We start from the raw sequence: 71713 nt of genomic DNA, 5'->3' as shown, positions 1-71713 counted from the left end.
TAGCCCCTGTCGTTATCTGCTGGCGCTATCTGAAGAAAGCCGATTCTAGTGCTGCGTTTGAATCAACTAGCTCCGATCTCCATGCAGCTGATTCCTTGATGACATGATTTTTGGGAGCTTCCAAATCCCTGCAACTCTTCTTTCCAAATTCTGGTGTAAACAACTGTGTCAGTTCTTTAGCCTCTTGCCTATTGGAGTTCCCCTTGGCCAACAAAGTTTCACGATCGAACAGATTCCTGTGAGCCTATTTCACCCTTTGGACCTGATCTTCAAAAATGGATAGAGGGGATAAAACTCTTGAGAGAGCTAGAGATGAATTACCCTTAATGGCCAAAAAGGCTCTATGCGTTGAATCAGTGTCTTGGACCAAATCGGCTATATTCTTCTCAAACATTGACAGAACATCTCTTAGCTGACTTTTGGTCTCTTCTGACAAAACTTCCTTGGAAGAGGTGGACGACGATCTGATTTCATCCTCATCAAGATACTCCTCAAGATTGAAAGAGTAACTTAGGGCTGGAAGATTGAGTGCCTGTGTATAAGGGAGTCTTGATTAGGAGGTTTAGATCAGTTTATAACAAATAGATGGCAAAGAGGATACAGTACCTTCTATCTGAAAAGAAGGAACAACTGATGATGCACCAATAGCATCTGGTTCAATTGGCTCTAAGCTTTTGACATTGGTATCTGCAATGTCAAGGAAAATTTTAGTTCATAATTATTGCAGAAGAATAAAAGGGACATATAACTTTCTTACCATCAGTTGCATGCTGAGCTGGGGAATTAACAGTCTGAGTGTCGACAGCAACAGGATCACCCTCGACGCTGATAGGATCATTAAGTGGACTATCAGGCTCCTGCTCTTGCGTTGGTGTTTCCTCAGGAAGTATCTAGCATGGTAAGAAATAGGTGAAGGATGGAAACTGAGTAGATCAAAAAAGTTAAAGAAAATGCTCTGACAAGCATCAAGGATAAAACTCACATTTTCTACTGTTATGGAAGCATTGGTTATTTCAACCGAAATCGGCTCCTTTCAAGGATCAGCCGATGGGGGTTCTGTTGGTGCTGAGTCAAACGCCTAGGATAGCAGTCCCACACCGAGAGCAGGTTGGGATGCAATGCTCGGTAACTGTGAAGGAACAGGGCCAGCAATTGAATATCATTGTGGGATGGAAATGAATTGTTTACCTAAGCAACTGATGATCTCATCCTATGGAGCCTCTTCCTAGTAGTGGTTTTCTGGGTTGTCCCTTGAGCCACCTTGCGCTTTGAAGAATGATATGTTACAATAGTGGAGGCAACATGAGTTTTCATCAATTTTTTCAGTGAAGGCGCAACCGATCCCATTCTTGAAACTGGGCACGGTGATTGGTAATCTATAGGTCGCCCCTTCCTATCTAACCTTGGAGGATCAAATTCAGCATCCTAAAAAGGTCAATTAGAACAGTTGGCAGAGGAATTCATCGAGCAGTTTTCTTAAAAAGAAATGGTAAGTTACCTCTCTGTCAGAAGCAAATTCCCCATCTAGAGCTATACACAAAGGGTGAACCAACCCACAAAAAAGATGAGAGTGCCATTCTTGCCACCAGGAGTCAAAGAGAGGGGAAGAGAAGCTGACTCTAATCTAGTCATGCAAGCAAAGGGAAGGAAGGTCTGACCCTAGTTGGAAAACTCTAGAGGCTTTCAGTACTTTACTAATATCCTCTCCAAAAGAGGGGTTGTAGAATTCATAGGTTGGAAGGTTGCCTGGGAGGAAGGAGCCTATGGCCATTTTGCCATGACCATGACGAAATTTGGCTAGAAGGACGAAGGGCTTGATAAAGGAATTGAAGATTGCAGCCGCCGTCTCATCCGAGCAACCTGATTCAAATCAGAATTTGAATGAAATGATCAACTCATTGTTTTCATCCTCATCATATGACAGCCAAGTTAGGATGTCTGCATCAAACCCTCTATAAAACTTTTTGAAAAGATGGCCAATGTTAATATCGATTGTTATGGCCGATGTAGCCTCACCATAGCTTGAACACTGATGTGTTCTTCCTTTTTTGCCTCTATATTCCCCATCAAAGTTGGAGGAAGGGAAACTTAGGTTTCTGAGATCAAGCCTTACAATCTTGTGCATGTATAGGTTAAGCCATAGTTGTATCAACCACTAGGGGCCACTGATAGCATGCACTAGTTCATTCTTCAATAATTGGGTAGATACCTGGTACATCAGATGATAAGCGGCTCCTAACAAATACTTTCCGAGAGGGATGTCCTTGCCTATTGCCAGATGCTCGGCTATGAGTTTATGGTTGTAAGTCGGGCCACAAGATGACCCACAGAAGATGAATCTCTCAAGCCACATGTTCAGAAAGGCTACATATTCCCTTTCACTAACATTTGATTCGTCTTCAATATGGTTCAGAATGTAACTGGCCCATCCTGTGCAGTCTGATATCTTGGCTAATTTTTTGGAACCAGTGCTCAAGTATTCATAAGGCTGCATTAATCTAGTTATTCTAAGGTTAGTCAACACGTAAACATCGGCCAGGGTAATGGTCATCGGGCCATGACCAAAAACGAAAGCGTCCAGGGCATTGGACCAGAAATAAGACGCAGAAATCAAGAGTGAATCATTCATCTCCATCTCGGACAACGAGAGTGTCAAACATTGATTCAAATCATACACCTCTCAATCTCCGTCCTTTTTCTCGGATACTCTACGGAACAAATCTCTCCACCACTTGGGCATTTTAGGTTAGTTTCTGAAGGGGGATTTGATAGTCCAGGAGGACAAATCTACCATAGATTGTTTGAAAGGGACTTGGTTGGTCTCTTGGTGGATAAAATCGGATGGGTCAGAGTCACCCATAGTCCCAAGGAACAAGACATTGGAAGCAACAGCCGACGAAATCAAGACTTCGTTCCTCATTTCCAAGAAATCGGATGAAATAAATTTAAGAAGAAAGGAAATATAGGGTAGTAGCCGGTACTTGGGGAATAGAAGCTTGGAGGCATACCTCAAGGATGTGGTCGCTAGTCACCATTGCAACCGAAATAGATTTGAATCCGACAAAGATCACTTGAATAACGACTTTATAGATCAGAGGATTTGCTAGGGTTTGAGGCTTTGGTGATGACGGCGTCGGCTGTTAAAGTTGGCTCGAGAAAGAAGGAGAAAGCAAACAGGCCGAGTGAATTAGAAGAGATACTATTGGGATGTTATATAAGACTTGAGCCAGGAAGTCAGGAGTCATGCGTATATCTCGGGATAGAGCAGTTGCGGCGTGGTAAAACAATAAATTGGAATTTTGGAATAAAACCATTTTATCCCAAAATTGGGGGGCATGTGTTTACACCAAAATTTGGAGAAGAACGTGGGAATTCAAAGGCTTCCAAGATTGTGCCAATCAAGGAATCAATTGAATAAGAATCGATATCAATTGATTCAGATATGACTCTAGAATCGTATCTCTTTGGATGACGTCAGCAGATAGCGATGATGAGCTATGGTTGGTGCCAGGAAACTACATATCAGACTCAACAAAAAGAGAAAGATTAGGGTCCAAGTTATCTTAGAAATGTTTTCTTCTATGTCGAAGATTGTAATGAGTCGTGCTCGAGTAGGATTCATATTTAGGCTCCGGGTATAAATATTGAACCTTGACTATTGTAAGAAGACACAATCAATCAAATACAAGTTACTTACAAGCTCCGGCCACCCCTTAGGAGTAGGAGTAGAGTAGATCTCGGTGAGTTCTTCAGCGAGCAGGGCTGCATCGGTCCAGTCGACCTCTGGCTTGTCTGTAAGTACCGTCATGGTTTATACTTCTGTTCGTACGGCTGCATCGATCCGGTCGACCTCCACTACGACTCTGGTATAAGCTAGTTATCGACTCTTGTTTAGTTCAAGTATGGCTGCATCGATCCGGTCGACCTCCACTGCTCGAACTAGATTTAGGTTAAGTTATCGGCTCTATCTAAGGGTGGCGTCCTTCGGATAGATTCATTAAGTCACCGATATTGCTTATCGCTTTCATTATTTATTTAATTACAGCAATATCACTTCACCCGATTGGGATTAATCTAGATCGGCCTTATATCATGTTTAATCCATTGTTTATTAATCTAAACTGATCTAATCTGTACTTTAAATGATGAGTTATGTTTTATCAGCTGTTTTATGTCAATCTTGATCGTGCATAGTGTGTGGTTAAGGTATGTTTGGTCTTGAATATATCTATTGGCTAAGGAGAACCGTTTCATGGCCCGTTATCATGGCCTGTGTGATTCTGCCTCACACCCCACTGTTAGCACCGTGGAGTGGAGATCGTTATTTAGTAGATCTGTTCTTGACAGGGCATGACTTTAACTGTGCGCTATGCCTGAATCGGTTGTTTTAGACGATATCGAGTGTTTTCACATATGCAGTTCACGTCATGAGACCGTTGAAGTAAAGATAGGTTGAAAGATGTGTTAGTCCTATGATCTTATTATTGTATTACGGCTTGCATGATTCTGCCTTAGGCCCCACTGATATTAGTAATAAGTTAGGGTCGTTAATTTATCGCTGTTTCTACGGCCTGCATGATTCTGTCTCATGCCCCACTGGTCATAACGATAGATGAGATCTAATATGTTCATTAGATTTATCTTTATTAAAGGGTTAAATGATGATGAGCTGCTTCTTTTATATAAAAAGAGATTTGGTTACTTACAGTCATTGGCTTAGCATAAATTAATTATTGTTGATATCCTATTGCCATTGACTAATATTTGTTTAAATAACGATATTCATCCTGAATGATAACCGATTTTTCTTCCATAACCCCATGAGCTTTAACTGATTTATTCTTATGAGTATGCTAGAATCGACTATTTAGTCGATCTCCTTCCACATCGGCTCTCAGAGCCATACATTCAGGACTATCTAGCAACACCGGCATGTTCCACCTTAAATTACTGATTAGCTTTCTCTCCTTATCAATTGTAGAGTCAAATTGACTGGCATGTCTCGAGAGGAGTGCACAGGATCGATAATCCCTGCGTTGAAGCTAGTCGGATCTCCAGCTCAATCGAGCGGACCCTTCTGGCTTTCTCGTGTGTCTCGACACGGGACGAAATTTCGTGTCGACAAGTTCCAAGCAGATCGTCACTGCATTGTCTATGATGTATGAAAAGTTTGTAGCGTGTTATGAGGCCACGGGCAGGTAAATTAGTTGAAGAAATTTATGCCCGGGTTGAAAGTGGTAGACGACATACATAAGCCACTCAAGTTGTACTGCGATAATAATCCAGCAGTATGTTATGCTCAGAACAATAAGTCAAGTGGTGCTGCCAAACACATTGACATAAAGTATTATGTTGTGAAAGATAAAGTCTGGGATCATATAATTAGTCTTGAGTACATAAGTACAGAAAAGATGCTCGCGGGTCCACTTACAAAAGGCTTACCACCCAACGTGTTCAGAGAACACTTAGTCGGCATGGGTTTAAGGGAAAGCCTGTGATTCCTAGACAATAAGGGCCTAGTTGAGAATCTGTTTCAAAACAGAGAGGTGTCTTGTAGCTATTAATCCAATGGTTTTAACTGTTGTGACGAGGCACGCTCTATGTGCTAATCTGTGATGGAATGGGAAAAAGAGAAAAGGATTTTAAGTTTAAGTCATAAGGCCGAGGCTCACGTCATGAGGTTCACCGTGAGCCACCACACCCACTGACAAACACAATCAGATCTAGTGAGGGGCACAACCAGCGATGGGAAGCTCCACTGCCGTCTTCACCGCCGCCTCTACGCCACCACTGCACTACGACTGACCTCAACATCGTCACCGCGACACCGCCGACCCAGACCACATCACTTTCACCATGGCTACGTCGAGCTCTTCCTCCAAGCCCACGGATGGTCGGTGACATCTCACATCCCTTTCTCTCTCTCTAGATCATGTTCTAGGAACTTCTATCCCATATGTAAGGTTGTACCCGCTAGATCTATGTCTAGGTGATCCACTATCTCTATCAGGCCCATGCGCGAGGATGGGGTCAACCGGCTACTCTACTCTGTGGCGGCGGCGATGGCGGTCTCGCCGGGGCAGCAGCAGCAAGCGGTCAACCTGAGCGAGATGGTGTCGGCGAACGTGGTCGACGCGTCTATGCACGCCATCATCGGCGACAACTTCAGGGACACGGACCGACACACATTCTTGCACCTGCTAGAGCGCCGCCTCTAGAACGTGCCTCCGCAGAGCCAGCCAGACCTCTTCCCCGTCCTTGCGCTTGGCGATGCTCATCGGCTCGAGGCTGGGGTTCATCGACACCATCATCCAAGACATCTCGATGCCCGTGCTCCCCTTCTCCGCCGAGATCTCAGCGCGAGAGGAGACTACGCCAACGGTCAGGGCGCCAAGGCTGGTACACGTGCCAGGGTGCTAGCAGCTCTTCGCGTGCGAGGTCACCGCGATGGTGGCGGCACAGGCGGTCGGCGGCGATGCTGCGTACGACTGTCTGGGAGCTTCATCAAAGGGGAGAAAGAACCCGACAGGTCCAATTTACCCATAACCAAAAAATAAAAAATAAACCTAGCCCCACATGTTTTTGTACTTACCCCACCTAATTTTGGTATTATCCCCACCTATTTAGTACCTTAGGTACTTTTACATTGATATCTCCTATTTTTTCACCGTCCGATCTCGTCGAATGGATGGCTCGTGTTTTTTACGATCATTGTAAAATTTCTCAAAAATAGAACCTCTGTTTATCAGGTATTTAACCGTCCCTGGAAAAGTATTTCTAGGGACAGCCGCCTCAAGCATCAGGTACAATATGCCACCGATGCAATTCAGGATGTGAGTGAACCTTGAGGTGAGGAATCGCCTCAACTCGTCAACAAAAGAAAAAAAAAATAAAAAGAAAAGTAGTACTACCTTTTTTTTTAAAAAAAAAGAAGGAAACATCGTGGACAAGAGCAAGAAGAGAACAGTCAAACGCCACAAAGAAAACGTTCAGATTAAAGAAAACACTAGTCCATCACGCGCGCCCTCACGCGCGCCGGCAAGGTAGGAAAAGAGATAAAGGGGATTTTTTGGCACCTGATTCACTGCATTGATTGAATGGGGAGCGGAGAAATCCAGCCATGCAGCTGACGGATCCGGCCAAGGATGAATCACAGGCAGCGCAAAAAAAAATGTAAATGACAGATCGTATAGAATAATAGAATTTGATGTAATTTTCTACTTATGCAGAATTAAATAATATCAGGGTCAGAGTAGGACATTCATGGTAGCTGTTCAATATTAAAGCCAATCAATAATGGTTTTATGTACCTTGGTAAAACTCCTTAAGACATTCTTCGTTTCCAATTGCAGCATACTTCAGTGGGAATCGTTCTGGATGGGCCATTGCTGCTCTAATAGAATCCCACGCTGACTCCTCACTTCCCATTGCAAACTCAAGGCCGTCCAAAGCATCCTATATCAGGAAAAACAAACTCATGAAATAGAGCATGTAATAATTAAAATCATCAAGAAATGCACAGTACATGTGGTCGTCATTCAGATTCTTGAAAAAAATTAGTCTTTATACCTTTTTCCTTTGAAAAGATCATTGAGGCTACCGGAACTGAGCTCGCTGATCAAAAGACTCCAGATTCCAGAGATAAAAATGAGCTACATTGGTTTAAAACCTATACAAAATCCAGGAAAAAAGCAGAAGACAATGATCGATGATATTCCAACACAGAAGGAGAAATTTTCTATGTTAAATCATGCAAACAACAAAAGATTATATATACCTTAACGAAAGGTTCAATCATATCAAGTCCATCATTGTTGCTGATACGTAAATTCAAGAGAAAAATCCGAACTTAATGGGTATGATGATGATGATTAAACATAAAACAAAAAGGGTTTTTCCTGTCAAATCATAAACACTGTCAAATCACAAACACCACCTACCAGCAGTGAAGACCCAAACTTGGAGAGCCCCCAGGTCTTCAGCAAGCTGTTGTGAACAGTTCAGAACACAGATATGATCAGCTAGGCTGAAACCGAAAGAAGCAAAATCAGATGACATCAATCAAATTTTACCAGTAGAAACTCACAAAAGGCAAGGCCATCATCGGTCCAGTAATTCCAAATGTCGCCATAGTGCCCAGGCCTTTCTTCCCATGGACCAATAGTTTCCTTCCATCTGAAAGCATTTGTTAACTAGTTGCCTTCAACAAAACAACCACCTACAACAGTTGTATGCAATCTAGTAAATTATCACAAATATATCTGCACACCTATCAATATATCATATACATACAAACATCAATTACTTGATTTTAATTAAGAAAACACATCTCATTACGAGGAAATCTCACGAATCGTGGTTTTAAATCCAAAAGCATGGTTATAAGTTCTGTGTGGAAACCATGTCCCTGCATGAATAAAGAAGAATCATTGTTAAATACGCAGATAAACTTATGCACAAGCATATAAGCATGGCTGTATGGTAGGACGATATCAAATTCACTTATGTACGCATTAAATTCATCAAACAAACCAAAGCAGTAAAGTTAGCTATAAACGACAGTTAGCTGGCTGCTGTAGTTTTAAATGTGGCTACAAACTTTGTAAACGTGTTTTGGTTTAGAGACCAGGATTGCATTGGCAAACAAAGTTGTTTTACTGCATGTATGCTTTAAATTTTATACCTTTTTTGTCTCAGCTTGATTTCTATTTCTCATACCATAGAGAACAAAAGTTATACTATACCTTGTATGTGTCTGCAGGCATGAGTGATACCTGATCAAACGATACAGTGCCTTCCTTGCTAGCTGTTATTCGAAGGCCTGAAGTTCTATTCGTGCCTTTAGCAACCAATTTTTGCTCCAGTTTTGTCCAATTTGATGTGCCAGAAACTCTACAACAGGGCAATACTATCAGTTACTATGAATAGCAGAAATATTTTGTGCTGCCTAAATACCAAGAGAAAATATACTAACGCTATCGTACCTGAAGCCAGGGTCTGTAACCCATCAGAGCTTGTCAATTGAACTGTCAGCTCTGATGGTTGTGTTGACCTGACACACATGACAAGATGGTAGGCCTTTCCACCTTCTATGTTCTGTAAGTTGGAATGGTAACATTACAGAGAAGGGAATTTTGGAAAAGGTAGGAAAAGAGAACATGTACTGAATATATACCAAACATCAGAACTTGAAAGGTATGACCACCAAAAGGATCAGAAGAAAATGCATGGAGCTCAAACTTGTTAGGAACGTAGATTCGTACCTTTGTGTAACCCGTAGAAGTGGGAAGGCTCCTCACCTTCTCTGTTTAGCGCATCGGCAAGCGTAGACGCCGATGTCGTCGGTGCAGTAGGCGTCTAACGCCGTGGAGACGATCACCAACGGCCCGGTGAAGATCCAGTGACGCTGTGGTGACCGTAGTGGTACTGCCTTGGTCCGGTGGTGGCCCTGCAGAGGTGCGACGGCGGTGGTGGAGCACATCCCGTCGCTAGCAGCACTCTTTAGGATCGGTTTAGGGTATTCTCTGTAGGTGGGTGGCGGCTCCGTTCAATCTCGTAACCCGAGCCAGTTCTCCACTCCTCTATATATATGTGCTGTGCGACAGGGGCCCACCAACCAGTTAGGGTTGGGCTCCCCCGATCAAGGAGCATAGGCAAGGGCCATTGGCCTATTGGTGAAGATCAACTAACATTCACCTCCTTGATCTCATTCGATCTTTCACTTTCATATCATTTACTTTTGTTCATTCCATTACAGATTAGCTTATAGAGCATGTCTCATCGTCACGATCCATTGCCGATAGACTTAACAGCTACAACTCACTACTCTGTTCTGAAATAGATACTTATCTTTGGGCCTTCTTTTGTCTAGGAATTTTAGGCTTTCCCTTAAACCCATGCTAGCTACATGTTCTCTGAACACCATGTTCTCTGAACATGTTGGGTGGTAAGCCTTTTGTAAGCGGATCCGCGAGCATCTTTTCTGTACTTATATGCTCAAGACTTATGACTTGATCCCGGACTTTATCTTTCACAACATAATACTCTATGTCAATGTGTTTGACAGCACCACTTGACTTATGTTGTGTGCATACTGTACTGTCAGATTATAATCGCAGTATAACTTTAAGTGGTCTATAGATGTCGTCAACCACCTTCAAACCGGGTATGAACTTCTTTAGTCAGTTCACCTACCCATTGCCTCATAACACGCTACAAACCGTCATACATTGTGGACGATGTAGTGACAGTTTGCATTTGAGCTTTTCCATGAAATAGCTCCCCTTTACGAGATGATAGAAAATCCACGTCTGGATATGTATTCACTCTCGCATAATCAGAATCTGAATATCCCACTATGTGGAGTCAATTAGATCTTCTATACGTCATCATGAGGCCTTTTATTCCTTGCAAATAACGCAAGAATTTCTTTATCCATTTCAGTATTCTGTTCCAGAATTGCTCTAGAATCTACCAAGTAAAAACCCGATAACAAATATCAAGTCAGGGCGCGTACATACTTGAGCATGTTGCAAGCTTCTGACAGCTAAAGCATATGGAACCACTTTTACTTTATCGATTGAGCTCATATTGGTTCCTAGGGCATTGAAAATCCTCATATCTGTCGCCCTTGACAATAGGAGCAGGTGAGAGACTACATTTGTGCATACTGAATTTCTTTAAGATCTTTTTTATGTATGCCTTTTGTGACAGTCCTTATACCCTTTTTCTTCTATCTCGATGAATCTCGATCCCTAGAACGAACGAGACTTCATCAAGATCTTTCATATCAAGTTTTGAGGACAAAACATCTTTGTCTCTTGTAGTAGACTGACATCACTATTAGCAAGCAAGATATCATCCACATACAGGACAAGGAAGATAAACTTCCCATTCTTAAACTTTGCATAGACACAATTGTCCTCTACATTCTCTTTAAAACTTAAAATTCTTTATTGACTGATCAAACCTCAAGTACCACTGTCTTGAAGTTTGCTTTAATCCATAAATGGATTTCTTTAGGCGGCATCCCGTTCGTTCTTTTCCTTCCATAACAAAACCTTTCGGTTGTGCCATGTAAATATTTTTCTCCAAGTCTCTGTTGAGAAATGTCATCTTTACATCCATATGATGTAATTCTGAATCATAATATGCCACTAATGCCATTATGATTCTGAAGGAAACTTTACATGAGACTAGAGAAAAGGTCTCATTGTAATCAATCACTTCTCTTTGCATAAAGCCTATTGCCACAAGTCACACTTTATATGTCTCTATATTCCCTTGAGAGTCATGTTTAGTCTTGTAGACCCATTTACATCCTACTATTTTGACTCCTTTAGGAATTATTTCCAAATCCCAAACTTTATTGACATTCATTGATTTCATTTCATCTTCCATGGCCTCAAGCCACTTTGATGAATGATCACTTCTCATGGCTTCTTCAAATGAGGTGGGATCATCCTCCATTTGAAATTCCTCAGTGTTGTACACTTTATAATCAGCAGGAATAGCTGATTTTCTAACTCTTTGTGACCTTCTAGGGGCCTCCACTTTTGGCACATCTTCTGTTTGAGGCTGTTGTTGCTCCCCCTCATGTGTGGCAATAGGTTCTATAGAATCCTGAAGAACAGGTTCCTCATGGTAGGTGCTGACACCATAGTCTCTTGCACTATCGGTGCAGCGACAACAGGTAGTGAGAAAATTGGCTCATGAATCATTGGAGTGGGCGCATACACCCGCTTCACTTCAAGGACAATTTCTTGAGCTAGCATGCTCCCCCTCATCAATTCGTCCTCTAGGAAGACAACGTGTCTCGTTTCCACAAACTTTGTATGTCTCTCTGGACAGTAGAAAACGAAAACCTTTTGACTTTTCTGTGTAGCCAATGAAATAGCAACTTACTGTTTTGGGATCTAACTTCCTAATGTTTGGGTTAAATACTTTAGCCTCAACAGGGCTCCCCCCCCACACACACGCAAGTGGTTTAGTGAGGGTACTTTTTCTGTCCACAACTCATACGGTGTTTTGGGCACCGACTTTCTTAATACTTTATTGAGAATATGAATGGTGGTTTTTAATGCCTTCATCCACAGGCTCAACTATAAGGTGGGGTAACTTATCATACTGCCCACCATATCTATCAGGATACGATTGATTCTTTTAGCTACTCTATTCTACTGAGGTTCACCCGGTGTAGAATACTAGGCTACTATGCCATTCTTTTAGGGTATGCCGACCGTAGTACTCCCCCATGGTCAGACTTGACTGTCTTTATCTTTAAATTACATTGGATTTCAACTTTTGCCTTAAATATCTACATTTATCCAATGCTTCTGTTCTTTCTTTGATTGGATAAATGTAGACATAACGGAGTAATCATCTGTGAATGTTATGAACGAATCATTACCATCCATACTCTTTACAGAAAACTGACCACAGATGTCTATGTGAATAATCTATAAAACTCTTGCACTTCATTTGACATCTTTCTTAATCTTCTTTACATACTTTTCTTTTATGCATTCTCTGCATTGTTCTAAATCTGAGAGCTCTAATGGAGAAAGAATATCATTCTTACCTAGTCTTTCTATTCTCCTCCTCGAAATATGGCATGAATGATAGTGCCATAATTTCAACAACGCATCGTGAGCTCTCTTATGCTACCATTTTCAGAGTAACACTCTATCACCAGCTGCTTTATCAGTTGGGTAGCATATGTCTTTGAAGAGCCAGTTAACTGACTCTTTATTCTATCGAGGTACTCGGTGACCGTGTCACACTCTGGGATTGAGCCCACAATTGCAGGTTCAATCATGTTCTTTATCACAGCCAAACATTTTTTGTTTGCAGTGACCTACTTCCTATGCTTAAAAGTCATAGGACATCTTTTGGGATTCAAAATCCCTTTCTTTAGTTGCCCAAGTGGCATCATTCTCTTTTGTCTTCCTCGCCGGTGCCACAACCTCAGTGGAACATGGTGAGGTGACTACCCAGTCCACCTTAGACAAGGTGAAAACCAGGTCAAAACTTTTCTTAACATAAAATAACACCATTTGCATGCCTTAATTCCAACGTTGGTCAAAAACAAAACATACAATTATTCTTATACACTAATTCTACATTATCGTTGGGCAGAAATAGAATAAATGCATAAACCTTTAACTTTCACAACTGTTCTTACACACTAATTCTACATCACCGTTGGGCAGAAGTAGAATTAATGCATAAATAATTAAAATTAACATCTATTCTTATACACTAATTCTACATCACCGTTGGATAGAAGTAGAATTAATGCATAAATCGTTAGCATTATGATATTGTTATTAACAACGTTGGTCAGAAAATAACAACATCATAATCATGTCAAAACTCTTTTTCTCCAATTAAATACCACATTGGTTCAAAATAATTGGAGAATCAACATTTCTTTAGCAGCGGAAAAAATCTCTTTTTCTCCAATTAAATACCACGTTGGTACAAATTAACTGGAGAATAAACAATTTCTCTAGCTGTGGAAAAAACTTCTTTTTTTCTTGAATTTTACCCACAGGGAAATTCTCTTTTCCATTTTCTTTAACCCATTAATCAATTTCCAGGAAATAAACATTTACTGGAAAAAGAAGAAACATGAAAAAGAAAATTCATTACCTATTTTTCAGAAGCTTTTCTGGTTCATGTCTACTTTTTGGAAAAATAACACGTTAGTGTAATTTTACCAGAAATTTTAAACCATTGAAATTCTCTTTTCTCTATTTCTTTTGAGCCATTTTCCATTTTTCAATTTATTGAAAAAAGAAAAATAGAAAATGTGGGCTCATTCTTTCTTTCTCAGCCCAAAAACCGGCAAAAGCCGGCTCGGCCCGCCTCTCCGCGTGCGCGCAGGCCGCAACCTAGGCCTGGGCCGGCAAAGTGGCTCGGCAGCGCGCGCCCGCCTGGGCCTCGAGTTGGCCCATCCAATCTCGACCGTCCATCTTGATCCGACGGCCGAGCGCGCATCTCGCTGAGTATAAAACCACGATGCCGCGTGCCCCTGAGCAAACCCTAGGTCATTTTCATTCGGTCTCTCTCTCTCTCTTCGCCTCACTGCTCTTTCTCTTCTTTCCTCAGTGCTGCCGCAGCAGTCACCGAGTGAGCGAGCTTTGACGGCGAGAGCAAGTAGCGAGCCCCGGCGCCGTCGCCGGCCCCCTCGCCAGCGTGCGCGCTCCCCAGCGGGTGAGAGCGCCACCGTCGAGAAGCCTAGCCGCGGCCCCCACCTGGCTCGGCTCTTCTTCTCCCGCGCCGGTGAAGGGTCGGTTTGGTTTTCTATTCTTTTGATTTCTTTTCTTTTCGTTTGTTCACCTGAAAAGGGATCTAGGGTTAGGGTTCGATTCCAGCCCCTGTTCTTCTTCCCTTCTTCTTTTCGAGTTGGATTGAATTTCTCTTTTCCGAATCGAAGGTGGGGATTAGGGTTAGGGTTTCGACCCTTGTTCTTCTACTTTCTTTGGAATTTTCTTTTCTCTAATTACTTTTCTCTTTTGGAGTTCATCCGAATGGCTTTCTCCTTTTCCCTTTCTCCATGCGAGTTAGGGTTAGGTCTTAGGGTTCGGCCAAATCCGAATTAGATTTGTTCTGTTCTTGGGTTAGGGTTCGGCTTCGTGAGCCAAGGGCCCTATCTCTTCTCTGATCCGAATGGATCTTGTTTTCTTTTCTTCTTCTTCTCTGATCCGAACATGGATCTCTTCTGTTCTTGCCGTGCGCCGGTGTAGAACAGCAGTGCTATCATCTCCCCCCCCCCCCCCCCGCGTGGTGGTAGTGGATTTTCTTTCTTCTTTTACCCGGTTAGGGTTAGGGATACACAGAGGCAACCGGCTCTGATACCATTGTTAGGAACGTAGATTCGTACCTCTGTGTAACCCGTAGAAGTGGGAAGGCTCATCACCTTCTCTGTTCAGCGCATCGGCAAGCGTAGACGCCGATGCCGTTGGTGCAGTAGGCGTCCAGCGCCGTGGAGACGATCACCAGCAGCCCGATGAAGATCCAGTGACGTTGTGGTGACCATAGTGGTACTGCCTTGGTCCGGTGGTGGCCCTGCAGAGGTGCGACGGCGATGGTGGAGCACATCCCGTCGCTGGCAGCACTCTTTAGGATCGGTTTAGGGTATTCTCTATAGGTGGGTGGTGGCTCCGTTCAATCTCGTAACCCGAGCCAGTTCCCCACTCCTCTATATATATGTGCTGTGCGACAGGGGCCCACCAATCAGTTAGGGTTAGACTCCCCCGATCAGGGAGCAGAGGCAAGGGCCCAATAGGCCGTTAGGCCTATTGGTGGAGATCAACTAACAAAACTGTCTTGATGCAGAGCCCAGGAGGAGAGGCGAACCTACGTGACGAAGGTGCGTCGGGGTGGCAGGCACGGCGACGGCCACCTGCGGGGCAGCGGGGGCTAGCTCGCGGACGTGTGCCACTGTCCAGCCCACGCAACGGCCATCGTGGAGGTCTGCTCACGCCGCCGACGTGGCCACGCGGCCGTGGGGACGACCGGCGATGGAGGGGCCAAACCCTAGGCCGGTGTTCATGCCGCTGTGACCCGCTGGCTCGCGTTGCGAGGAGGAAGGGGCGTGGTGGTGGTGGTGGTGGAGGAAGAGGAGGAGGAGGGTGGCCGCCGCCATGCGGAGGGCCAGCCAGTCCGCCCGTGCCATGGCTCGTGAACGGAGAGGAGGAGGGCGTCGGGGTCGGGGAGAGCCGACGAGGGTTTCCTAGCAGGCGGGCCACTCTGTAGCGAGGGTGGATGCAACACGGACCGTGGATCATAGAATCGGACGGCCAGGGAAGTTTTGGGCGACGTAGCCATCCTGGTTGGCGGCCAAAGTCTCCCAGTTTGATAATAAGGACCTGTTTGGCACGGCTCCTCCTGAGGGGCCCCTCTGAAGGAGCCAGAGCCGTTTTAGAGGAGCCACAAATTGTGGCTCCTCCAAAACGGCTCTGGCTCCTCTGTTTTTTACTAAAAAACGGCTCCTCCAAGAAAACGTTTGGCAGGGCTCCTCTAGAGGAGCCGGAGCCAGAGCCAGAGAGAAGCCCTGCCAAACAGGTCCTAAGAGATGCATGTCCCGTCGCCCATCGGCGAAAACAACTCCACATGGCACATGCATCAGCGACGGGAGAAGAAAACAAATCACAGTATAATTGTCGACGGGCGGGCGATCTCTCGGATTACAGATAAATTCGCTTAGCACCTCTAACACTTGAACTGAAAGGTACGTAGCAGCCTGAAGTGTCCATTGTCCGTCTTCTCAGTCATACCTGCCGACAATCCTGACCAGAACTTCACAGACCCCCGTCGGTTTGGAGAGCATGGCCATGTGATCGGCTCCGGCGATCTCCTCAACGTCCGCGCTGGGGCTCAGGTCCACCGTCCTCCGCTGCATCTCCTCGGTGCAGCTTCTGTCAGCTTTGGCGATCACAAACACCCTCTTCACCGACCCGTAGTTGGCATCCATGAGCAGCGTCTCGTCCTTCATCGTTGGGTCGTCCATGAACTGGAAGCCAGGTCTTAGCAGCAGCTTCGCTAGTTCAAGATCCTGCCAAGAACAATTCAAAATCAGTACTATGGTTCCATATCTGCCATTTTTTACTCTATGAACATTTTTTTTTCATGGATTTGATTCATTTAGTACATACAAACTATTCTCTCTTTTATATGTTCATTCTCAATTGTAAAGGAAGTGATATTAGTGTGTTTGTAAAAAAGTTATACTTTTCATGTTACTAATATACAATTGAGAATAGTAATTACATGTATGTAGCTTATTTTGGGAGAAAACAGGTTTGTTTACCTCAGCAGAGCATTGATCATACAATTTGGATGCCAATAAGTTGGGGCCAAATGTAAGTGCAGTTCGAGGCCCCTGCTCTGTGTTCAGAACCGTCGTTGTGCTGTCATGAAAAAATCTGGTTTGATCGTCCTCTTGAACTAGCACCAATGAAAGTGAAAACAAAAGAAATTATTACCTCTACCACGGTTACAGCTGATGCATATATTAATCTAGCATGGATGCACAAGCACAACCAAAGCAGCTGATGAACAAATTGGCTGTATGAAGCATTTCCCCCAAAAAATGATACTACGGTCTGTTAGCTAAATTATTGCATTAGTTAGTTATGTAATCTTTGTTCAGATATCATCTAGAGTCAGGTTAGTTGATAGTGCATGGTTGGAGGCGTGCTCAACCATGACACGGTCAGGTCGAGTCTGGTTTGAGTACGCGCCCCGGAACGCGCTGCAGCGCGTGGTGCACGTCGCACAAGAACGGCGATGCACACGGTGTGTAACGGGGCGCGGAGATACGCGGAGGCATGTTCTGTGATCTCGTTATGTATCCCTATAAATAGCAAGAAGAAAGACCAAAAATGGCTACGACATTTGGCAGCAACAAACCCTCGACTTTTCTCGTTTAATCTGTAATCTCGCCGCGGTCACCATCATGACATCGCCGGCGTTCAAGTTCGGTGTAGGTCATCGCCTGCTCCAACAATTGATATCAGAGCCACGTTAGCGCATGTCAAGGCGCCGATGGTGGTGAGAAGTTGCAGACACGAAGCCAGGGGGGTCTAGTCCACCGGAGTCAAGAAGGGAAGGTAGCCGAAGTCGTCGAAGATGAGTACGTCGGGAGAAAAGGAAGCTATGGAGAAGGCGTTCAACCAGGCGGCCGGGAACCTAATCTGGCCGATGTTGACATGCACAAATTATCAAGAGTGGGCATCTCATGTCCAGTGCAACCTTGAAGGGATGTTCCTTTGGGACGCGATTGAAGATGCAAAGGTTGAGCGACACCGGGACAGGTTGGCCCTTGGAGCCATGCTCCGCGGCGTGCCGACAGAGATGCACCCCATGCTCCTGAAGAAGAAGAACGCGAAAGAGGCTTGGGATGCACTTAAGATCATGCATCTTGGAGCCGACCGGGTGAAGGCAGCCAATGCCCAGAGGCTACTGACGGAGTTTGAACAGATCACGTTCAAGCCGGGAGAAGCGATCGATGAGTTTGCAATGAGGATCTCGAAGTTGGCTACGGATCTGGAGGGTCTAGGAGAAAAGATCGCTGATTCTCGAGTTGTGAAGAAGTTTCTCCGTGTGGTGCCTGCACGCTACAACCAGGTAGCAGTAGCAATTGAGATGTTCTGTGACATGAGCACGCTCTCGATCGAGGAGCTCGTCGGTCGCCTAAGGGCGGTAGAGGATCGTTTTGAGCCCTCTGTCGAACAAGTCACAGAGAAGATGTCAAAGCTCTTGCTAACCGAAGAGGAGTGGCTGGCGAAGAACAAAAGCTGAATGGTGCAGGAATCATCATCGTCATCGGGTCAGAGAAGCGGCGGCAGCCGTTATGTCCGCAAGGACAGATCCGGGGCGCGTGGCGGCGGTGACACACGCGACTCCGGAGCCAAGCTCACATCTATGGGGACACCGAGGCGCAAGGGGCGGTGCAATAAGTGCAAGATTTATGGGCACTTTGCTAGGGAGTGCAAGACCAAGCTGAAGGAGGAGAAGCAGGAGGCTGCTCACCACGTAGCAGGTGATCCTGAAACGGGTGCACTGCTTGTTGCTCAGGTGTGCAATGTGACATGCACACGGTCAGCGAGCGCACACCAGGTGTTCCTGAGCCAGGAGAGAGTGTTCCCGGCCAAGTATAATGAAGGGGCCTGGATACTTGATACAGGTGCCATGAACCATATGACGGGGAATCGTGACGCGCTGGCAAGCCTGGACGAGTCGGTGCGTGGCGCTGTGCGCTTCGGTGATGGATCTATAGTGCAGATCCAAGGAATTGGCGTCATGACAATTGCTGGCAAGAATGGCGAACATCGTGTGCTCACCGAGTCATACTTCATTCCATCGCTAAGATGCAATATTGTGAGTCTTGGTCAGCTGGAAGAAGCTGGATGCCGTGTCGAGATCGATAATGGCGTCTTGAAGGTGTTTGAGCACCGTCAGGCTGCACAGCAGCAAATCGGAGTTCTAATCAGGGCAGTAAGGAGGAACAGGCTGTATGTCATGAAGCCAAACCAAACTGTGCCCGTGTGCCTGTTATCCAAGATGGAGGAGATGGCGTGGCTTTGGCACGCCAGGTATGGGCACCTGAACTTTAGGGCTCTGAAGGATCTCGCATCAAAGCGGATGGTAGAGGGTTTACCCTAGATTCATGGAGTTGAGCAGGTGTGCGACGGCTGTGTACTGGGCAAGCATCATAGAAGGCCGTTTCCATAGGTGTCGACATACCGAGCTGAAGGTGGACTTGAACTAGTCCATGGTGATCTGTGCGGGCAGATCACACCGCCGACACCCGGAGGCAAGTCATACTTTCTGCTAATTGTTGATGACTTTAGTCGATTTATGTGGCTTGAGTTGTTGTCAACAAAAGATGAGGCTCTGGTGTATTTTAAGAAGATAGTTCAGGCAGCAGAAGTTGAGTCAGGCTATCAGTTAAAAGCTTTCAGAACAGATTGTGGGGGTGAGTTCAACTCGCGTGCATTCATGACTTATTGCAGTGATCGTGGAGTGAAGCACAATACGACTACACCCTACACTCCTCAGCAGAACGGAGTGGTTGAGCGCCGGAATCAGTCTATAGTGGAGATGGCGCGTTGCTTGCTGAAAGCAATGAAAGTTCCAGCCAAGTTTTGGGGAGAGGCTGTAAAGACAGCGGTGTATCTACTGAATCAAGCACCAACCAAGAGCTTGAATGGGAAAACTCCATATGAAGCTTGGTTTGCAAGGAAGCCCGGAGTCAAACATCTACGAACGTTTGGGTGCATGGCATATGCCAAGAAGTTGGGATCTGGGGTCAACAAACTTGCTGATAGATCAATTCCAGGTGTTTTTCTGGGATATGAGTCTGGTGCTAAGGGGTACCGCATATATGATCCAGCGAGAGACAGGTTGATGGTGGCTCGAGATGTTATCTTCGACGAGAAGAAGCCATGGAATTGGGAGGAGAAGAAGAGCAGTAATGCGAGCAGTGGAGTAGTATCAGCACCCGACACCTTCAATGTTCAGTATTCAGATACTGTACACGGTCCGACAATAGACCCTGATACAGAATTGGATGCTGATCTCAGTGGTGCACTGTCTCCGGCCGGATCTGTTGCATCAATTCCACCCGAGGAAGAGATGGGAGGATCACCACCACACACTCCAATCTCTAGTGCGGCACAGCCATCAGACCAGATCCAATGGGCAACACCTCCATCTGATGCATCTTCAGGAACAGATGAGGCACCAAGAAGGTACAGGACTGTGACAGAGTTGCTAGATTCAACAGAAATCATGGAGAATGTTGAGTCAAGTGCACTATGCCTAGTTGCTACTGGTGAACCGAGTTCAGTGGAGGAGGCCATGACTGAGGAGAGCTGGAGGGAAGCCATGATGGCCGAGATGCAGGCCATAGAAGATAACAGAACCTGGGATGTCAGTGAGTTACCAAAGGGGCAGAAGGCCATCGGCCTAAAATGGGTTTTTAAACTCAAGAAGGACCCTGAAGGCAAGATAGTCAAACATAAAGCAAGGCTGGTTGCCAAGGGATATGCTCAAGTGCAGGTAGTGGATTTTGAAGAGGTTTTTGCACCTGTTGCCAGGATTGAGACAGTAAGGGTGCTGCTGGCTCTAGCAGCAAAAGGAGGATGGGAAGTGCATCACATGGATGTGAAATCAGCCTTCCTCAATGGTGATTTGACAGAATCAGTATATGTCAAGCAACCCCCTGGTTTCATTGTGGGTAAAGGTGACAAAGTTCTGAAGCTCAGAAAGGAACTATATGGCTTGAGACAGGCACCAAGGGCCTAGAATGCTAAGCTAGATAAAGAGCTCATTGCTCTTGGTTTTGTCAGAAGCAAACTGGATCATGCTGTGTACAGGAGATGCAACAAAAGCTCTTTTCTGATTGTAGGGGTGTATGTTGATGATCTTATCATCTCAGGACCATGTGTCAAGGATATGAAGCAATTCAAGATGGAGATGAAGAAAAAGTTCAGCATGAGTGACTTGGGACTTCTTAGCTATTACCTGGGAATTGAGGTGAAGCAAGAAGACAGTGGGATCACGCTTTGTCAGACTGCATATGCAAGTAAGATACTGAATTCAGCAGGGATGCTGAACTGTAATTCAAGTGCTACACCAATGGAGTCTAGACTGAAACTCTACAAGAGAATGGAGGATGAGGTAGTGAGGCCAACAGAATATAGAAGTTTAATTGGTAGCCTGAGGTACCTTGTCAACACCAGACCTGATCTGGCTCATTTGGTGGGTGTTGTCAGTAGGTTCATGGAGGCACCAAGTCAAGCTCATTGGGGAGCAGTGAAGCAAATTTTGAGATACCTAAAAGGTACCATGGATTATGGCTGCAAATATGAAAAAGGCACTGAACTGAAGCCCTTCTTGCTTGGGTACAGTGACAGTGATTTTGCTGGTGATGTTGAAGACAGGAAAAGCACCACAGGAGTTGTCTACTTTCTTGGTGGCAATGTGGTCACTTGGGTGTCACAAAAACAAAAGACTGTTACTCTCTCTTCATGCGAAGCTGAGTATGTAGCAGCAGCAGCGGCAGCCTACCAGGGAGTTTGGTTGAGCCGACTTGTGGGTGATTTGTTGGGAACAAAGGAGGCGCGAGTAAAGCTGCTCATGGACAACATGTCTGCAATAAGTCTGAGCAAGAACCCGGTGCATCATGATAGGAGTAAGCATATTGACACTAAGTTTCACTTCATCCGTGAATGCATCGAGGAGGGCAAGGTGGAGGTGGATCATGTTGGCACTGTGGATCAGCTGGCTGACATCTTTACCAAGGCCCTGGGGCGAGCAAGGTTCATTGAACTGAGGAGGGCACTCGGCGTCATCAAGGTGCAATAAGTTTAAGGGGTGAGTTGTTAGCTAAATTATTGCATTAGTTAGTTATGTAATCTTTGTTCAGATATCATCTAGAGTCAGGTTAGTTGATAGTGCATGGTTGGAGGCGTGCTCAACCATGACACGGTCAGGTCGAGTCTGGTTTGAGTACGCGCCCCGGAACGCGCTGCAGCGCGTGGTGCACGTCGCACAAGAACGGCGATGCACACGGTGTGTAACGGGGCGCGGAGATACGCGGAGGCATGTTCCGCGATCTCGTTATGTATCCCTATAAATAGCAAGAAGAAAGACCAGAAACGGCTGCGACATTTGGCAGCAACAAACCCTCGACTTTTCTCGTTTAATCTGTAATCTCGCCGCGGTCACCGTCGTGACATCGCCGGTGTTCAAGTTCGGTGCAGGTCATCGCCTGCTCCAACACGGTCGGCTCTTTATTCTGATCATCATCAGAAAACATGGCAAACGGACTATCCAGAAACTGAATCACGGCAGCCGGTGATGTTAATTTTCTGACGAAAAAAAAGGAATTTCAGCTGACCTCTTCGATGGTGACGCCCATGTGGCTGCCGACGCGGGGCATGGACGCGGCCAGGAACACGGCGGCGGCGACCTTGCTCGGGAACCTCTCCATGGCGAGGGCGACGCTGAGCCCGCCGAGGCTGTGCCCCACCAGGACGAGCCTGTCTCCGTCGGGGACGGCGGCCACCGCGTCCAGCAGCGGCAGCGAGTAGTCCTCGAACGACGCCACCTCGTGGAGGCGCGCCGGGTGCACCCCCGACGCGGCCATGTCGAGCGCCGTCGCCCGGTGCCCCGCGGCGCGCAGACGCGCCACCACCTTGTACCACCACCACGCGCCGTGCGCCAGGCCGTGCACCAGGATGAAGTGCTTGCCGCCGCCGCCGCTGCTCTCCATCTGCCGGTTGGCCATGCCGCTCGCAGGCGCAGGTCTACTGGCCTGAATTATTCATGAGACAATCACCCAGGAAGCTTCGTGCGTTCGTTTGTACGGAGAGGAATGCATTTTTTTATATTTTTTGTTATACACTATGAGACGGCCGATGAGGAGTAGCTGTCAGTGTGTGCCCCACTAGGATACAGTCATACAAGTATATATCCTTTTTTATCCAAAGATAAATGTTTATTGAACTATATATGTAAAAATCAAAATACTGCCGTGTTCGATTAGAGCCGGCCGTTGCTGCTATGCTAAGCGGCTGCGGCTGCAGTCGAACACAACCATAGATGTATGGCTGGCATTGTTGCTCTGTTCACTCCAGTGGCGGAGGCATAGGGTATGCCAGGTATGCACTGGCATACCCTGCGGCACAGTAACAATCAAGTAACCTGCAGCACAGTAACAGTCGAGTAATCAACGACTCTTACCAATCCGCAATGGACCAAGCGTTGGTTCGGCTTGCCTGGGCTATTGGCCCGTCCAAGAACTGGGCCTGTTCTAACTTCTAAGATAGGCTGGACCAGTTTTCCCACGGGCTTCCGACTTCATATGCATGGCGCAGTAACTGGGTGACGATCGGGCATGTCATCAACGATACGTCGTCAGGGATCCACGGGCTTCAACAAGCTTAACTGGGTGACGATCGGACGGCCCGTGGTGAGCGCGAGCGGCCGAAGAAATTCTCGACGGACCACAAAGAGCATGGCGCAGTTAGGCGTAAGCGTAACTTTTCGGTTTTCCCTAATCTAATCTCGATAGGCAGTCACGGACGGGCGGAGCGAGAGACACGGTCACTGCGCCGGCGCCGCCGGACACCATGACGGCAGAGTCACAGAGACGCGGTGAGTACGACTACGCCACACTTTCTCAGTTTCCCTGATCTAATCTCTTGTGTTATTTGCTAATATTACAATAATAGATTGCTTCATTATTTAGCATCGTGTTTTTCTAATATTCGTGCAGTTACGAAGAGAACCTCCCACCTCGTGTCCTGTTTGGCCACCGGCGGTATCTAAGTGAATTTGTGATCACAATTGTTCTGGTGAGATTCAATCTTTGTTCTTTGGCTTTTTAAAAAAAATTCATGTGTACTTTAATTGCTAATTGCTTAGCGCTAAAATTATAGAATCATCTATCACGCAGCGAGGTGGAGGATTTTTCTCAACATCAGAGTCGATCTTGATTGATCTTTTGTTCAGTACTCATATCATGTGAGTGATCCATAATCGCATCTGAGAGTTCAATCGTGCAAGCGCAATTTATTTAATTATTTGACATTGTGTTCTTTGTAATATTTATGCAGTTATGAAGAGAAACGGGGACATTGCATCTCTTTTTCAGAAGCATGCAGCAAAGAAGAAGGCTGCGGCAGCTGCTGCTACTTCTAATCCTGATCCGATTGAACCTGTGGTGGAAGAGCAGATTCATGAGAGAGTAGTTGAGGAAATTATAAATCCTATGCCACCGTCACAACCGTCTTCACTACCACGAGTTTATGACACCAATCACCTTCCACATGATCCAGGTGAAAGACATCTTATTCTAAAATATCTTGTTAATGATCAAGATGCAATTCGAAGAGCATATATTATTAAAGGTCCATTCAAACCTTTTGCACATGATTTCCCAAAAAGAAATATTTCAAATAGGGATCGGGGATTCAACTATTGTTGGATGTATAATAATGATTGGATTGAGTATAGTATTAAGAAGGATGCTGTGTTTTGCTTCATATGCTATTTGTTCAAGAAGGGTACTGGGTCAGACACATTTACTGTTGATGGCTAGAAGAATTGGAATATAGGAGAGAAAGCACTTCGCAAATATATGGGTTCTAAGGCACATATTGCAGCTCAAGAGAGATACATTGGCTTTACAAATCCCAAGATAGCAATTGATTATAATATTGAGAAGTGGAGTGACGAGGATCTTCATCTTTATAAGAAAAGATTGACTTATTCACTTAGATGTATCAAGTTTCTTTTGCATCAAGGGTTGGCGTTTCGTGGACATGATGAAAGGTGAAGAATCTAGCAACAGAGGGAACTTCATTGAACTTTTGAAATTTCTTGCCGGAAATAGTGAAGAAGTATGTTTTGGACAATGCTCTAGGTAACTGTACCTTAACTAGCCCAGACATACAAAAGCAAATTATTCACTGTTGTGTCCTAGAAACTAGAAAGAAAATAATTGAAGAACTTGGTGATGAGCCCTATGCAATTTTAGCTGATGAGTCTAGTGATATATCACATAAAGAACAACTAGCTCTTTGCTTGCGTTATGTTGATAAATTGGGAAGGCCATGTGAGCATTTTATTGGAGTTGTTCATATAGATGATACTACCTCTTTATCACTTAAGAATGCAATTGAAGCTTTACTTGTTAGTCATGGCTTGACTATGACTCAAATCCGTGGTCAAGGATATGATGGGGCTAGCAACATGAAAGGAGATATTAAAGGGTTGAAAACATTGATCATGCAAGAATCACTTTCTGCTTATTATATTCATTGTTTTGCTCATCAACTCCAATTGGTTCTTGTTGCTGTTGCCAAGGAAAATACTGATTGCAAGACTTTTTTTTGATCAAATATCTATCTTGTTGAATATTGTTGGAGTTTCCTATAAGCGTCATGACATGCTTAGAAATGCTAGGCTTGAGAATGTCAAGAAAGCACTTGACTGTGGTGAAATTGAATCTGGAATTGGATTACATCAAGAGATGTGATTGCCTAGGCCTAGAGATACTCGATGGGGATCTCATTACAAAACTGTATGCAGCATCATTACTATGTATGAAGCAATCCATGATGTACTGGTTGATCTTGGGGATGATCCTGCATATAAGGATGATTGGACCAAAATACATTTTGTGACCGGAGCGTTTGAGAACTTTGAGTTTGTTTTCTTTGCACACTTAATATATATTATTCTTGGATATACAAATGAGTTATCTGAGTGTTTGCAAAGAAGGGACCAAGATATTCTTAATGCAATATCACTGGTTAATGTGGCAAAGAAAAGAATGCAAAAATTGAGGTCTGATGGTTGGGATAATTTTCTTGAGAATGTCACTTCATTTTGCGATAAACATGGTGTTGAAGTTCCTGCTATGGATGGTGATTATGTTCCTTATGGAAAATCAGCAAGGAAAGCTCGTGCCCAAAAGCAAACCAATGATGACCACTTTAGAAGAGAAATATATATTGGTGTCATTGATCAAATAAGTCAAGAACTTGATAATCGGTTTGATGAGATTAATATGGAGTTGTTGTCTTGTATGTCGGCCTTCAGTCCTTCCAAGTCATTTGTTTCTTTTGATGCACAGAAGCTACGTAGACTAGCTGAGTTCTACTCAAAGGAGTTCTCAAATAATAATTTGCTCAAACTTGAGTTGCAGCTAGATAATTATATTGATGACATGAGACATGATGATAGCTTCAAAGATCTAGACAATATTGTTGATCTCTCAGTTAAGCTTGTTGAAACAAAGAGGCACAAAGTGTACGATATGGTTTATGAGCTCCTCAAATTGGTATTGCTTCTACCTATGGCAACGGCAAGTGTTGAAAAGGTATTTTCTGCAATGGTTTTTGTGAAAACAAAGTTAAGAAATAAGATGGGAGATAGTCTTCTGGATGACTGTCTAGTCACTTTCATTGAGCGGGATATTTTCTTTGAAGTTGATGAAGATGATATAATCAATACATTTATGTCCCTTCGAAAGCGTCGAATAAAATAGTCATAAAAAAGCATTGTAAGTCTCTGGTTCTCTTTTATGCCTTATTTCAATTATTGATATGGCTTTTGAACTATTTATACTATACTTAGTGAATGGTTTGAACTTAATCCATGAATTTAAGCCTTATTGTGTTATTTAGTGCATATATACCAAATCATATTGTCAATTTTACAATTATTACCGAATTGTTGAAATGGATTTATCGAATTATATATGAAATTTTTTTAGCGGCGCCACTGGTTCACTCTACTCAGTGAACGGCATAGTAAACCGCATTCTTGTTCCGCTCTTGAATCCATTGGTCTTCACGACACAGTAATAATGGCATAATAACGAAGGGTTTCCACAACAGTAATCACACAACAATAACAACAACCATGTAACGATACAATGTCGTGGTAGCCCTCAATAGCGGTAGCACCACGCGGGAGGCCTGCTACTTACTATAAAGAGTAAATTTTACTAGGTCCTCGAGCTTATTCTGAGTTCTCATCTAGGTCTTGTACTCTCAATTTGCACATCAACATCCCATCTCGGTCCAAACCCTATCTCCCACTTCTACAGCGCTGATGTGGACTGCCAGCTCTGCCCACGTGTGATTCAAAGTTAGGCGGGGGCAGGGTAAAATTTGTAGAAAACCCCTTGACTTCCTCGTAATCCTCACATCCGTTCGTCTTGAGTTCTTCACCACGTCCAAGCGCAACCACCGCTCCCTCGCTTTTGCTCCAAAGTACGCACACAACCGCATATAGTCCGCAGTATCCTCGCCGTGTTCAGTCGCCGTGCGTCGTCGTCCTGCAGCTTGTTGACGATGCCTCTGGTGCCCACGATGATCTCCTTGCAGCTGGCGTCCATGGGCCAGCCCAGTTAGCACGTCCGTGGCGAGCTTCTGCAACTCCGTGTGTAGCTGTGCTGCTTCCTGTACTATGTTGAATAATTCTTGTGCATGGTAGTTAGTTAGCACGTTTAAATATTCATGCCATTTGTTTTAGAATGTATGCATGTGTATAGATGCATCTGTTGGCTGTAGGCGAGTAGAGCCGAGACGTGCGTGTGTGTACACCAGTGCGTTGTGTGTGTGCTCTGCGCTATGGTGCTGATCGCCGGCATTATCTGGGACTGGGAGGGACGTCTCTCACCGGCGAGCATCTCACAATACTGCAGTGTGTCGTGCAGACTGCTCACCGTGAACACGGTCTCTGTGACGCTTTGCCGGTCCTGTGCGGGTTCTGGAGGAGAACCGGTGATGCCTCCATAGTCCATACATACAGGGGCTTAGCCTGCCGGTGAAGAGCAGTGACGTAGAAGAAGCGGGTCAGCCGTCAGGGATACGAGCTCGTACGCGCGCAGCTCGCAATCGTGGCTCACCTGATGGAGCCGCTTGGATGTGGAGACCTTCCACGTCTAGTACGCCGAAGAGCGACGCCTCCATGCATGAACGCCAGGGGTGTAGAAGAGCGGTGGAGGTGTGCGCGGCGTGGTGCTGCCAATCAAGCTCGTGGCTACGGCTGAAGATGTGTGCGCCCTCGCTGACGAGGTTCACGGTGATGCACCGGAAGTCGGTGATGTTGTGTGCACTAGCAAATCCGCCGAGGAGCACGGCGATGCCCCAAATGAACTGAAGCTTCCCGAGCCTGTTCGCCGCCTTCTCAGCATGCCCCAAGCGCGACACCGTTAAGCCGTGAACCGCTACCACTGCCCAACGCCACAGCTCGAAGGACGCCGATTGAGGAAGTCAAGGGGTTTTTATAAATTATACCCTACCCCCACCTAACTTTGAATCGCACGTCATCAGAAACATCCACGCTGGCAGTCCACATAAGCGCGGTAGATGTGGGAGATGGTGTTTGGACCAGGATGACACACTAAACAAAGTTTAGAGACATTGATGTGCAATTTGAGAATACCGGGACTTAGATGAGAACTCGGAACAAGTTTTAGGCCCTCTGGTGAAATTTACTCTATTATAAATGTCTCAGTTTAAAGATCTAGCTTTATATAACCAAACAAAGTTTAAAGATCTAGCTTTATATAACCAAATAAGGTAGATGTCAACAGAATATCGTCGGCAGTCCTCCAAGGGGTATCCCACGAAGGTAGATTGATCGGCAGAGATGCGTGTAATCGAGAACAAGAAGAAACAGAGACACAAGGGTTAGATAGGTTCGGGCCGTCTGCACGACATAATACCCTACTCCTGTGGTCTGTTGGATTGTATTGGCTATCGTATGATATTGCGTGTGTTTAAAGGGGGGTCCCTGCCCGCCTTATATAGTCCGGAGGATAGGGTTACAAGTCGGTTAGATCTAGGAGATAACCAGAAAGTAATAACAGATTACAGAAATCATGGGATCATACGTATCCTAATAGATCTCGTATTATCTTCAGGATATCTTTCCGGTGTCTTGCGGGACGCGCCGAGCAGCGCCGTGCTCCGCAAGGCTTCATCTTGTGGGCTGGGCCACCGCTGGGGTGCAGCCCATGTGGTCTACCGTGGGTACCCGGGGTCGTACCCCCACACCTAGTCCCTGAGCACCTTGTATCCGTTGTGCAACGCCGTCTTGAGCTTGTCCGAGCAGGTGCGAACAAAGCCGAGCAGTCAGACTCATGGTCCGACCACCATGATAAGTTGCCGAGCAGTTGTGAACCGTCACGGAGCAATCTGAACCGTCGCCGAGTAGTTGTGAACCATCACCGAGCAATGTGAACCGTCGCCGAGCAGTGTATCCCAAGTAAGGCTTGCCATAAGGATGTAAGGAGCTTAAGTTCAAAATCAAAAATTTCCTCACAGTGGACTAAGTGTGCCCACTTAGAGTCCGACCACGAGAAAGGGAGATAGTCTTTTCCAACTTCAGGAGGCGCAGAGTCTTCCAGATTAAAGCAAACACACTCACCGTGAGGTGAAGTATGCCCACTTAGTCCCCGAGCCTGACAGTAGATGACGTAGTCACGTGGTGCCAGGGTCCAAAGTAGAAGAAAAGCAGAAAACCAGCCGAGCAAGCAGCCAGTCCATGGGCGTAGCCCCGAAATGAGAAAAGCACATTCACCGCAAGGTGAAGTGTGCCCACTTAGTCCCCGAGCCTGACAGTAGGTGACGTGGTCACATGCTGCCAGGGTCAGAAACAACAGTCAACGGAAGAAAGTCCCCAGTGCGGTGAGGAACCAAGTCGTATTGATGACGCAGTCCCCGAGCCACAAGTGGAAATCTTAGAGAAAACAAATCGCGGAGAAAAAAATGGAGTAATGGCTGTACAGTAGGACTTACTGAGGCTTAATGGATTGCGGAGAAGTCAGCGAATATTCGGTGAGTAGTAACAAATTACGGCGAAAAATGGGTGATACAGGCTGTAGTTGCGCGAAAGCCCAGGTAACGGCCCACCACGTCGTTTCGAAGAATTCGGAGAGGCACAAATCGTGGAGCGGTTTCCCAAAAACTCTCGAATGCGAAAGGTGGGGGGAGTGCTTTATAACTGCGTCGCCGCACTCTGCGCTCCCACCTTTGCCACTTTGCTACTTTGTCTTCCTCCTCAGCCCTCGCACTTCCAAATTCATATGCGCTTTCGCCGCCAATCCCAAACTAGATCTGAGAGATGGCGCCAAAGAGAGGAGTTGGAAACCCGAAGAAGGCGGCTACTGGAGCCAGCCATGACAATGAGTGGGTACCATCGCTCATGGGGGAGGAAGAGATCAACAGGATGGTGGAAGCGGGCGTTCTTCTAGAACGTGTCACAGTCGGATGGCGGCCAACAAACGGTGAGCCCTACCCAATGCCTCATACCGATGAAGCTGTAGTATTTGAAGATTACTTCTGGCGCGGGTTAGGATTTCCTATTCTTCCTTTCTTGAGGGATCTGTTGGAGTTCTAGAGAGTTAGTCTATGTAATCTCCACCCAAACACCATCTTGCACATCTCTATCTTTATCCAATTCTGTGAGGCATATCTCGGAGTTCTTCCCCACTTCAACCTCTTCCATCATCTGTTCTGGCTGAAGAAGAAGGGCGGCGATGGTTCTAGGGTGGCCGGCGGCGTTTATCTACAACTTCGCGATGGGATGGTAGGCGAGTACATCACTGTACCGCTGAACACGTCACTGAAGGGGTGGAATGTCAGGTGATTCTACATGAAGCAGAGCCATCCTGCCATCCGTTGCAACGTCGACCATGTGCCGGAGAACCAGAAGAGCTAGTCGGAGAAGCCGAGCAGTGGTGATATGGATCAGGTGAAGGAGCTCCTCGGCTTGATAAAGGGCATGAAGATGAACGGTGCACTAGTGGTGGCTAGCTTCATAGTGTGCCGCGTTCAACCCTGCAAGGAGAGGTCCCACACAGGCTTTGACTTTAAGGGGGACACCGACAGCACCCAGGAGAGGGTGGAGAGGCTGACGAGAGATGATGTGGTAGAGCGGACCACAGAGCTATTCGCCCCAAATGCCTCGTTCAGCGTGTTAGGATAGACTAGGGCCTTCAACTATATGAACCCGCCTCAGGTAAACATCTCAATTGTTTGTTCCTAATCATTTTTTACCCTATACTGTTGCCGAGCAGTGAACCAATTCACTTGTGGAAAGATCCATTCGTAGGAACGAGCGACGTACTTCTTGGGCGTGCCGAGGAGCGATTGGCCGAAGGTAGTGGACACCCGGCAAACAACTCAGCCTGAGGGAGGTGCCGTCAGCGCCTCATCGAAGTCCGGAGGCGTGGACGCTGGTCGAATGGAGAGTCCCCCCCTCAGTGTCAGAGAAAGTCTAGGGGAAGAGGGCAGCGGCAGATAAGCTGGCCCAGAAGAAGAGGAAGACGATGGGTGCTGCTCCCTGCAAGCTAGGCAACATCTCACTTGGCAGTGACTAGACCACTCAGATGCAGAGTGCGGCGATGTCTGAGTGGTCGGATGACAACGGGCTCTAGTGGCTCCTCCACCGAGCACAGAAAGCACCTCCATGAAACACGCGTGTGGAGCTACAATCGAAGGGAGGGGAGGTAGTCCTTGAGCAGCAAGCGAAGTGAGTCCCCGAGCAGCAGGTGAAGAGAGTCCCCGAGTGGCAAGCGAAGGGAGTCCCCGAGCGATAGGTGGAGGAGAGGCCAAAGGCAGGGGCCACGAGACCTTCAGCCTAGAGCACTCGGGTTGACCCTAGAGCCATGCTTGGGAGCTCGGGGAGGCAGCGCTGGTTCAGAACCATGTACCAGGAGGCCGACGTGTAAGTTTCTTTTCCTTGGATTCAGCTTGGTGTCGGATCCTTATAGTTGCGACAATTGATGAGCTAATCTAATACAGAGCGAGACGTACGGAGGATCTGAATCCATCCGTCCAAACTAGCGAATAGCTGAGGGTTGGTCCCGACGCGGAGGCAATGCCGGTAGACCCCGTCCCAGAGTCCTTGGGCGCTCGATGGCCTATAGAGGAGTCAACCGCCGCTGTTGATGGACTTGGTGCGGAGAACAGTTGGCGCCGACGGTGGGTGAGCCAGCGGTAGTGCCTAGGGCAATGACGAGAGCCGTTGGGTCTTTAGAGGCGAATGCTGGAGTTGTCGACGCCACGCTAGAGTCTAGAGCGAAGAAGCTGGTGGTGCCAGAGGAGTAGGCGGCGCTCCCTAAGGCGTCAGAGGGCATGGCCGGACACGCTATACGGCCATTGAGCCCCCTAGTGGTGCATCAGCTGCGGAGGAGGACGAAGTGGAAGAGATTGAGCGTGAGGAAGCTCGACCTCAAGCCGTCTGGATCCTCCACAAGCGGGGCAATGAAGTTGTGGTGGTGGAAGAGGAGGACACCACTAGGGAAGTCAGGAGGCTAGAGTCCACCCTTTCCATGGCGATGAAGCATATCAAGGTTAGTATTGCGTTGGCAATGTCTATCTATGTCGTCGGAGATTGGAGTTCTTCATAATCTTGTTGATTTCACAGGTCATAGCATGAACTACCGAACAACGGTGACAACTAATTAAAAGGATGGAGCCCCACACCAAGGAGAATGAGAAATTGAAGGAGGCGGTGAAGCTTATGGAGAAAAACATCCAGAGGGCCCAGCGCGAGCGGGATCTTGCTTAATCTAGCACATGGGACCTAGATTACCAAAAGGGGGCCTTATCCAAGCAGCTGGCGACCGTGTTTGAGCAGTTGCATGGCAGCTCCGAGCAGCTAAGAAGCCTCTCCGAGTAGAAAAAAGGTACTACGAATCGGTGAACTTGTTCTATATTGCCAAACAGCTTTAATGTTGCTGACGATCGTCACTTATGTAGAGCAAGATGCAAAGATCGGTAGTTGCGTTAGGTCATCGGTCAACTCCAAGAGGAGGAGAAGAAGGCATCTAGGCAAGCGGAGAAACTGGCCAAGGAGCTGAAAGGTGAGTAGTTCATGGTCAGAGTTGTTGCTTAAGTGACTTAATCGCTTGATGGATCTTCTCGGTGCTTGCAGAATACCGTTGAAGGAAAAAAGGCCTAGTTCGACATGCTGGAGTTGGAGGCGCAAACCCAGAGGCAAAAGCTCGATGCCATGGTGGCCGGAGTCAGGCCGGTGCTGGACTGCATTGACATGGAGGCAGCTACAAGGCGACATGGGAGAACTTCAAAAGCTTCAACCGCGACACCACTATCTCTGTCGTCACCCATGCCCTGGCGGTAGTCCAGTCTCATTACCCTACCATCGATTTGCGTGCGATAGGGGCTAGATTCGCCAGAAGGACTGGTGCAATGAAGCAGCAGGAGCTTGAAGATGAGGTGGAGGACGTGGCGAAGAGGTTGGCTGGAGACATCGACCTATTCAGCGAGGTGGATGGGGAGGGCCAAACATAATGACCTGCTCGGAGAGTGATCTATAATAGCTAGAGAGGATAGTTAAAACACGCAAAAGCGTAGACAATTATTTATGTATGTGTATAAATGTTGTAAAGTGACATGTGCATGTTTATGCAGTTTGCCAGTATTTTGGTGAAAAATCATTGTAGTGTTAACCCTAACACGATTATACATAGTATAAGTAGCATCCGAGCAGTTAGTTCATGACTGAGTTCTTGGCCTTGGCTAGCCCATATTCCATAACATCGAGCGCGGAGCCCGTGCACGTGTAGCAGGAACAGACGTGACCAAGGAACCGTAGCCGACCACCCATAACGCAGAGCACGGAGCCCATAGCACATGTAGGGAGAGATCAGAGACTGGGTTTTCTCCTAAGAAAACAGAGCGAAACGTGTGCTGCTCGACGGTTGGTGAAATATCTTAGAGATATGAAGAAATGTGGCGGAGCATTTATGGAGATCACGTATTAGAGTTTGTTATGGAGTAGCTTAGAGCTGGCGACCGCAAATGGAGATTAAACCATAATGGAGATATAATGGAGACAAATTATGGCGACAAAAACTTCAATCATTATGGAGTGGAGGGTACATATCTAGAGCATTTTGAGGATAGAAACGTATAAGATGCTCGATATACCATGAATTGGGGATATCGACTCTGTCCAAGTCACATAGCCAGTAAGACCCTGGTCGGGTAACCTCTTTGACCACATAAGGCTCTTCCCAGGGGGAGGAGAGCTTGTGCATCCCTTTGGTTTTCTGTTTTCTACGGAGAACGAGGTCGCCGACAGCAAATGAATGACCTTTGATGTTGCGGTTGTAGTATCTCCACAAAGCCTTCTAGTTATTTGGCTATGCGGATGCAAGTGATCAGGCAGTCTTCTTCGGCCCTGTCGACGTCCTCTATTCGAATAGCTATAGCTTGCTCTTCATTATAATGTTCCACTCGAGGTGCTCAGAAGGCAATGTCCGTTGGAAGTATGGCTTCTGAGCCGTAGACCAGGAAATTTGGAGACACACCGGTGCTGTGACTAGCTTGAGTACGTAGTCCCCAGACCACTGCTGGGAGCTCTTTGAGCCATCTGCCCAGATGCTTTTCCTCTTTCTGATAGAACCTTCTTTTGAGGGCATCAAGAATCATGCCATTCGCCCATTCGACCTGGCTGTTGGCTCTAGGATGGGCAATGGAGACGTATTTAACGAAGATACATCAGTCTTTGTAGAAGTCTCAAAAATGATGACCAATGAATGTAGTTCTGAGGTTGGTGATAATGCTGTTTGGGAGACCGAATCTGTGGACGATGTCTTCGAAGAGCTCGACTGCTTTCTTTGCAATAGCCGAAACAAGTGGTTTGTATTAGATCCACTTGGAGAACTTGCTGATGGCGACATACACGTACCGGAAACCACCTGGCATTGGCTTAAAAGGCTCGATCATGTCTAGTCCCCAGCATGCAAAAGGCTAGGAAGCTGAGATGGTCTATAGTTCTTGTGTCGGCACGTGTATCTACTTGGTGAAAAACTAGGATCCTTCGCAACGTTGGATGAGGTCTTCTGCATTGGCAATGGCCGTGGGCTAGTAAAAACTAGCTCAGAAAGCCTTGCTGACCAAGTTTCTCGAGGCCGTGTGATTGCCACAGGAACCAGAGTGAATTTCGAGATGTAGTTTCACTCTCTCTTCTTGGGTGATGCATTTATGCACTATCCCTTCCTTGGCACTTTTCCTCATCAAGTTCTCCGTAATGCTTGCTTTGATGGATTAGGCATTCAGTTTCAGTCTTGTCAGCGGGTATGTCGGCATTGGTGAGGTACTTGATGAACTGTTCCCACCAGTCGGTGGCCGGTTAAGGTACTGTAAGTACCAACTGCTCGGCAGGGGAAATTTCTTGAACTCCCTTCTCTTCCTTAATAGACAGCGTAAAGAGGTCTTGAACGAAGACCCCAGGCAAAATCATGGTGTGAGAAGAGCCTATCTTAGATAGGTGGTCGGCGAGCTGATTTTGATCTCGTACCACATGGTGGTACTCGATACCGTAGAACTTCCCTTCAAATTTCCTGATTTCGATGCAATATGCATCCATCTTGTGACTGGAGCAGGACCAGTCTTTGTTGAGCTGGTTGATGATCAGCGTGAAGTCTCTGTTTACCATGAGACGTTTGACGCCGAGCTCGATGGCTATACGGAGTCCATGGAGACATGCTTCATATTCGGCGGCGTTGTTGGAGGCTGGAAAATATATTCGGAGAACATATCAAAGCTTGTTTTTGGTAGGCATAATGAATAAAATGCCAGCACCAACACCGTTGATGTTAAGGGCACCATCAAAGTACATCACCCAGTGCTCAAGGCAAGTAGCGGGGATGGGCTCTTGGATCTCAGTCCACTCAGCGACGAAGTCTGCGAGTGCCTGTGACTTGATGGTAGGCCTGCTTCTGAATTCAATGGAGTAAGTGCCGAGCTCGATAGCCCACTTGATGATATGGCCATTGGCCCCTTTGTTGTGGAGGATGTCCCCCAGAGGGAACTCAGTGACCATGGTGATCTTGTAATACTCGAAGTAATGGCGGAGCTTGCACGACGTGATCAGAATAGCGTATAGCAGTTTTTGAACTTGAGGATAACGAGTTTTGGGCTCATTAAGAACCTTGCTAATAAAGTATACCAGACATTGCACCTTATAGACATGTCTAGCCTCCTCGCGTTCGATGACGATAGCTATGCTAATGATGTGAGAAGTGGTGGCGATATAGATCAATAGAGTTTCATCTGGTTGAGGCGCCATCATGAAAGTTGTATCTGCCTCCTCCGACCAGGAGAAGCGCTTGGAGGCCTTGAGGAGTTTGAAGAACGGTAGTCCTATTTCGTCGAGGCATGATATAAAGCAACTGAGAGCAGCCATGCAGCCTGTAAGCTTCTGTATGTCCTTTACATAGGTTGGCCGTTTTATGTTGGTGATGGCGGAGACCTTGTCGGGGTTGGGTTTGATGCCACGGGCGCTGACGATGTAGCCCAGATGACGAATGGAACTCCAAAGATGCACTTTGAAGGGTTCAACTTCCATCTATATCGTTTTAGATTGACGAATGTTTCTTTGAGGTCGACGATGAGGTTGTTAGTGGGGTTGGATTGACGACCACATCGTCGATGTAAGCTTTGATGTTGCGGCCTATCTGTTGATCTTGGCACATATGGATGGCCCTTTGGTAGGTTGCCTCGGTGTTCTTGAGTTCCGAAGGACATGGTGGTATAGCAATACGCACCAAAAGGTGTGATGAATGACATTTTGATCTGGTCATCCTCTTTCAGGGATATCTGGTGATAGCCGGAGTAACAGTCAAGGAAGGAGAGCAGTTCATAGCCAGCGGTGGAGTCTACAACCTCATCTATCTGAGGCGGACCAAAGGGGTCTTTAGGGTAGTGTTTGTTGAGATTAGTGTAATCAACGTACATTCTCCATTCTTTATTCTTTTTATGAACGACAACATGATTTGCTAACCACTCAGGATGATACACTTCTTTAATAAATCTAACAACTAGGAGCCATTTTATTTCTACCCTAATAGCCTCTTTCTTGTCTGGCACAAATCGTCGGAGTTTCTACTTGACCGGTTTGGTGGTCGATGAGACATTCAATGAGTGCTTGATCTTCTCCCATGGTACCCTCGACATGTCTGCAGGTTTCCAAGCAAACACATCGTCGTTGGCACATAGGAAGGAGATGAGCATGCTTTCCTATTTGGGGTTGAGGTGAGCCCCAATCTTCATGGTCTTGGAGGAGTCATTGAGGCCGAGGCCGGCCTCCTTGGTTTCCTTGGACTTGGCGGAGGCACGCGGAGGCTCCAGCACTAGGATCTGTAGGTAATCGGCGGGCACCGTCTTGGCGTCGGTGACCATGCTAGCCATCTAGATGGAGAGGTCGATGGCTTTAGCGATGGCGAGACTCTCTATCTCATAGGCGTAGGTGGAGAGGTTGGCCTATAGGCCAGGACTCCTACAGGCAAAGGCATCTTTAGCACCAGATAGGCATAGTGCGGTACAACCATGAACTTGGCCAGAGCTGGCCGACCAAGTATGGCATGGTAGGCGGTGTTGAAGTTGGCGACGTAGAAGTTGATGTGCTCGACGCAGTAGTTGCTAGCCATGCCAAACTATACTAGGAGGGTGATCTCTCCAAGTGGTTTGGATGCCCTGACAGGTACCACACCCCAGAAGGAGGAGTCAGAGGGTGCGAGGTCTCCTATCCTGAGGCCTAGCTCCTTTAGGACTCTAGCGAAGAGGAGGTTTAGGGTGCTTCCGCCGTCGATGAGTACTTTCCTAAAAAGCACTTTCCAGACGGTTACATCAAGAACAAGGGGGAAATGCTTTGTGTAAGGGATGTCCTCCCACTGATCGGCCCAACTGAAGGTGATGGGGACCTCGGACCAGGGGCGATAGCTACGGTTGGTGATGGCGTCTTCCGCGTTGATGGTGAGCACCCAGCGGGCGGTGAGCTTCTGATCTCTTCTGCTCTCAGTGACAGCGAGGCCCCCGAAGATGGTGGCGACCACTTTGTTGTGATCCTAGAAGGCATTGTTGTTGCCCCTAGGTCATTGGTAGCCTCTGGCTCCGTCGTTGTTGTCGTCGTCTGGCTTTTTAGCCTGGAACTCCTTAGCCAAGCCAAGGCAGTCCTTCATCTTATGCTTGCTGCTTTTGTGGAGAGGGCACGTGCCTTCGAGAATCTTCTTGTACTGCTCATCATAGTTGCGCTTGGTGCGAGGTTCATTAATGGCGACGACAATGTGGTCTGGTCGGCGGCAAAGATATTGACCAGATTTGGACCCTTCTGGCCGGTCACGACCACTGTCACGATGGTGACTACGGTCATCGTAGCGGTGGTCACTATGGCATCGGTCGTTGAATCGCTCGTCGCTAGGTGAGTTGGCGATGAGTGCTCGCATCTTCATTAAAGCGTACTTCGGCCTCTTCAGCGTCGGCGTACTGATCGGCGGTCGTAATCATCTCGCCAATCCCTTTAGGTGGCTTACGATTGAACTTAGAGCAGAGGTCGCTATGATGGAGTCCTCGGACAAAGGTGGTGGTGACCTCAGCTTCCCATGATGTTAGGAATAGAATTCTTCATCTCGGAAAAGCGTCTGATGTAGCTATGGGGGAGCTCGAACGGTTTCTGGTAGATGCGGTTCAGATCATGCTTGGTACCTGGCCGAGTACACGTAGCCATGTAGTTGTCGATGAAGACCTTCTTTAGCTCTTCCCAGGATTGGATGGAGATCAGGGTGAGGCTTGTGAACTAGTTCATCGCAGTTGGCGTGAGCATGATGGGGAGATAGTTTGCCATGATGCTGGTATCTCCTCTAACGGTGCGCACAGCAGTGGCATAAGCTTGTAGCCACTGTGTGGGGTTCATTCGTCCCTCATAGGGCTCGACCCCAGTGATTTTGAAACCACAGGGCCACTAGAGTGTTCGGAGTGCCCTCATGAATGCTCGGGGCCCTTCGGGATCATCGTCGTCATGATCTGCAGTGTTGTCGACATTGAGCGGCTAGAGGGCTGAGCCCAGATTACCGAACTCTTGCTCGTACTCTTGACGGCGGCATACTTCTTCTTCATGGCGAGAGAAACAGCGCTCGTCAATATAACGTCGCGCATCTCGGAGATTGTTGATGTGCGCTCGGATGTCCAGGTCAATTTCCTAGTCGTGTTGGTGAGGGTGGTCAATGCAGTTGCCCCTAGCTCCCTCCTAAAGAGGTTGTCCATCGTCACGGTGCTGGTCGGCGAAACAACTTCGGCTAGGGCAGCGATTAGATCTCGGCGCGGTGGATTGGCAAATCGAGCTCGTGGAGTAGGAAGGTCTATGATCTTGGTGGATCTTGTTGAACTGGTAGTGTGCCTCTTTAAGCATGGTGGCGACCTTGGCAACCTCCAGTGTCTGCAAGAGCCGGGTGAGCTTGTTGGCAGCCATGACCAAGTTGGCGCTTGGGGTCTTGTAGACGTCGTGGCCGTCAACACGGACAAATTCATCATCGAGGTTGCGTTGGAGTGGGCATGGCCTTCCTTATGAGTCGAGCTGATCGTTACAAGTAGCCTCGGCTAGTACAAGGGCAGCCTCATTTTCTCGATGCTGCGCACGGTTGACGTTCCTATTGACACGAGCGGTACAGTCCTCCTCGATTTCCCCATCCCGTGGGGGGGCTATCGATGCTGACATTGAAAATTTCACCTCTACGGAAGGGCGGTAAAGGAGGCTGTACGGCGGTAGTTTCAGCGATGATCTCCATAGAACCCTAGGACTAGGAGTCTATACAGCAGTAGGTTTGGAGGGATGCTTCGGGGCATCGGCTGACATGTAGCATGTTGACAGTCGGCGAGAGCTGGTCAGCGAGAGGATGGATATCTCCCACCTAGTCGGCGAAGTTTGCCCTTAGGGCATCTTGATAGGTGGCGGCGATGCTGGTGAGCCCAAAGGGTAGGGCTATAACCCTTGGAGTTTCCTGATCCACCTTCGATAGATCTAAATCGGAGGGTGGTCGGCGCTGGACTAGAGTGGTCAGAGCCGATTCTACGATAGAGAGGCAATCAATGAGCTTCTGGCCAACCTGATCGATGGATGCGATTAGATTGTCGTTGTTGATTTGCCTCCTTTGGTAGCAGGGGAGCGGGCGGTGAATTGTCGACAAAGACGATCTCGGAGGTGGTTTCAAGATCGGATCTGCAGTCATAGGTGTTGGGGTGATAGGCGTAGTATTGATCTGCACCGGCTCGATGAGCTCTCCAACTCCGTCAGCATTGATGATCTAGGAGATCGATCTGACCGTGAAGATCTGGCCGGGCTGTGGGAGGGACGAAGAGCCTACAAAACATACCATCTTGTTCGACATGGAAACATCATGCACACCCCTACTTAGCTTGCCAACTATCGACAGAATATCATCGGCAGTCCTCCGAGGGGTATCCTATGAAGGTAGATTGATTGATAGAGATGTGTGTAATCGAGAACAAGAAGGCAACAGAGACATAAGAGTTAGATAGGTTTAGGCCATCTGCACGACGTAATACCCTACTCCTATGGTCTGTTGGATTGTATTGGCTATCGTATGATATTGCGTGTGTTTGGACGGGGTCCCTGCCCACCTTATATAGTCCAGGGCACAGGGTTACAAGTCGGTTAGATTTAGGAGATAACCGAAAAGTAATAACAGATTATAGGAAACATGGGATCATACGTATCCTCACAGATCTCGTAGTATCTTCAGAATATCCTTTTGATGTCTTGCGGGACGCGCCGAGCAGCGTCGTGCCCTGTGAAAGGATTAAGATGCCCAAGAGGGGGGTGAATTGGGCTAATTCTAAATTTCTTTCAATAATTAAATCCTACGGTTAGCCTAATTAACCCCTTGTGCCAAGAGAGTGTTTCTAATGTTCTACTGCACAAAAAGACTTGCAACCTAAGTTCCAATCCTACTCTAGCTTGGCAATTCTATGAATATAAAGACAAGTATTGAATTGCTCAAAGTAAATGCTCAAAGTAAAGAGAGAATGAGGAACGCGGTGATGTTTTGCTGAGGTATCGGAGAGTCGCCACTCTCCACTAGTCCTCGTTGGAGCACCTGCGCAAGGGTGTAGCTCTCCCTTGATCCGCGCAAGGATTAAGTGCTCTCTACGGGTTGATTCTTTGACACTTCATCGCGGTGAATCACCCACAACCGCTCACAACTTGAGTTGGGTCATCCTCAAGCTCCGCCGGATGATCACCAAGCTCCCAATCACCACCAAGCCATCTAGGTGATGACGATCACCAAGAGTAACAAGCACGAACTCTCACTTGACCACGACAAGCCTAATGAGAAGGGTGGATGCACACTTTACTACTCTTGATCTCACTAATGAGGGCTCTCTTTGGGATTCTCAAATCTCAATCACCTCACTAGGACCTTGCTCTTCTTGGCACTCTCAAAGGTGTTTCTTAGCTGTTGAAATGAGCAAAAGTACCCCCACACACGAATGGAGGAAGTATTTATAACATGAGCTGAAAAATGAACCGTTATGTGCCTCTGCGGGGTGACCGGATGCTCCGGTCATATTGACCAGACACGCCGGTCAGTTCACCCGAATTCCAGTGATCAAATGGTAACCGGACGCTGGATAGCGTCCGGTCATCACTGACCGGACATGTCTGGTCGTGATTTTCCCTCTCTGAAACCTTACTGGAGTCGACCGGACACTGGCCCTCAGCGTCCGGTCACTTCTAGACGACTTCACCTTGATCAAATGAACTGACCGGACTCTACGCCAGTGTCCGGTCACACCGAAGCCAGCGTTCGGTCAGTATTTGACCCTCCATTCACTTCCAACTTTCGATCGTACGTGAATAAAGTTTGCTCCAATGGATCTAAGGGCTTTGTAGGAGCTACCTAGTGCTAGGTTTAGCAAGTGTGCACCACACCTAACCCACTAGACTCACCTAGGTCAAGCTACCTGTCCATACCCCCCTTAATAGTACGGCCAAAGGAAAAACAAAGTCCTAAACTATTCTAAGTGTCTCTTCAACACCAAACGACACTTAGAACTAGTCCATCCTTAACCTTGTAGTCCATTCTTTCAAAACCGAAACGATTTCCATCGTAGGGGCATGACCACCATGATAGCCCAATCGATCTCCATTACCATGACCTAACTTAATTGTCTCTGCAAAACACACGTTAGTCATAGTAATCACGTATTGTCATTAATCACCAAAACTCAACTAGGGGCCTAGATGCTTTCACCCCGCAAGGCTTCGTCTTGTGGGCTGAGCCGCCCCTAGGGGCGCAGCCCATGTGATCTACCGTGGGTATCCGGGGCCGTACCCCCCACAATAGAGTTGCTCCCACGGATACGTCGGGGGCGGGGGGGGGGGGCTGCCGCTTGTATAGATTGACTTTGGGCATATGCGACAATGGGGCCTAATATTAATATAAGATAATCATGGAGCAAAAAGAATCTAATAATTAGTTATGTTAGCTCACTTACATGCATGGATGATCCGCTGATCAAGATCACAGTGGACTACAGGTTTTGCTAGTTAGGCACAGAGAATCCCAGGCAAACAAGCAGAGAAGATGAGAGTGTATATTAGCTCACTTACGTGGATGGATGATCCGCTAACGATGGATAACAATGTTTAGTGAGTTATTAGCTCTGAATATGGTCAGAGAAGGATATGGGACTTGAAGAAGACGGGAAGACTCAGAAGATGAATATGGGAGTCTAGAGGAAGATTCTATCTTTAAAAATAGGGTTAGACACAGATAATAGACAAACAATTAGGGAGGCGGAGGAACGTTAGGTTCAAAAAGACACCATAATTAGGGAGGAGGAGAGGAAAGTTAGGCTCAAAAAGACACCATGGTTCCAACGAAGCTGTGGGGCAGTGCTATCGTGGAACTTGAGGTGCACGACAACGCTGGAGGAAGCCAATGCCGAATACATGGTTAGATTAGCTTTCTAAAGACGGTGACTTGTACAGTTGTACCTCTTTGGATCATGTGCAACTTGCAAGTATGGTTATATAAAAAAATCGTAGAAATTTGGCTTATGCTGATGCTTATGCTGATTTGTTGTGAGAGAAAAACATTGTTCGTTTGCTGAAAAGTACTGCTGAAGCAGTGCTGCAGAACAGGGCCTGTTGACAATAATGATGATGATGGCTAGATTATGGGTATATTTTCAGCTCGCTGTGCAAATATGTAAAGAAGGCATGAATTTTTTGGGAAGAAAAATAGATGTCGTGCGCTTGATAGAACTGTTTGTGAACTGTCGTATCAACTGTATTAACTTGGACTCGTTCTGTGTAGGTGTCGGATTTGTCTTTAAAAAAAGATCTAAAGATAAAATATGAGGTGAGTAGAAATCAATAGGATGTTAGAGTAAATATTTATCAATAATTAAATATATAAAAAATCTCAATCCCAACAGATTTCCTCAACCTCGCCTTCCAAGACCAAAGCAACAGACGTCGAAAACCACCTGAGAAGGAACCACTAACTCCGTAGAACAAAGAAATCACCTCAAGTCCATTGATGAAGTTGGAGTCCACACCTACAAACCATCTCACAAGCCCATTGACGATGTTGGAGTTCACAGCAAACTACACCGAGACGAGGAAAGGGATTGAAAGTACATTTGCCCCTGTTGTGGGTTTTGATGTATTGGTGACATCGAAATTAGGAACTAATGGGTTTTTAATGAAATATATTGTAGCTTTAGTCCCATGAAATATTTAAATTGGTGCTTTAGATGAAATGGAGTCCCTCAATTTGTTGAAGGTTAAAAGGGGGACGAACTCAAACGATCTCATGTTTCTATCTTATGATTTTGAGTTTAGGTATGTCGTACTCTAAGGAGAGATGTAAATTTAGGTGGTCAGAGAAAGATAGAGTGCTTAAGTATAAAATTAAAATTAAAAGAGAGACACTCTAGTACTTCACGAACACTTACAATTAATTTTCTGTGACTTTCGTCGTCGAAACTTCCGACATCTCCTGGGAGTTCCAGAAGTCATAAGTCCCGGCAAGAGCTGGAAGTTTTGGCGCCTGCAGACTTAGTCGCCTGGTTGCCTGACCACTGGCTGCGCGTCGAAAATCCCAACTGCCAGAAGTCCCGGCAACCATCGGGAGTTCCGGCATATGCAGTATTCGTCTACTTCCCCTGGCTTTGCTGCTGACCATGGAGGTGCCGGAAGTTCCAGCGATCTGGGTCGAAACTTCCAACGTAGATCTGAACGGTTAGAATTTGCCTTGAAGTATAAATAGCTCTCTCCTCTCTTCTAACTGTTATTCACTCATTCATTACAACCTACATTCGTCCAAAACAGCTCCCAAGCATTCAAGACTCCCCTCTCCTCTCCCATTTACTCCCAACTTCGATTCCTTCAAGGATTTGAGTGAAAAGAGAGTGGGTTGAGTGATAAAATCGTCTAAGTAAGCTTGAGCACTTGATTTCTTCATCAAGCCGGTTGGATTTGCATTTGTTACTCTTAGGGCTTTGTCTCTAGCCTGCTAGGCGTCGCCCAAGAGCTTCCATCTTGTAAAAGAGTCTTGGGAAGTTTGTGTGACCCTTGATTTCTAGTGAAGAACTCAAGTGACCTTTGTGGTTTCCTTGAGAGGCAAGGCGGTGGAAGAGACTCCGACCTTTGTGGTCACCTCAACAACGAGGACGTATGAGCTCCTTTGTGGGGTTGTCGAACCTCGAGATAAATTGTTGTCTCTCACGTGCTTGTTGTTGTATTGTTTGAAATCACTTGTTCTTGGTTGTCTCTTTCTACCTCTAGCTATATCTTAGAGTTTGGACTCGATCTATGGAGTGGTGGCATTTCAACGTCAAGGGAGTGATCCTACATCACCTAACCATTAGGAAGTGGGGTTGTAAGCTATTTCATTCTCAAAGATCATTTTAGCAATGGTTTAGTAGTTCATGTAGGAGTCGAAACTCCTGGCCAGTTTGCGTCGGAACTTCCGATCGTCGAAAGTTCTAGCTCAAACTGTCGGGACTTCCTACAGTTGCTGACATTGAACTTTAGTTTGTATTGTAAAATTTTTAGATACGCCTATTCACCCCCCTCTAGGCATTATAAGATTCTTTCAGGGATGGACCTAAGTTACATTATTTTGATGCTTCGACTATGTCTTTGTTTCACCGTCATCATTAGGCTAGTCTCGATGCATAATTTCATAGCGTTGTTACCAAGACAGTGAAACTTGGACGAAACACCTAATTAATGCAAATGAAACTCATATAAAATTTCCACTAAGACTGGCCTTAGGAACACGAAACCTAGACAAGCTAGTACATAATCTACACCTCTAGGCAAAGCATAGCTCTGTTTAGAGAGGTTTCGCGTGGCTGAGTTCCGCAACAGTGGCACTCTTGTAGAGCAACTGTGGCAGAGCCCCGCAAAAGCATTCACAATTGTAGCACTATTGTGGAGAATTGCGAAGGCTTGAACCGGTTTAACCGACTATCTATCCTAGGGAGTCAAGCCCTCGAGAGGAGAGGTACCAAACGGGCCTTCATGATCACTAATCAGATCCTCGGTGACGGAAAAGAATTCGGACGATAAATAGTGGTAATAGTTTTAGCTCTTTTACCCGGTTAAAGCATCTGAAATGGTCATTCTAAAGCCCACTCACTAAATCATCAGTTACAGTCATTTCCATAAAAAAATATTTTTTTAGCTTTTCAACAGTATTTTTATATCTTGTGTGTGTATATATTTGAAAAAAAAATCAACATAGAAGATGGCTTTATTTAGATAACCAAATAAAGAATTTGTTAGAGCAACTCCAAGAGAGGAGCTAATCGTTTCATAAAGATAAATATTTCTATTATTAAGTAAAAAATATCTCCAACAGACTCCCTCTTCAAATTTAGTTGCTCTCCAGTCCGGAAAATTTGCTTGCTACATATGGAAGGCAGCCTTAAAGCCTCTTTAAATTTAGTTGCTCTCAAACCCAAAAAAAATTCGCTTGCTACATGTGGGAACGCAGCCTAAAAGCCTCTCCAAATTCAGTTGCTCTACAACCCTTCGCTTGCTACATATGGGCTATGGCTCGCTTCGCTTGCTACATATATGGCTCGCCATCGATACCACGCTCGGCGACCTCTTCTTGTTTACCCTTCCCATCCCCCTCCCGTGCAATCTGCGGCTGCCATGTCGCTGTTGTTTTGCGCAGGGTATCTGTTATCGTATCTTGCGTCCGAAAATAGAGAGAGCTAAATGATTTTGAAAGTGTGATGTTCATTTTATCCAGTTATAAATCATGTGATCTTCAAAACGTATCCCGCGTGCACAATCAGCATTTGACTTGAGCAAGAATATTACGGTGTACCGGAGGAAAAACCATAATTTCCTTTTGCCGTTAAATTTTTTTACTGCGGTTAATTTGTTCAACCTTCGTCTCGTGTAAATGAGCAATTCATTTAATTAAATTTATATAGCAAAAATGCGTTTAGTTGAATAGCAAAGGAATGAGCAATTCATTTATTCAAAATTAAATAGCAAAAACGTGCTTAGTTGAGCACTTTCAGTTTCAGAGAAGGAAACAGATGTTCTTAGGACTTACTAGACCAGCCTCAACGAGGGGAGGCGACCTCCCCCTCAGCTGATCTGAAGACCAAAAGATTTCTCTCCGAGTAACGCAACACCTCCATTGCCATTGTAATCGGACAAAGGGGCTGCCCGAATCGTTGCTCGTTCAAATGCATTCAGAAACTGACATATTTTAAAAATCTCAACTATTAAAAATAGTAGAATCTCAACTATTTCAGCAATCTACGCGAGCGTGAGTGTAGGTCGAATCCAGGCCCGCAAGATCAAAACCCGTGGGCATCAAAGCGAGCAGACATGCAGACCATGTTCGTCTCCGTGCACACTACCATGCTTCCTTCCTGTGTTCATCATCCAGAGCATCGGCTTATTGTGCACGGATCACACAGCACATCACCTCATCTTATCTTCATCAGGGTGAAAACAAGCTACGACGTTCGGCTTCTAAGGAAAAAATAAATAGAAAGATATAAATCACATCAAAAGACAAGACTTTGGGGTTGATCAGATAATTGTAGTCTGAATTTTTGGTCAACACTCGAGCATCTGTCAAGGTTTATCATCACATCAACAGGGCAAAATCCTGCCTGATTTTTTGGTCAAAGAAACTGCTGACAACAGATTCGAAACAAAACAAACCGAAACCAAGAAAAGAACAGAAATCGCATGGATCCCAAAAGGCTCAGAAGGATCCATTGGTTCGTATCGTCAGGAGTCAGAAAATAGGTAGGTATTTTTGGTCATCACAGCCTTCAGCGAGATCCAGCGACAAACGCAAGCAATCAAGCAAGAAACCAAATCAATCCAAAGAGAAAGAGAAAACAGAGAAGAAAATGAAGGCGATAAATGGACAGTCGTGCTACCATGTCGGCCGATCGATCAACAAACCTGACGATTCCGGTGGCTGCAGCAGCCGAGAGGATTGCGGCACTTCGGAGGATTAGAGGAAGCCGTCGTTTATGTAGGGGGCGATTTATGGGTTAGGGTTTTCCGGTTCCGGTGACTCGGATGGTGCTAGATTGACAAGAATACCCTCACCCTCTTACTGGGCCGGCCCAGTTAATTGGACAAACCACGGCCCAAGGGTAGTAAGTTTGCATTTGCACGAGGAAGGAAACAAGCAGGTTACATAGATACTAGGCCTAAGGCCCAAAGGGGCAGACATCACTGAAGCAGCTCCTCTGGTCCTCGACGCCGAGGTAATCCACGACGCGGCTGTCGTCCGGCCGCCGGTGCTCCATCTGCTGGCCACCACCACCGCCGTGCATCAGCGATCCGATGGCCCTGGTCATGGAGCCGACCCCATGGCCATGGCTGCTGCCGTAGAACTGCTGGCCGAGCAAGAGCCTACCCACGTCGAGGCCTACCAGCTGCGTCTGGCCCCACGGCAGCCCATCGTACGGCTCCAGCGCCGCAGGAGTCTTCAGAGGCCCAAAGGGGCCCATGACGGGGAGACGGTGGTCGGGCCCGCCCAGCATGGGCCCGAATCCGACGGTGGAGAAGCCCGCGCCCGCGCCCACGCTGTACCCGCCCGCGGTCGCGCCCATCTCCGCAGCCTTCTGCAGCAGCGCCGTGGCCGACATGCTCGCCGAGGCGGCCGCCGGGGAGAACAGGCCGCTCATGCTGGCATCGTCGAGGCCTGCCGCCTTGCCGCCGCCGCTGAAGAAGGTTGCCGGTGATGGCGGTGGAGGCGGCGCGGGCCTCGCGGCGCCCTGTTGCAGGCTGGAGAGCATGCACCCGGCCATGCTGAGCGGCGACAGGAGCAGCTGGTTGTTGGCGGCGGCGGCGGCGTCGGACATGGTGGGGAGTATCCTCAGAAGCGGGCTCTTGGTGTGGAGGGTGAGGTCGTCGTCGTCCTCGCAGGCGGCAGCGTCGAGGTCATCGTCAGGCTGGGACGACGATGGCGGCGCCAGGTGGTGGGGTGCGGCTTGGCCCTGGAGGGCGGAGGCCACCGTCGCCATGTTCATGGGCTGCGATAGCTTGTTGTTCTCCTGGGCTAGGGCGTCGCAGAAGGCCCTGTGCGTCACGAAGCTGTCTCGCCTGCTCATGGTGTGTCCAAGATGAGCAGCCGTGAGAAATTAACGACCCATTTAGACCAGAAGATACTCAGATCATATGGATCGGTAAAATAATGCTGATGTTACATTATTACTACACCTAAAGAACAAATTACTTCTGTCACAGATTCTATCTATATATATGCACGGCATGTCGGCATGTACATGAGAAGATACTCAGATAGATGCATGCAGGACTGAGGGACCTACGCCTGGTCGCACGATCCAACGTACGTCTGTGCCCTACGCAAAACGCAGATGCTGTGTGATTCTTTTTTTTTAACGTTACGAGAAAGACAAAGCGTAGTTAGAAAGTGTAGTTAGTTCATCAGATCCCATACATTATTGTCTGAAAGATTTATTTCCTCAGCTATATTATATATACTAGTGTGTGGTGTGTGTGGTCGCCATGCATATGCATCATGGCAATGCAAACTCTAGCTTTCACTGCGTGTGGCGTGTGAATGTGATGAAGATGGAGTATAGTTTGGTCGTCAGAGTGAAGAACAAGTCCAATCCGAGCAGGCACGGACTCTGAGGTTGGTGTGCCACAAAAACAAATCCTCCTTGGTCTTCCCCAGGAATCATAGCTGCTACAGTAGGATAAGCCAAAATAGACATGCTGATCGATATGGATGAACAATGCAAATGCAATGCTGAAGAAGTTAGCGCCAATGGCGTTGAGGCCACCCGTGCCGACGCCGACGCGATCACGCGACGACTGACTGACCTGGAGAAGACGGTGCCGCAGTCGCACTTGTACTCGCGGGTGCCGCAGACCTTGGCGTGCGCCTTCCAGTCGGAGTGCACGGCGTAGCGCTTGGCGCAGCGCTCGCACTTCCACTTCTTCTCCCCGTGCTTCCGGCAGTAGTGCTTCTTGATCCCCGTCAGGTCCCCCAGCGCGCGCGCCGGGTTGTGGTGCACGCACGACGCCTCCGGGCACACGTACACCCGCTTCCTCGGCGGCCCGCCACCGCCTCCAGGGCCGTCCGCGCCTCCGCCGCGCTGCCGCAGCTTCCACGGCAGGTTGTGCCCGCGCCGGTGCAGCTGCAGGTTCTGGTCCCGCTGGAAACCCTTGTGGCAGATCTCGCACACGAACCGGTTCGTCGCCATCAGCGTCCGCGGCGACAGCGCGATCACCTCCGCGCTCGGGTCTTCATCACCGTCAATAATTCGTCGTCGGTCGTCGTTGCATGCAAAGACATAAGCGCCTCATCATCAGTATTCAGTGCAACAAATTGGAGCATATAGTATACACATGCAGTAGTTGTCAGCTGATATTTTTTTTAAAGAAATCTACCAGGACAATGTTGCACTATTTATCAAAGTGTATGTATGGTTGAAATTTGAGCTCAAAATGTATTGATGGTTTCAGTCTGAAGAATAATACAAGAATCAATTAGCTGTTGCTGACCTCATTCTTCATGGGATCGATCGTTTTCTACCAAGAAGCTAATGCCATTATTACAGTTTAATTGCATTAAAGAATGTATTGAGGATCTATCTAGCTATCTACCAAGTTAACTCAAGCTGCCACAAACAATGTTCAAAATATTCCCTTACAGTATGTATGTCGTCATCTTATCACCGCTAGTCTCCGGTGAAAGGGAGGTTTGGACTTTTAAACAGTTACTGTCATAATTGAACTCTCTGCCCTATCAATCATAGCTAGAGCCTAGAGTTCACAAGATTTGCGAAAGACCTTAAAGATGCGCAATGGAAAGAAGCCATTGCTGATCTAGTCATATCAATTATTCTCAAGAACTAGCATACGTCCTAAAAATATTCGGTTCGAATTGGAGATAGTAATCTCTCCATGCATGCGCGCATCTGCATGTAGCTTTAGCTATGATGGGACTAATTAATTAAGAATCAGTGTACTGCAAGAACCTGGTGTCCCCGGAAGGCTTCTCTTCTTCTTCACAGTCGGTGGCGGTGGTGCAGGCGGCGGCTCCGAGGGGCCGGCGCCGGTGACGCGTTGGAGATCGCCGTCCTTTCGCATCTCCATCGGGCCACCGAGGAGCGGCTTGATGTGGTACTGCATGAACTCTTCCTCCACCTCCCTAGGTGTGTTGCTCACAGAAGACAAGCTGCTGCTGCCAGTGCACTCCCTAGCAGCAGCTCCCGACATGGATCCAGATGACAGCAAGCAACTAACCTTGCATGCACGCACGCACGCATGCGCCAAAAACACACGCGCTAGCGAGATCAACAAATTACAGAGACAGACACCTTCTACATCACATCACTACAATACACACTCTTGTTTGTTGCAGAGAGGGGGGAGGGAAGGAGGAAGTGTGTGTTCTTCAGTTGTCTGAGAGACAGACAGCAGACAGTATAGAAGGGAAGGGGGGTGGTTGGTCTCGTATTTATCCTATCACTTTTCCATGCTTCCTTTCACACCTCACCACATTCCAATTAGTACCTTTCTGTGTACTCCTCCTCCCTAAAAAAATACAATTATCGTTTTCCAAAAAATCAAATAATATACATTTAACCAATTCATGTAAAAAAATATCAACATTATGCTACCAAACAAGTACCATTAAATTGATCAATGATCATATAATATGTTTTTATAAAAATCTATTTGAACACATAAATTTGGATATGATTTTCTATAAGGAGAGTTAAATGTAAGAACGAAAGTCTGGCTTAGTCCAAACTTAAAGTTGCATTTTTTTTTGTGTGTTTGAATGGAGGGAGCACAGTCCTAGCTAGGTGCTTGTCATTTTCTGTATGTGTGTCAGTGATGGCTAGCATGATATTAGTATGTCTCGACAGTAATATAGACTTCTAGAGAGAGAGGAGCTGATTAATGTGTACAATGTACGGCTATCCGCGCGAGCTGGGAGACGAGTAGACAGTAGAGAGAGCGCGCGCGAAGGCTTGTTTAGTTACGTGTGTAAAGTTATAGGGTGTGTTATACAGAGTTGTTGTATGGGTGTTTGGATATTAATAAAAAAATAAATTACAGAATCCATCAGTAAACCGTAAGACGAATTTATTAAGCCTAATTAATCAGTGCATTTAGTTATTTTTAGTTTATATTTAATACTCCATGTATGTGTCCAAATATCCGATGTGATAGGGTGTAAACTTTTTGGGAGGACCCAAACAAGGCCTGAGTTTTATATGTGTGCATCGTTTGGATCTACGCAGTGGCCTTTGTTGTTTCCTCCCTCGGGATCGTCGATCGGCCGGCTACAGCGACAATGCCCATGTTTTCCTGGTATAAATAGCTTGCAATGACAGCAACGTGCTGTGGTGGTCAAGTTGATCGGCTTCTTCTTGTCGCCTTGTTTTCTTGCCTAGGGCGCCTGCATGCCCTCGTTTTCAATTCGGCGCCTATAAAATTGCAATTTAAAATGCGGTTACCGATCCCCAAAACCAATCTTTCTACCGACCTCGATCGGCTTCCTTGAATACACTGGAGCCTTCTCTTGACTTGGTTCAAATCAATGCTTATTTATGTTAATAAACTAACCGTGTAAAATTAATCCAACTTTTTTTAGCTGAAAAATATCATGACATCTCTATATTGATAGCGATAACGAAGAAGGTGAGTGCATATCAAAGGCAACTATGGCCTCCCTGGTATTTCGATCGGGTTTCTTTGGAGTAAACGGTGATTATATTATGCTTAAATATCAATATCAGCTTGATATAAGAATCATTATCCCTTCTAGATCTTACTTCGAGCTCTACCATTGACTGTGAACGCTGTGGTGCATGCTCAAACGACTGTTTGTGCCTTGTACCAATCTACTCCCTCCGTCCGCAAAAGAATACAATTCTGGAACAGTGTCATGGTTTAGTACTTCAAGTTTGACCAATTATAGTTAAAAAATATAAATATTTATAATATCAAATAAACATCATTAGATTAATTACGAAATATATTTTTATAATAAATTAATTTGGAGTTATAAATGTAAATACTATTTACTAGAAACATGGTCAAACGTGAAGCACTTTAACTAACACACATACCATAGTTACTTCCTTTCACGGATAGAGGTAGTACGTTCTTAAATTTCAGGCCAACTCGCTCCAGTATATATAGATGAATTGAGATGGATACCGGACAATTCCTTAGCCAGCAGTGACAACCGGGACAGCTGAGTACTATACGTGTATATATAATAATGATCACCGAAAATGTTGAGAAGAAACAAGATGCATGCGTCAATGGTTTGTGCTGCAAAGTACAAAATGACAAGAAAAAAAAAAGATACTTGAACTGTCTGAAACCAAAAGCAAAGATCTAGGACCGTTCTTTCTTTTCTGAGACAGAACAAATATATTATTGCCGATGAGCTTTTGATTGGCATGGACCCCGTGATCTTAAACCTGAAATTAATGCAGTGTTAATCATGCCTACAAGCTACCAACATGTACTGTGTCACCAATCGCACTTGCACCCCACAACCTGGAAAAACATCCATCTCCATCACAAAATAATTGTACGTCTCATTTTTTTATAACTCAGTTTTTCTAAATTTAACTAAATATATACAAAAATTACTAATGTTTATAACGCGTAATAAGTATCACTAGATAAGTGCAATATATTTTTATAATAAATATATTAAGAGATACAAATGTTGTTAATATTTTTTCTAAATCTAGTTAATCTTAAAAGCCGTGTTTGACTTGTCAAAAAGCGAGACGTGCGGTCATTTTAGGGCGGATAGAGCCGTACTTATCCAAGTAGCTAGGAACAACACAGTAGTATTTCAGAAGCAGCTACCATTGCATCACTGCTTGTTGGCTGTGGTTAGATGGATAGACTGATCGACAGGGAACGAACTGGGTGAGGAACTCAGGTTCGATGTACTGCATATATCCCTCTTTCGCTTTGCTTATGATTTCAAGACATGATGACGTGAGGACCTGTAGGTCGACAGCGGCAAGATTGATTTGAGTGCATATGTATCACCTACAGCGACGCTGCGCCGTGCCGTGCCATGCCGTGGAGGTAGAGTGAAAGCCGTGGAGGTAGAGTGAAAGCAAGAAGAGACTTCAGACTTTTCTTCTAGAGCGAGCGAGCTATAGCCTATAGCTAGCTAGGTAGCTGCTGCTTGCTGAAATGGCTGGCTGGCTATTCAGTAGAGGATCCATAGAAATTAGAATATGGATAGATCACTGTCCTCTCTTGATGATTGGTATAACGGATCTACTGATGACTAATCGCCTATAGTTAGCTGCTTAGTTTAGTTTCGCCCGTACGAGCTTATTAGCTCGTTGCATCTCAGCATATTACCAAATTTACCGTTGTTGTCATAGTTGCGCATAGTCTGTACTAGCACTGATGTTTTGTCGTCTCTGTCGTCGTCTCCGATTTTGTTTTCATCGCAGCTGTGCATATTCTTTTGGAATTTGGAGCAGTCCATGCTCGCTGCAGTGATCACTTCTTGAAAAGGAAACATATGCCGTGCGTTTGCTCTTACCTGTACTTCCAATCCGTGGCACCGGCAGGCAGGCAGGTTTGGTCAGCACTTGGGAAGAACTGAATTATTATTATGTTACTGGCCATCTTCTAATCCGCGGAAGCTCGAGACCTGACGCCATCTCTTGTAATCTTCCTGGAACTGGAAATGGTTGTTTAACTAGCAGTGGGAAGTCACAGTGACACTGATGATAGTGAACAGTACGTACCATACGATGGGCACCTCGTTTCTGCAGACAGCGTGAAGGTAGGTGAAGGCCTGGCTCCTGCAGTTGGATTCATTCAGAATTTCAGTTCTGAAGAAAGTTCATATATATCTTCGCTTTTTTGTCCTCCTGGTGTAGTATGCTATTATAGATTTGAAGATCTTCAGATGATGCATGATCTATCTGACGGAGGTAGTAGCATACAAAATCACTATTCGACAGCAAGAGAAGGCCTGGAGCATACTTGTATATTTAGGAGAGCTAGTAGAGAATATAAATTATCACAGAGGAAGGTACAAACAAAAGTATTGACGTATACAGAATGTAGAGGCTAAAGAGATTCCCTAGAGGGGAAAAGATTACGTCATTTCAAAGAAAGATAACAGAGAGAGCTAGCTACGGAAATGCGACAAATCATTGGTGCCTGCCTGCACTGCATTCATAAATGAGCGCGTCCGTCCTGAATCTTCGCCGCTTGATCGACGGCACGTCAACACCTAATCTCGATCGGTGCCAATTATTGGCTAGCAGTAGCAAGGGAAGTTTTAGAGGAGCCATAATGAAGGAGGTGTGCGTGCATTAGGATATGCATGGTAGCAGCTCGATCTATCATCAAATAAGAAGGAAAAGGACTTGGCAATTGAATCCTGATAACCTGAACACCAAAGGAGAGTTTCAGGATCCGTCAGATAGACAACCCAACCCAACCCAACCTGTCTTGACGCGTTTACTATCTACCATAGCAGTAGCAGTGTCCATCTCGCTTTTTTTTTTGAGACCTCTAATCTAAGTAGAGGTGTAGTATGTACTCTTTTTTCTATTAGCGTTTGTTTGGCAAGTTGCTGTAAGTTTTCGATGAAATCTTTACTATTCTGCCTGCCAAATTGAATGATGTATTCATTCCAAAAAAATGGATAAGAGCCGAGAAGTCTTATATTATGAACCTTTGATTCTAAAATTCAAATTCTTCTACATTGAATGTATAGCTGCAGCAATAAATTTTGATCAGCCTTTCTACCCCTCTGGATACAAACACACAAGGTGAAGCTTGATTCCAGGAATCGTTAACACAGCGAGCTAAGCCAAACGAGCTACGGCTCGTCCTCGTGTCCATCTCGCTTTGGTAAACCTGCATATCACTGAAAAAGGTTTGGCAGCGAGGAGTTCTTGAGTTGTCTGCCATTCGACAGGAACTAGACAATGACAAGACGACCCTTTTTCTTCACGAGAAGAGAGATCGATGTGGGCAACTAATGACACGGCGAGATGAGGTGGCTATAAAGTCAAAGCTGCGTGTGCTAATCTGTCTGTAATCCTATGATGCTGAGAGACAAAGCAGAGCAGAGCTGAGCGGAGGCACTAGCGCTGGGGCCACGCGATTCTGCAGCAACAGAAAGCCGGCCGGCCGGGCGGCCGGCGTGCGGCTGCTGTTCGCTGGTGCACACCCCACCGGGTGTATGTTTGGGAAAACTCGTCCCCTGCTCTCCTTTCTCGATCGTGACCGGAGAAGAAGGCTGAAGGCCGGCCGGTCCTCGATTACAGTCGCCGGAGTTGGCTGGCAAGAGCTAGCGTTTAACTAGGCATCTCTATCCAAGGAAAAGGAATAAATACTGCACCTGCTGGTGAGCGCAGCGGTGACTGTACGAGCGAGAAAGCAAGCAACTGCACATCGGTCTTTGGGTTGATTTTCATGTCCTAGGCCCCAGCCCGACATATCCGGAGCTGCGACGTCGTGTCATTCTAATTTCTAATACTGTACGTTTCAGGTGCATGTGTGTCATGTGTCTGACACAAAACAGTTCTGGATTTACAGTACATTGCCTTGTTCGTATTTAAGTTACTGAAATTTGACGACGCTGATATCGATTTATTGGAAGAGAAAATAATGTTTCCTCGCTGAAAAATACTGCTGAGAAACCTGGCGTATTTAAGTTATCAGTATCAAATACTGTACATACGAAACGCTTCCTAATTGGCTCGGCCCAAGCGTTGTCCTGTCTCTGGGCGACACGGGCGGCGGCCCCAACCAGCACCGCCACCGGACTCCTCCCACCCATCCCCACCCTGCTGTTGCTCGAGCTTGCCGGCGCTTGGCCGTGCGGAGGCGATGAAGGCAGCAGCGGGGCACTGCACCCTCTCCAGTCCTAGTTTCTCCTCCTTCCTCCATCCATGGCTTCCGATCTCCATGGCTGGCGGTGGTGTGGCGGCGCGGGCAAAGAGCAGATCCACGTGGGGGACAGCCAGATCCGTGCTCCTCCACCACGGATCTGCGCTCTCCTCGTCCTCCTGTGTAGGCTTCGCGGGGCTCACGGGCGTGACTCCAGAGCTCCACCAGGAGCTCGTACAAGCTGCGGCGGCGGCACTGTCTTCCACCCGAGATGATGCGTGAGAGACCAGCGCCGACACCAAAGAACCCCCGCCGTCCCCTCCACTCTGGTCGCCGCTGCTACCATCGGGTGCGGCGACGGTGGCCAGGGCGTGCTGCTCGGCAGTGCTGCTCGGCCGGCCATGCGTTTGCCGGCTGGGCTTCCCTCGGTCGTGCCGGCTGCTGGCTTGGCTGGGGCTGTGGTCTCGCGCCAGCAAGGGCTGGCGGCCACAGCTACCGGGGCTCGGCCGCTGGATTTGGCCGGTAGCAGCCTCCGGAGGCCGGATCTGTTCCGCCCGGGCTGGGGCTTTCTGCATCCTTCTGGGTTGGTTGAGGCTAGGGCGAGAGCCCGGACGCCGACGTCTGCGGACGTCGCTCCCTCCTTCGAGGCGTCCTCTTCGTTCCTCTTTCCCCGTCTTGCTGGTGCGTACGCTTGCTGGTGGGCGCCTCCCACCGTCGCGGACGAGTCCGAGAATGGCTCCGCGTGGTGTGGCGGTGACCGACACCCCCCTCTATCCAAGCGCGAACGTTTACCGGTGCGCGCCTCCCACCGGGCGAGTCCAAGAACGGCCCCACATGGTGTGACGGCGGCCGGCACCCCTCCCTCTCCGCCCAGGCATGGGCGCTTGTTGGTGCGCGCCTCCCACCGTCGCGGGCGAGTCCGGGAACTGCTCCGTGCGGTGTGGCGCCGGTCGGCACACCCATTTGGCGCTTGCTGGTGCACGCCTTTCACCAACGCGGGCAAGTCCGGGAACGGCTCCGCGTGGTGTGGCGGCGGTCGGACCCCTCCCTCTCCATCCAGGCACGGACGCTTGTTGGTGCGTGCCTCCCACCGTCACGTGCGAGTTCGGTAACGCCTCCGTGCGATGTGTCGGTGGCCAGCACCCACCCCCTCTGTCCAGACACGGATGTTTGTTGGTGCGCGCCTCCCATCGTCGCGGCGAGTCCGGAAATGGCTCCGTGCGGTGTGGCGACGGTCGGCATCACCCACTCCCTCGTCTAGGCGCGGACGCTTGCCGGTGCGCATCTCCCACTATTGCAGGCGAGTCCGAGAATGGTTCCGCACGGTGTGGCGACGGCCGACACACTTCATAGTGGTGCTGCTACCCCTCAGGCACAAGGATCGGGTGAAAACCTTGCCAAGCTCTCGCTTGGCTGACGATGATTACGTGGTGGCGTCATTCATCTCCCTGGAGGCATCATCGAAGAGCTCCTATGTCTTGCTGCGGTAGTCTTTGCATTTTACTAGTTTATTTATGGTTTATGCCACTCCTCTCCCTGGTGCTAGGGTGTTGTTGTTGTTATTGTTTTCAATCTTCAACGTTGTAAAACAAATACGAGCTGATTTAGGGCTATATCAACATACATTCAGTTGGAGAGTAATCTCCGGGTTTCATTAAAAAAAATACTGTACATACGTACCAGTGAATCCCTCAGTAACGGTCCCGTTCGGCTGGTAGAATTTAGGCTGAAACTGGCTGAAAAATACTGTTTTTGTTGAATTATTGTGTGAGAAAAACATTGTTTCGGTTGAAAAAATAAGCCAAACAAGTCGAATATGGGGTAAGCCGAACGGGGCCATTAATGGCATCAAAATGCGACTGAAGAAAGGATTGAGAACTCAGCGGGCAAAACCTTTACAATAACATTTGGACAAAAAATACAGTACATCTACTACAACCTTTTTTTTTAATTTTAATACTTTTTGGAAACTAATTTAAAATCTAACACGGTCGGTTTTTTTAAAAAAAACTAACACTTTTGGCCGCGCCTATTACCCTGGCGCGGCCATATGCCTGTGTCGCGTCATGCATTGTGGCACGGCAGAGGGCTAACGTGGCGGGGACCGGAGTCGTTGACTGCTGACGGGGCAGGGCCTGCCGCGCTACCGATCTTGGTGCGGCACTCCCGCGCCCTGATCCGTGGCGCGGCATAGCCGAATAAAACAGGCGCGGCCAGTCCCGTCCCCCACCCGGCCCTCCATTGCCGCCTCCCTTCCCTTCCATTCCTCGGCCGTCTCCCTCCCACGTCCTCGTGCAAGGTAACGACACACATTTTATTTTCGTTTCAATGGTGGATAGGTATATTATGAATGGGAGCTATTATTTAGTTAGAAGTATGTTTACTATGCATATTTTTGTTGCTCTAATTGTCAGTTATATTATTTTAGTTGCATTGCAAATGATTATATTTTACAATAATTTGCGTTGTCTTGATTGATGTTTAATTTGAACCATTTTATTAGATAGAAGACATGTTTTGGGAGCGGTTATGGCGAAAACAGGGTCGTTCTAGAGAATTGTACCCCATCGAGTCTAGCAAAGATGCCTCCGTCCCTCCTGAACTCACTGTCCCTAACTGTGACTGTGGTCATCCGGCCAACGTGTTTCAATCGAAACATTCAGACACAACGGCTCGTTGCTTCTACACGTGCAGTCGTTTTAATGTAAGTAATTGTTTCCGTATGTTTTTTCTTCTTCATTTGTATTACTAGGTTACTAATATTTTGTTGGAATTTTGTTGTGTAGGCCCATGAGAGGTGCTTTTTCTTTCAGTGGATCGACGGTGCAGACAAGTTTGACCCCAGGTACCTCCTTTTCGATGATTGGTGGAGAGAGCGACATCCACGAGAGCACTTTGAGCGGTGGGTTTCACCTCCCCTAACCCCCTCCAATGACGGCTAAGGAGAAGCACTTAGCCGCAGTTAGACGACTCGAGGAACCTCCTCTGTGCCATTGCGGAGACCGAGCCGTCATAAACCCTGACAATACGTTAGAGTTTGTGTGTCCAAATAAGCATGAAGTAAGTGCAAAGTGTATGTGTTGAAATATTGAGCTATATGAGTCATGTACTAATGTCACGTTATTTAGGTGTATTCAATGGTGAAGTGTCGTTTCAAGGAGTGGTTGTATGGTCTAAGAACAAATGGCCCAAAGAACCTCCAAAAGCAAAGCAAAAGAAGAAAGAAAGGTTAATTTACAAAGCACCGCCAGTCAAGTGCGAATGTGGTGTTAAATCTAATTACGGTCTAGTCCCTTCAGAGCTTAGAATAGGCTATTATTGCGGCCATATGATTGACTATGATGAGGTTGGTTATTTTTGTGGTAACCATGGAATCGTATTTTGTTTCTTTTGCTAAGACATATATGATATAATTTATCGTTTGAATATAGCACTAGGAAATGCAGGTGAAAATGTTACGATGGTCAAGCTAAGTTCTTAGATGAACTGAAGGGGAAGCAAGTAATTGCACGAAAGAGGGGATATGAACCTGACTACGTCAACCTTTTCGTTAAACATCACAAAGACAAGATGCGTGAGTTTGCTAGATAACGTGGTATTTGTAACTCGATCGATGTTGGGCTTGTCAAATGGGGATTAGAGAGACGGATGATATCAGAGGAGGAGAGGGTAAGGAAGGAGGCAAGGGAGGAGATAAAGAGTACAGATGCAGGTCTTGAACGAGCATGTTGTTTCATTATGTGCCAGTTAGTACTTCAAAGCCTTTTTTTCGTTGCCTGATTTTAAATGTAATATAGTCGCGTTGCTAACTGATTGTATTTTATACATGAAGGGATTGGATGCAGCGAGGACCATATTGTAGAGTTGGCTCGTGCAAGGTACGAGGAAAAGAAGTTAGATCACGGCTCGGTAGTGACACGGACAGACAGCATCTAGCTTCAATTGAGTTGTTGTCGGTGCTGTACAAAACTACAAGTGGTGTCGCGACCGTGCGCAAGTTGAAACGAACATGAAGCAAATAAATGAAGGACAAGTTGCCACATCTCATTTTCATTGGTTTATAAGTCTGCAAGTTTTCGACAACAATATTCATTCGACATAAGTTCGACGTAATGAACTAAGTCCCTGGAATATAAGGATCCCTCGAACGCCTCTTGGAAACCTCGTCGTCCGGTGGAAGAAGGGGGTCGTCATACTCCACCTTAAGAAGGGGGTACAACTGGTGCGGCATGGGAGGGGCCATCCTATTACAAATTGATAAAAAAAGGTTAGAGTATTCAAATTAACAATATTTAGATTAACATTATATAGCATTGCAAAATTTGAACTACTTGTTATGCAGTACGAACATAATATGAAATCACCTGTTGCCCTCGTCTTCTATGCTGGCTAGCCTTGTGACCAGATTGTTTGCAAACGGAGCATAGATTCCTACCACGGGTCTCGTTGAAGTCTCCCCCGCCCCTCTCATAGCGTCCATATCCCCCTTGAGTCGCTTCTTCTTCCTCCTACCCTTCACTACCTTCATTAGATTCGAATGTGGCATGTAGTCATAACCATTATAAGGTGGTCACTGTGTCGAGTCAAGGTATGGCTCGAAGCTCATCTTCCAAATACTAACGGTGTTCGAACGGAGATACAAGGGTGATATATATGGTAGATCCTTATAGTTGTACCCATGAACCCTACAGGCCGTGATCATATGAGAGCAAGGGGCATGCATGATCTGAGGGACGTTGCAACTACACTCTACCTTTTCAAGATCAACTCGGTAGTTTCGTCCACCATAACGTTCGCCGCCCAAGCTTGTGCCACCCTTGCCCCATACACTAAAGATATGGTGGCAGGGTCCATACGGCTCGGCAGTGTGCTGCTTGGCCAATTCCTCGACCTCCTTCAAATGTTCAGCTCCAGCCTTTCCAAAATGCCCCTGCTCATCTATATTCCTCTACACAAGTTCCCACCTCTTCACAAAATATTCATTGCACTTATGAAACGAGAACTCAACAATTCCAAAAATAGGCAACGATCGAACTCCGGTGAATACACGGTTGAAGGACTCCAAGGAGTTAGTGGTCATGATGCCATACCTGAAATCCCCCTCGTCATATGCTAATGCCCAATGAGCCTTATGTTCCATCTGTGCCTCTAACCAGGCCTTTCCCACTACATTTATCATCTTGTCTAGTTCTCTCTTTGTCTCCCTAAACTGGTGCTCTATACGTACACAACATAGAGCCTTTACTTTGTCACATACCTCCTGCTTTCGCTGACGCGCCAGAAATTAGTGGCAAAGTGTCTCATGCACCATCTATGTACTAGAGGTGAGAACCCATCTATATGCTCAGCTGTAGCATTAAGAAGCCCTATGTGACGGTTCGAGATCAAACATATAGTGCGAGTTGGGCCAAGCACTTGCACACGTAGAAGCCGCATGAACCATGACCACGATTCATTGTTCTCTCGCTCTACCAAAGCAAAAGCCATGGGTACTATCTGGTCCTCAGGATCAACAACAGCAGCCATCATCAAGGTGCCCCTGTACTTTCCTATCAGGAAAGTGCCATCAACAAGTATGACTGGCCGACAAAACTAAAATGCATATTCTGTTTGCGTGAATGACCAAAACACACGATAGAGGACATGCCTCAATGGGTCCCGAAAAAACATTCCTCCGGTGTCCACAAACCATTTCAAGCCAGGGTTGTAGTAATGCATTGCACAAAGGAGGCAGGGCACCTTGTTGTATGCTTCCTCCCAAGTACCCCATCGAATCGCCAAAGCAATTTGCTTAGCACGCTAAGCCTTTTCGTACGTCACATCGTACCTAACAAATCCAGATATGGACTGTTGTAAAGAAGACACCGAGATGTCGTTATTATCATCAACGAGCCCCAATATACGACAGGCAAGGTAACATGCAGTGAGCTGCTGATGATTTTCCTTTCCCTTATTGTCTAGGCAAGTGTGGGGTTCGACAACTTTAGTTATCCTCCACTTGCCATCACTCTGTCTCTTTCGTGCATTTAACCTCCACAAACAACCGTTCTTGCATATCACGTGGTACCTCAACTCCTGGTCTGAATGAGTGATGGTGTATGGCCTATGGTGGTACACAACATAGTCCTGAAGGAAGAGTTTCATCTCTGACGTTGTGTTGAATATCATCCCCTTCCTAAGGGTTTCTTTCTCATGGTTATACAATGAATTCCTATACAACTGGAGACCGGTGTCATAAACTGTCATATCCGTCATGTTGATAACCCTATAGTTTGGAACGCCCATGAAAGGTATGTTCTTGGACCTTAGTTGCTCAAGCTCAGTCGTTATGTATGGTGGTGGTGGAACATACTGTTGCGCTTCGCTAATTCTGGCCCATGAATCATAGGGGGTATCATCTGCAACCAAATCTATGACTAGTCTATCCTGAGCCTAGACACCATGCAAAACCTCAATTGGTACTGGTAATGGCATAGTATGAACCAGTACTTACATGGCATCTGCCGCTGTTGGCGTAGCATCTGTACCTTTTTGGTCATCAGAATCGTCTGAATCACTGCTGACTACATCACTGATCCTGTCCTCCTCCTCCTGCTCCTCTTCCTGTTCGAAATCATTAACATCGAAGTCATTGCTTATACAACCTACTGCAGTTGAATGAAACTACTCCTGCGTCAACTGACTATCCAAATCCATGTTACCCTGAGTTGCTTCCCCATCGACCCCTAATTCATGCTCATTGCCTCCAACATCGTCAATGGACGGGCTATCCTGAACACCCTGCATCCTGTACCCATTCGCCACCACCACCTCAGCCATGGGCACATTGAAACCTTGGAGAACCCTAGTGTAGCGGGACCAGTGAGCAGAGTCACACAAGGGCATGAGAACATAGTGTGCCCTAGTCTTCCTAGTATCAAACCTCCCCTTCAGTGTGAAATCACCATCAAACTTTACATTCAAACGGACACAAAGGTCGTTGAAGCTAGGAGGTTCATCAAACCATTACAATTCTTCTTCCATATCCTCAAACATACCATCTTCTCTCCTAACACTTCCTCCATACAAAACTCTAACACAACAATCCATCTGCAAAAGCATTAAAAGAAACAACTAATTAGACTAAATCTAATGTATAACTAGACTCAATAACTGTACTAACTAAACTACCTAACTTTACTACCTATACTAACTATATTACCTATACTAACTAAACTAAATAACTTTACTAACTATATTGTAATAATTTTACTACCTATTAGGGGAGTACCTCGCTGCAGCGCGCTAGACTAGGCTGGGAGGCGTGGGCGTAGTCCTCGGTGGGTAGCCGCCGTGTGTGGCCGGAGGGGGTGGCGTGCCGGCGTGGGGGCTCGGCGGCCGCGCCGGGTGGCCAGCGGCCGTGCTGTGCTCAGCGGCGGGCTAGCTGGCGTAGGCGGATGCGACCACGGCGGCCGGTGTGCTTAGCGGCAGGCTGGCATGGGCAGACGCGGCGACCTTGCTGCGCTTCTCAGGCAACGGCGGCTGCTCGGCCACTGGCGGACGCGGGCAGCAGCGGCCGGTTTTATTCGGCTCTGCCGCGCCACGGATCAGGGCACGGCAGTGCCATGCCAAGATTGGTGGCATGGTAGGCCCTGCCCTGTCAGCGGTCAGCGACTCCGGTCGCCACCACATCAGCCCTCTGCCGCGCCACCATGCATGGCTCGACACAGGCATTTGGCTGCGCCATGGTAATAGGCGCGGTCAAAAGTGTTAGTTTTGAAAAAAACCCGACCGTGTTAGATTTCAAATTAGTTTCCAAAAAGTGTTAAAATTAAAAAAAAATCTCAACCGTTGTGGACTCATGGGCTTCCACTTCTCATTTTTATTTAAGAAGTCATGGGCTTCTACTACTGAAGGACTACTGGGCTAGCATGAGCCTAGGTGCCGGTCTGGCACATATGACTGGGCTGAATGTAAAATTGACCATTAGGAACAATGGCAGAAACACACAAAGACATCCACTCAAAAAAACACACAAAGACCTTCTTGTCCCTTCTAGAGCGCTACCGTTGAGAGTGGCGACTAGGGGCGATCTCGCGTTCCCCCATCGATTCGTCGTTGTCGTCGCCTCCGTTGCCCTCACCGGCGTCAGAGGAGGGGGCTAGATGAATTGACAGAGGATTTGTATATACCCGTACTTATTAGGTTTAGGTTAAATAAGTTAGGGTTAGGTTTTCCCATGCACGTTGTGTGGCATGGATTTGTGTTCCTGGGGGCGTCTCTAGTGGGCAACGGCGTGGACGTGTGGGGGACGGCTCCAACATCTATGGTGGCTTCGTGACTTCACTGGTGGCGACTGTATCAATGAAGGGCACAAGCTCTCGGATCTAGAGTTCTGTGCCTCCTCTAGATCTAGTCAAATTAGCTTTCCCCTCCGTCATCTTCTCGGCGATGCCGCTGGGTGACTCCTCCGACAAAGATCTTGGGAGGTATGTCTACCAACTCACCGTGAAACTAGGTTGGTTCTTACCTACCACCTGCTCTGGTGGTTTCATTCCCCTTCTAGGTGTGTCGCCATCCGACGTGTGGGGATTGCTGGTAGCTCTTGAGGCACCAGATTCCTTGTACTCCGATGACTTGATGGCCGGCTGCATCTTTTTCGGCCTCGGTGTTCAGTGGTCACAAAGTATGTCGATGATTTCGACATACTACTTTTGGTGCCAATAAAAGCTTGTGTTCAATCGTCGGGATGGAGGTCGGCTTCAAGCTCCAAGTTGCTCCAACCACCGGTGATGAGGACGACTAGGTGGATGACTAAAAAAACACAAACCTTTAGTTCATTCTCTCTCACACACACACTCATATACATTAGAATTATTAGAACAATTTTCCTATCTATTAGTCGGCAGATTATTTTTAGTCCGTTTAGGCGATGTATCAGCAGTTGAACTTGTTTAACTTTTTGTGCACCATCAAACTCTCTGTTGGGTTGTATGTTCTTCAGAGTTTTATCCATTGAAGCCTAGACCGGGTAACATCAAGCTCCCCTACCTACTCATCTTCATTTTTCTAGCGATTAATTTTGCATTTTTTCTATATATTATGTGCCTAATTTTGCCATCAGTTAACAAAATTGTAAATTGTCCTCTTGTGATTTGTCTTTTTAATTGTACTTGTTATGAACAAGTAATTTTGGCATTGTTTGACTATAGAAAAAAATTGTAAATTGTCTGCTTGTGATTTGTTAATTGTCTTTATGTCATAATATATCGGATTTTTGTCCTTGTCTGACTACAAAAGTAATTGTAAATTGTTAATTATCCTTGTGCCAACATAGATATGACTTTTGTCCTCATCTAACTAAAGAAACAATTGGAATTTGTTAATTGCCTTTGTGCCAACACAGATCATATCTTTGTTCTTGTCTAACTATAGCAATAATTATAATTTGTTAATTATCTTTGTTAATTGTTTTTACGCCAACTGACCCATGGACGATGACCAAAGAAAGATAAAGACACAAACTAGTAATCTGATGGTTGTCTTATGGCATCTGAGAAAAAGAGAGATTTCACACTACTACACAAATGATTTTGCGAGGCAGTGCCCTTTTATTAACCGAGGCATTTACAAAATCCAACCACCTCGGTTAATGCCTGGGATTAATGGAGGCGGTCATTTTTATTAACCGAGGTGGTCACAATTAACCGCCTCACAAAATCAATTTACGAACCACCTCCTAAAATCTATTAACTAAGGTGGGCCCACCAAAAATGCATCCATTTTTGGAGGCAGCCCTCTTAAATGGCCCGCCTCAGAAAATAGGCCAAGGCCCAGACGGTCCAAACGAGGCCCGATAGACGCGACCATTTATAAAAACACAACTTAGGGTATCCTCTCCCCACTCTCTCATCTCCCATCTCCCTCTCCCAATAGGATACGACGTTGGTCTCCTCCCCAAGGGCGCACCTTCCTCTCCCTCCTCGAGTCGGTCATGGGCCTCCCTCTCCCTCTCACGCGTGGGTGGCCTCCCTCTCCCTCTCCCTCTTAGGCGTGGGCAGCGTGGCCTCGTAGGCGTGGGCGTGCGGGCGGCGCGGCCCCCCTCGCGCGGTGCGGCGGCTCCTCCCTATGGGCTGGATGGCCATGGCTTCTCTAGGTGGATCTACGACCATGGTGGCCGGATCCACGGGCATGGTGGCTGGATCCACCCATGGTGGCCGGATCCACAGGCGTGGTGGCTGGATCCACCTGTTGTGGCTGGATCCGCAGGTGAGCCAACGACGCAGACAAGGAGGGCCAGCGGTGCGGGCGCGGATTCGGTGGCGGGGAGGCTAGATCCGGCGAGCGGCGACGCGTGGATGGGCTCAGTGAGCCTATCCACAGGTTTTTCTTATTTTTCTTTTTTATTTGATTTACTGAGATAGGCATTTAAACCGCCTCGGTAAAAAATGATTTACCGTGACCTTCAAGTAGAGGGCACAAGTTTGTATTGGTAGCAACAAATTATTTTACTAACTAGGTTGAGGCGATTTCTTTGAAAATAGTAACTTCAAAGAATATGGTTGATTTTGTCAAGTAGTATATTGTTTATCATTTTGGGATTCCTCAAACCATTACTTCTGATCAAGGAACAATGTTCACATCAGAGGAATTTATAGATTTCGCTGCTAGTATGAGAATTAAATTATTAAATTATTCTCCTTATTATGCTCAAGCTAATGGCCAGGCAGAGGCATCCAATCAAATTTTGATTAAGTTGATTAAGAAGAAAATTGAAGAGCAACCAAGGAAGTGGTACCTGACACTTAATGAAGTATTGTGGGCATATCGGATGGCTTGCCATGGATCGATTAAATCATCACCTTATGAGTTAGTATATGGGCATAATGCAATTCTTCCATGGGAGATTCAGACTAGATCAAGACATGTTACATTACAAAATGATTTGACAGTCGAAGTCTATAAAAACCTTATGATGGATGATTTGGAGGACTTAAGTTTTCATTGGCTACGCGCTCTTGAAAATATTGAGGCCAATAAATTAAGGATTGCAAGGCATTATAATAAAAAGGTCAAGAACAAATAGTTTTGTGAAGAAGAGTTAGTTTGGAAAGTAAGATTACCGATTGGGTCTAAAGACAACAGGTTTGGCAGATGGTCGCCTAATTGGGAAAGTCCTTATCGGATTAAATGGTGTGCGCCTAGCAATGCTTATATTTTGGAAACGCTAGATGGGGAAGAGGAGTTTGATAGAGCAATCAATGAAAAATTCCTATAGAAGTATTATCTTATTGTTTGGATTAATACTTGATAGCAGATTTGTTTAGTCGTCAGCTCTAATAGCCGTACTAGGAGGGTATCACCTTTAGTTCAAAAATCAGCCCTAAGGAGAAAAGCCGATACAATATGTATTGCCTATAGAGAAAAAAACACACACAAAGAAAATTAGATTTATATTTTAGCAGATTCTGAAATGCATTCATAAAGAGAAGCAAAAATTTTATTCATTGATAGTTTATTCCTAGTACAAACTAATCAAAAACTTCATTGATTATATCCTGGGTGGATGTAATGTCCACAATGGCCGCAGCTGCATCGTTGAAGTCCTCGATTAAGTCCTCGTGCATGTCGGGGTCATCGACCATCGGGAAGACTAGCTCCATGGTGCGGAGCTCGTGCCTGGTCTGGACCTACGCCGCGGTGGACGCCACGGAGGGCGATCTCCTGGACGCGCGCTGGGATGTCATGCAGGCGGTTGTTGAGTAAGGGGCCACGGGCGTTGACGGCCATCGTAGCCACGTTCGCTCCAACTGCACCATCAGGGCTAGCAATCATAGAAACAAACAAACTATCAAGACAAAGGTAGAGAAAATAAGAACAAATGTTTTTTTTGGAATCCATCTTACCCGCCACCATGGCGTCGGACTCAGCCAACCACGATCGAGCGGCGTTGGTTTCTTCCTTGGCGGTGAGGAGGGCGGCTTGAGAGGCCTCGAGGTGGATCTCAAGCTGACTGTTCTCCCAAGTTTCCTCGGAGTAACGGTCCTTGGCCGCCCTCCATTCTTGGAGGAAGCGCCGGGCATCGTCGCTGTTGTAGGAGTCGAAGGAGTCCAACGCGGGGGCGACAACAGACTCAGCATTGGGGGCTCATTGTCCCTGGAGGAGGAGGAGGAAGCCTGTTGTTCAAGACAAACCTACAGACATGTCAGAATGTAATCTGTTGACAGGTGCAGGAGTCGTTTGATCCTACCTCATGCGGTGGAGTCGCTAGCTCACCGACATCTCCTCCTCTAGGAGATTTTCTATCGTACGCTTACCATGGTTGTCCTCGCCTGCCATGGGTGTTGTTAGATCTTGAGAGGAGAAGGGGAAACTACTACAAGGTTTGTGAAGATGGAAGGACACAAGAGAATGAGAGCAGTTGCAAATGTAGATGTGTTTTAGGCCGAAGCCCTTGGATGGTATTTATAGCCATGAAGGCGAGACGGTAGATATCTAGGGACGTGTGAAAGTAACCTCAATTAATGAAAGGGGAAGCGCCGCTTTACTAATACAGAGGGGAACGCGGTGTTGATAACTGAGAAGGGATTCGAAGGGTTTTGTGATAAGAGCCGTTTTTAGATTCGGTTAAGTCAGAGTGAAGTCAGAGATCAGAAATCGACTAATTCAAATCGGCTCTTCTAGCCGAACCAAAAAGTACAGTTATCATCAGGTTTATGTGCTACAGGTATTGGAATATAAATTATAAGTTACGTGCATCATGAATTGCTCGTAGTGCTTTCAACTGAATAGCATCAACTTCTATAATTTGTTGTTTATCTTCTTTGGCTGATCTGGGAATGCTCTCAAGGCTGCTGCAGATGGCTTTGCCTTCGTTGACCTTGGTCAGCATTTCTTGCTTCTTCTGTTTGATAGCATTGGGGATCTGAATTTGAGGAATGTCACTTGAACAGCAGCTTGGTAGAGTAGAGGATTTGCTAGGGTTAAGGCTTTGGCGGTGGCGGCTTTGGCTGCTGAAGTTTGTTCGAGAAAGAAGGGGAAAGTAAGCTGGCCAGGCAAATTGGAAATGATACTGTTGGGGTATTATATAGACTTTGGCCCTAGAAGTCAGAAACCATGTGTTTATTTTGGAATGAGCGTTTGCAACGCGGGAAACAAATAAATAGGAATTTTGAAAATAAAATCATTTTTATCCCTAAATCGGGGGGCATGTGTTTACGCTAAAATTTAGGAAAAAGAACGCGAGAACTCAAAGCTTCCAGGATTGTGTCATCAGGGAATTGATTGGATGAGAATCGGTATCAGCTGATTTAGATATAATATTAGAATTGGCTATTTTATGGATGACGTTAGCAGATGACGTCAATGAGCTATACTTGAGTGACGCTAGGGATATGCGTCGGACTCTACCAATAAGAAAAATTGGGGCCCAAGTTATTATTAAGTTAGAAAGTTTTCTTTTATTTCAAAAATTGTAATGGGTCATATTTGAGTAGGATTCATGTTTAGATTCTGGGTATAAATATTAGATCTTGGCTATTGTAAAAGGACACGAATATTCAATCAATACAATCTTTTCGACTTTCGTCATCGCATCAGGAGTAGGAGTACTGTAGATCTCAGTGAGTTCTTCAACAAACATTACTACATCGACTAATCGACCTCCAGCTTGCTTGTGAGTACCGTCACGACTTGTATTGTGCTTGTAAAGCTGCATCAGCTGATTGATCTTTTATGAGCCATAATATAAGTTAGTTATTGATCTGTATTGTAGTTTGTAAGGCTGCATCAGCTGATTGATCTCTTACGAATCACAATATAGATCAAAGTTATTGATCTTGTGTTAAATAACTTGTTGTTTAATACAATATCACTAGTTATCGAATCTGCTAAGATTAGCAAGATGTTCCTTGCTGTTTTTGGTTGATTCACTAGTTATCAATCTTGCTATAATTAATGTTTTATTAATTATAACAAAATCACCAGATTGAAATAGAGATAGATCGGCATCATATCATCTTAATTGGTTGTCCTTTGATCTGGTCACGTCTTAAATCTTATAATTGATGGCTTAATTCCGCTAGATCGGCTGTTTTATCTCTATTCTAACCAAACATGGTATGCATTCAAAGACATGTTTCAATCTTGAATAAACTCACTAGTTAATGAGGTCTAATCTAATGACACAACCATAGATGCATCGATCCGATCGAACCTCACTGGTAAGACTTTAGATTAGAAATTATCGATTAGTGGTCTTGTTCATGATCAAGATATGTACTCTGTTTGTTTGCTATGGCTGCATCGGCTATTTTAGCCGATTTGCCTATACCCTAATGCATATAGCATGTTTTCATGAATCTATCAACATATAGATGGTTTTATAGATTTTTTTACTTTAGTTTATTATCATTATCATAGCTTCATAGATCCGATCGAACCTCACTGTTGATGATAATAGATTAGACTCAAAACTGTTTGTAGATTCATTTATATTAGATAGTCGATTTGTTCGCATGTTATACTCTTTTCATTAAATTTATCGGCTCGACGCTTTTATTAATCATGTTCCATTTAGCCAATGATGCTTTCTAATGTTCCATGAGTATCAGTTATTTTGATTTGTATCATTATCATTTAATATTAGCCGATAATCCTTGATTTAAAGATCTTTGTTTCATGGATACGCTGGATATCGACTATTTAGTTGATAGCCTCGTTGAATCGGCTATCTAGCCGTACATTTGGAATAGTTTGGTGCAACACCGACATGTTCCGTCTTAAAATATTGATAAGATTTTCTTTCCTTGTCAATTGTAGGTCAAATTGACTGGCACGTCGTTGGGTTTTCAGAATCGGCTGGTTCTGTGTTGAAGCCAAGCAGATCTCTGGTCTCGTTGCACTCAGATCTTCAGACTTGCTGTGTGTTGATCATATTGCCACATTTTTGTGTCAACAGGCACAAAGTCTAGCTGGGCGCTGGAGTCTAGCTCGAGTTAATTCCTGCGGCGTCGTGGAGTCTAGCTCAAGGTCCTGCGGTGCCATTTCCATGGCAAGAGCAAGCATCATGACGGAGTCTGGCGCCACCTTCTCCGACTCGACGGAGTCCAACGCCACCTCCTCTGACTCAACAGAGTCCAGCGCCACGTCCTCCGACTCAACGGAGTCCGGCACCACCTCCATGGCGTGAGCGGGCTTCATGGCGAGAGAGAGCGACGAAGCCAGCAAGGAAGGGGAGGCGAAGCGGGCGACAAAGAACTAGGGGCGGCGCGGAGGGTTCGTTAATCAAAGCGGGCCCAACTTAATTGCGCGGAGGGTAACCGAACAGTCCAGAGGTATTTGCGTCCAAACCGTGGTTAACAGATCTAAAACGACCTTAATTGTGCAAACGATACATGCCCCTAGAACAACCTTCTTTGCCGATACGGAGGGAGTATGTTGTGGTGGAAGAAAGAGACGAGGGGAGAAA

At 46.4% G+C, this 71713-nt stretch overlaps 1 protein-coding gene, 1 long non-coding RNA gene, 4 other non-coding genes and 1 pseudogene across 6 annotated transcripts in view; all 7 read right to left on the bottom strand.

Annotated features, from left to right (window-relative positions):
* LOC136459826 (uncharacterized) overlaps positions 1 to 7128 on the bottom strand; it is a 16996-nt gene extending 9868 nt beyond the window's left edge. The window contains exon 1 of the long non-coding RNA XR_010760275.1: positions 7077 to 7128. This is a non-coding gene — a long non-coding RNA (uncharacterized lncRNA). The remainder of the gene's footprint in view (positions 1 to 7076) is intronic.
* An 8960-nt stretch (positions 7129 to 16088) lies between these two features.
* On the bottom strand, positions 16089 to 22816 carry LOC136459825 (probable esterase PIR7A; annotated as a pseudogene).
* Positions 22817 to 46438: 23622 nt separating this feature from the next.
* Positions 46439 to 46574, bottom strand: LOC136462139 (small nucleolar RNA snoR77). Its single transcript, XR_010760658.1, has one exon. It is a non-coding gene; the product is annotated as a small nucleolar RNA snoR77 (small nucleolar RNA).
* A 103-nt stretch (positions 46575 to 46677) lies between these two features.
* On the bottom strand, positions 46678 to 46785 carry LOC136462135 (small nucleolar RNA snoR100). The gene has a single exon (XR_010760654.1). It is a non-coding gene; the product is annotated as a small nucleolar RNA snoR100 (small nucleolar RNA).
* Positions 46786 to 46938: 153 nt separating this feature from the next.
* LOC136462113 (small nucleolar RNA Z155) lies at positions 46939 to 47013 on the bottom strand. The gene has a single exon (XR_010760632.1). It is a non-coding gene; the product is annotated as a small nucleolar RNA Z155 (small nucleolar RNA).
* A 101-nt stretch (positions 47014 to 47114) lies between these two features.
* Positions 47115 to 47196, bottom strand: LOC136462076 (small nucleolar RNA R41). The gene has a single exon (XR_010760597.1). It is a non-coding gene; the product is annotated as a small nucleolar RNA R41 (small nucleolar RNA).
* A 273-nt stretch (positions 47197 to 47469) lies between these two features.
* On the bottom strand, positions 47470 to 50823 carry LOC136459824 (zinc finger protein GAI-ASSOCIATED FACTOR 1-like). Its single transcript, XM_066459660.1, has 3 exons — positions 50388 to 50823; positions 49228 to 49651; positions 47470 to 48480 (listed from the first exon to the last, which is right to left on the bottom strand). The coding sequence occupies exons 1-3, from the start codon at positions 50626 to 50628 to the stop codon at positions 47583 to 47585; spliced, it is 1563 nt and encodes a 520-aa protein (XP_066315757.1). The 5' UTR covers positions 50629 to 50823; the 3' UTR covers positions 47470 to 47582.
* Positions 50824 to 71713: the final 20890 nt, after the last annotated feature.

This window comes from Miscanthus floridulus, chromosome 6 (assembly GCF_019320115.1).
Source record: "Miscanthus floridulus cultivar M001 chromosome 6, ASM1932011v1, whole genome shotgun sequence".
Lineage (NCBI taxonomy): Eukaryota > Viridiplantae > Streptophyta > Magnoliopsida > Poales > Poaceae > Miscanthus > Miscanthus floridulus.
Note: the sequence above shows the minus strand (reverse complement) of the source record. Positions and strands in the feature narration are given on the sequence as shown.

Excerpts from the sequence above, each read along its gene's own strand:
- LOC136459824 (XM_066459660.1), bottom strand. The coding sequence starts at position 50,628 with ATGTCGGGAGCTGCTGCTAGGGAGTGCACTGGCAGCAGCAGCTTGTCT. Across the intron at positions 49,652-50,387 it reads AAGCCTTCCGGGGACACCAG|ACCCGAGCGCGGAGGTGATC; the intron begins GTTCTTGCAGTA and ends ACGGTGATGAAG. Across the intron at positions 48,481-49,227 it reads TGCGGCACCGTCTTCTCCAG|GCGAGACAGCTTCGTGACGC; the intron begins GTCAGTCAGTCG and ends CACCATGAGCAG.